This window comes from Saimiri boliviensis, chromosome 1 (assembly GCF_048565385.1).
Source record: "Saimiri boliviensis isolate mSaiBol1 chromosome 1, mSaiBol1.pri, whole genome shotgun sequence".
In the NCBI taxonomy this organism is placed as follows: domain Eukaryota; kingdom Metazoa; phylum Chordata; class Mammalia; order Primates; family Cebidae; genus Saimiri; species Saimiri boliviensis.
Genome location: NC_133449.1, coordinates 130,972,343 through 131,043,470, shown reverse-complemented (window position 1 = coordinate 131,043,470; position 71,128 = coordinate 130,972,343). Strand labels below are relative to the sequence as shown.

Genomic DNA, 71,128 nt, shown 5'->3' with positions numbered 1-71,128 from the left:
TGAACATTTTAAAAACTCATTCCTAAATAACCAACACATCAAAGGATAAAAAACAAGGAAAATTAGACAATACTCTGAGATAAATTAAAATGAAAAAAATACCAAAACTTATGGGATGCAGCTAAAGCGGTACTTAAAGAGAAATTGATAGTGGTAACACCTTTAACAAAAAGAATATCTCAAATCAATAACTTAATCTTTCACCTTAAAAAACTGGAAAAAGAGGAAAAAAAAAAAAAAAAAACTGGAAAAAGAAAAGCAAACCAAACCCAGAGCAAGCAGAAGGAAGGCCACAACAAAACCTAGACCAGAAATAAACTAAATAGAGAATAGGAAAAAACAATAAAGGAAATAAATTAAGCAAAAGCTGGCTCTTTGAAAAGATGAACAAAATTGACAGACCTTTAGTAGACTGTCCAAGAAGAAAGATAGCTCACTTTATTAAATCAGGAATGAAAGAGGGACATTGGCCAGGTGCAGTGGCTCATGCTTGTAATCCCAGTACTTTGGGATGCCAACATGGGTGAATTACCTGAGGTCAGAAGTTCAAGACCAGCCTGATCAACATGGTGAAACCCCATTTCTACTAAAAATACAAAATTAGCTGAGCATGGTGGTGCATGCCTGTGATCCCAGCTACTTGGGAGACTGAGGCAGGAAAATCGCTTGAACTCAGGAGGCAGAGGTTGCAGTGAGCTGAGATTGTGCCATTGCATTCCAGCCCAGGCAACAAGAATGAAACTCTGTTTCAAAATAAAGTCTGGGTGTAGTGGCTTACGTCTGTAATCCCAGCGCTTTGGGAGGCCGAGGCAGGTGGATCACAAAGTCAGGAGTTTGAGACCAGCCTAACCAACATGGTGAAACCCCGTCTCTGCTAAAACTACAAAAATTAGCTGGGCATAGTGGTGTATGCCTGTAACCCAGCTACTCAGGAGGCAGAGGCAGCAGAATCGCTTGAACCTGGGAGGCAAAAGGTGCACTGAGCTGAGATCGCACCACTGCATTCTAGCCTGGGTGACAGAACGAGACTCCATCTCAGAAAAAAAAAAAAAAAAAAAAAAAAAAAAAAAAAAAAAGAGGCACATCACTACTGACATTACAAAAATAAAAAGGATTATAAGTGAATGTTATAAGTAATTATATGCTAATGTATTAGATAACCTAGATGAAACAAATTCTTTTTTTTTTTTTTTTTTTTTTTTTTTTGAGACGGAGTTTCGCTCTTGTTACCCAGGCTGGAGTGCAATGGCGCGATCTCGGCTCACTGCAACCTCCGCCTCCAGGGTTCAGGCAATTCTCCTGCCTCAGCCTCCTGAGTAGCTGGGATTACAGGCACGTGCCACTATGCCCAGCTAATTTTTTGTATTTTTAGTAGAGACGGGGTTTCACCATGTTGACCAGGATGGTCTCGATCTCTCGACCTCGTGATCCACCCTCCTCGGCCTCCCAAAGTGCTGGGATTACAAGCTTGAGCCACCGCGCCCGGCCGAAACAAATTCTTAGAAAGACAAATATAACACAGTTATCTACACTAGAGAGCTATATTTATTTACCATTTCCAAAGATTAAATGAAAACTATAGAAGGAGATAGCTGCATTTTGAATACTGGCAGATGAGTGTGTCACATGTCTTCTTCTTTTTTTAATTTTTGTTTGTAGAGCTTTGCGGCTACAACTGATTATACAAGATAAATGCAGTACAGTTGAAGAATACTGGCTTTTCTTTTAAACAACCTCAGGACAGTGGCTCATTATATAAGTATAAAGGAATATGTTACGTGTTTCCGGAAGAGCAGTGCAGTCCACAAACTTGAGGAAATGGAAGAATTTCTCACTGTGGGGGGCTGTCATTATGTTATAAGCTCTGCCAAGACAAGCTACAATCACTTCGTGACCTGGTACTAGGAACGTACTAAAGAACTTATAAACTGCAGCCTACACCTGCACTTAATAACTTAGCCCCTGTTTATGGGCTTTCAAAACCATTTACAAATCTGTGTATTTATGGGATTTGTAGGATTTCATAGCTTGCTTTTTCCACAAGAATATGAAAGGGTTAATACAAATGTTTTGGTATACATGTAACCTCATAATTTTTCACTATCTGGTAAATTTTTTTTTCATATACTGAAGCTAAATTTTCAAATGGTAGTAAGGCTAATTTTTCTTTGATCCATTTTGCAGTATTTGTGAGAGAGTCACATTTTTTGTTTGTTTTTGTTTTTGTTTTTGTTTTTGAGACGGAGTTTCGCTCTTGTTACCCAGGCTGGAGTGCAATGGCACGATCTCGGCTCACCGCAACCTCCGCCTCCCGGGTTCAGGCAATTCTCCTGCCTCAGCCTCCTGAGTAGCTGGGATTACAGGCACGCGCCACCATGCCCAGCTAATTTTTTGTATTTTTAGTAGAGACAGGGTTTCACCATGTTGACCAGGATGGTCTCGATCTCTTGACCTCGTGATCCACCCGCCTCGGCCTCCCAGAGTGCTGGGATTACAGGCGTGAGCCACTGCGCCCAGCCGAGAGTCACATTTTAAACACAGAAAATACTAGGTACATTAAAGTCCTGGGAATTAAGATCTTTGGTACTTGAGAAAGATACTTGATTATTCACCAAATGTCAGAAGAGATCTTTAAAGACTGAGTGTAACATGAAAGCCCAGTCATATTTTGAATTCATTAACAAATAATATGTTCTTGCTAAATACAATAGCAACATCTCAGGAAATCCACTTGCATTTACCTGGCCCTGTGCTCAATAAGCCACATGTGGCTGTTAAGCACCTGAAATGTTGCTAGTCCAAATGGAGATGTGCTGTAGGTGTGACACACATGGAATTCCAAAGACTTAGTACAAAAACTCGTAGGGCCAGGTGCAGTGGCTCACACCTATAATCCCAGCACTTTCAGATGCTGAGGCAGGTGGATCACTTGAGGCCAGGAGTTCAAGACCAGCCCTGCTAACATGGTGAAACCCCATCTCTACTAAAAATACAAAAATTAGTGGGGTATAGTGGTGCATGCCTGTAGTCGCAGCCACTCAGGAGGCTGAGGCATGAGAATAGCTTGAACCCAGAAGTGGGGAGATGGGGGTTGCAGTGAGCTGAGATACTCTAACCTGGACAACAGAGACAGACTCTGTCTCAAAAAAAAAAAAAAAAAAAAAGAAAGAAAAGAAAGAAAGAAAGAAAAGGAAAAAAGAAAAGAAAAAGAAAACAAAACCTTGAAAGTGATCTCACATTTTTTATATTCCTTACATGTTGAACTATTTTTGCATAAATCTGGATAAATAAAATACATTATTAACATTAATTTCCTCTGTTATTTTTTAACTTTTTTAATGTGGCTACTCAAACATTCTAAATTATATATGTGGCTTATCTCGTAGGTATTTTGGACTGCAAAGACCCACTCTTATCTATCACAGACTACTTGACGCATACGCTGGAAGATGCTGGAATTGGCATCACAGACTTGCAGGGACCCCCAGGAATGGCTGCAAACGTCTTCTTCCTGTAAATTCATCATAGAGAACTTGCGGAATGCAATTCTTCATCATTTTTTAAATGCTGGCAGTGTTCGGAAAGTTAGAAAGTAAAAACAAACAAACAAAAAACAGGCTACTATGTAAAAGGGTGTCCAGGCCCGGGTCTGATTATAGTTTGATTTCACCCCTATAAAGGATGTTTGATAACGTTCCAGCTTATGGCCTAATGACCAGCATTATCTAATTACCTCCTTAGATGCTTTGGTGCCATATTTACAGGCTCTTCCATTAGTACTCATTTCAAACAGCGATTAAAAAGTTGAGAGGCCTGCAGGCACTCCTGACCCATATTAGAACGTGGTCCATCCTCACTCAGGCCACTGGAGACCTAGATGAGCCTGGGGAGACTCCTGCTTCTCAGGAGCCACCCTAGATTTTCTGGTTTGAATATAAGCCAATAGAAGTCCACTTTGGGGTCTCTCTGCCGATCCATCTGAGGGGTCACATGCCTGGTGCCTTTCACGCACTCAACAAAATAGCCTAGAAATGATCCATTCTTTGTACCTCCAAGTGTCCCTCACCCTATATTCCTCCCCCAATATACAGCTAATACCCCAAACAGAACAAAAATGTCGTGGACCTTTCCAGGTTTTCCTTAGGATTGTAATTACTATTATTATTATTATTATTATTTTTGAGATGGAATCTTACCCTGTCCCCCGGGCTAGAGTGCAGTGGCATGATCTTGGCTCACCACAACTTCTGCTGGCCAGGTTCAAGTGTTTCTCCTGCCTCAGCCTCCCAAGCAGCTGGGATTACAGGTGTGTGTCACCATACCCAGATAATTTTTGTATGTTTAGCAGAGATGGGGTTTCACCATGTTGGCCAGGCTGATCTCGCACTCTGGACCTCAAATGATCAACACGCCTCGGCCTACCAAAGTGCTGGGATTACAGGTGTGAGCCATTATGCCTGGCCAGAATTGTAATATTTATTTTATTAGCAATAAACTCATGTAAGTTCATTAAAGAAAATGTCTGAAATAGAGAAAATAATTTATATCTTATTTTAATTTTTTTAAAGGGAGGGTCTCGTTCTGTCACCCAGACTGGAGTAACAGCAGTGTGACCACAGCTCACTGCATCCTCCAACTCCTGGGCTCAAGCGATCATCCTGCCTCACCTCCTGAGTAACTGGGGCTATAGGCATACACCACAACACCTGGCTAGTTTTTTTACAATTTTTTTGTAGAGATGGGGTCCCCTTGTGTTGTCCAGCCTGGTCTCAAACGCCTGACCTCATGTGAGTCTCCTACTTCAGCCTCCTAAAGTGTTGGAATTCCAGGTATAAGCCACCATGTCTGGCCAATTTTTAAAATTTATAATAAAATAAAACTAAATTCAGAAAAATTTTCACTCAGAGTAATATCAACACCCAAAATGACCACTATTAGTATTTATATGATAGCAAGTCTTTTTTCATACATAGGTGAGTTCTGTGAATGTGTACTGAGTACGAGCTCAGCTGGGAGACCTCACCCAGGTGGCGCTGAAGGGAAATGAGAGGCAGACACCCAGAGAGAACAACAAAGTGGGTCTATGGGGGTGTGGGGGGAAGCCAGCAGCCTACTGAGCTGAGAGCCTCAGGGGGTGACAGCTTTCCAGGCTGAAGGCCCCGAGCAGATTCTGAGCCACATAGTTATGCTCTCTTAACAGGTGATAATTATTAAGAAACAGGTTTTCTCTATTTACTCATAACTCAAGAATATTCCAGGCCGGGCGCGGTGGCTTAAGCCTGTAATCCCAGCACTTTGGGAGGCCGAGGCGGGTGGATCATGAGGTCAAGAGATCGAGACCATCCTGGTCAACATGGTGAAACCCCGTCTCTACTAAAAATACAAAACATCAGCTGGGCATGGTGGCGTGTGCCTGTAATCCCAGCTACTCAGGAGGCTGAGGCAGGAGAATTGCCTGAACCCAGGAGGCGGAGGTTGCGGTGAGCCGAGATCGCGCCATTGTACTCCAGCCTGGGTAACAAGAGTGAAACTCCGTCTCAAAAAAAAAAAAAAAAAAAAAAAAAGAATATTCCAAGTAGGCAGCTGTTACCCGCTTCCCGCTAACTGCAAACTAAAAGGTATTCTCCACATGGGAGCCATGGGGGCAGGATAAACTTAATGTTTCTCAACAAAGGTGAATGTGTGTGTTTTAATATTTTAATAAGTTATCATTCATTCAACACTATGCTTATCTGAGTACACAAATCCAAAAGCCACAGTCCCTGTCATCATGAGGGCCCCCTGTCTAGGAAAATGGGTTTTAAGCCTTTTCAGAAACTTCTTTCTTCCCAGTTTCAACAAAATGCCAGTATGTATACAGACTACATATAAATCAGATGAGTGATGTTTTATTAGTAGAACCTAATTTCCAATTGGGGATATTTATTTTGAAACACTCATTTGTTTGTTCTCCCCTCTATGCCCATATCATCCCATAGCCAGTTCAAGCAGGTGCCAGGTTTGATGGTCCCCTGACCCAGGAAGATGTGCATAGTGGTCAGCAGGAGTGGTTCTAAGGCTCTTCCAGCACAGACAGTGTTATAGAAAGGAGGACCCTCTAACGGGACTGCGAACTCATTAGCAGTGGGAACAAACGGGCCTCCCAGACCTCTGGAATCAGAATCTCTGTGAGTGAGGTTGAGGAACCTTTTTTAACAAGTTCTTCAGGCCATGAGTATGCACATTAAAGTGTGAAAACCATCAGGTTAGAGGAAGGATTCCAGAGGTGGAGGGGTGAGTTCACCTTTAGGGCAAAGAAAGAAGAGAGGGAGTAAGCCCCCTGGACACATGAGGCTCCAGGTCTGCACCTGAGGGGGTGTTACAATCTCAGGTGAGGTGGCACTCAGGCTCCCAGCCCAGTAAAGCCTTTGCCTGCCACATACCGCCGAAAACAGGCCAGGAAGCAGTACATGGACAGTGGGACTGGCAATGTGTCCACTGGGGCTGCTGATCAGAAGCCCCTGCCAAAACCCCCAGCCTTGGCCTCTGGACCCCGTGGGAGCCTACCACCTTTTGAGGGACCCTATACTGACTGAGACACCCAGCATAGGATGGATCCCACAGTTCAATATTTTTTTTTCTTTGAGACAGAGTCTCAGAGCTCTGTCACCCAGGCTCAAGTGCAGTGGCACGATCTGGGCTCACTGCAACCTCCGCCTCCAGGGTTCAAGTGATTCCCATGCCTCAGCCTCCCAAATAGCTGGGATTACGGACACACACCACCATGCCTGGCTAATTTTTGTAGTTTTAGTAGAGACGGGGTTTCACCATGTTGTTCAGGCTGGTCTCAAACTCCTGACCTTGGGATCCACCGGCCTCGGCCTCCCAAAGTGCTGGAATTATAGGTGTGAGCCACCACACCTGGCCTCAATTTATTTTTATTAAAAACAAGGTGGGCAAGCTGTAGTCCCAGCTACTTAGGAAGCTGGGGCAAGAGGATTGCTTGGGCCCTGGAGTTTGAGGTTGCAGTGCGCTATGACTGCACCTGTAAATAGCCACTGCAGTCCAGCCTGGGCAACATAGTAGAAACAACAAAATATACCACCTCCCAAAAGAATAAGGAACTGGAGAATTCTTGTACGGCTGAGATTGTAAACTGAGAATCTTCCTCCCCACGTGTATTACAAGGTTAATAAATGAGACAACAAACTATTTTGTTGAATACAAAATTCTTCATTTGGAGGTTGTGAATGACTCGTGCCATTCTGTATCAGCCTCACCCCCTAAAGCATTTCTTTACTGGAGGCTGTTTTTGCATATTATGAAGGAAACCGTCGTTCACACTCATAGGTAATACTGTGTTCAGCATGAGGGTGTAAGGAGCCAAATACAGAATGTGGGAAATTATACAGGACAAAGCATCCAATTTCTTTTTTTTTTTTTTTTTTTTTTAGGCGGAGTTTCGCTCTTGTTACCCAGACTGGAGTGCAATGGCGCGATCTCGGCTCACCGCAACCTCCGCCTCCTGGGTTCAGGCAATTCTCCTGCCTCAGCCTCCTGAGTAGCTGGGATTATAGGCACGCGCCATCATGCCCAGCTAATTTTTTGTATTTTTAGTAGAGACGGGGTTTCACCGTGTCGACCAGGATGGTCTCGATCTCTCGACCTTGTGATCCACCCGCCTCGGCCTCCCAAAGTGCTGGGATTACAGGCTTGAGCCACCGCGCCCGGCCTCCAATTTCTTAAAAAACTGAAAAGAAAAAAACCTATAAATAAAGGAAACTTGAGGGACATTTCAACCAGGTGCAATGTGTAAATCTTGATCCAAACAAACTAAATGTAGAATAACATTCAGGATTCAATCAGAGGAAATTTGTGTGCTGACCGGATATTCAATGATATTAAAGAACTGTGGTCATTTTTTTTTTTTAATGTGACAATAATATTGTGTTTTTATGTTTTTACAGAGTCCCTGTGCTTTAAAGGTACATATTAAAATGTTTGCAAATAAAATGATATAATATCTGGGATTTCCTTTGTCAACCTTAAATCATGAGATTCAGAACATACAGTTTATAGAATTTATTCAAGTGCAAAGCTTGAGGATGGTCATCCAGAAACAGAGTCCAAATGAGCAGGGTCAGTGTTCCAAAGCAGAAAAGTTAAGGTTTTACTTGTTTGGGTAGAGACAGAGAAGTTTTAGCAGGATTACAATATTTTCCGTATCAGACCAGTGCATATGTTATAGTCATTTGGTTATAGATTGCTACATTCCAAGGAAGATTAATTTATTAATTTACTTTACCAGTCTGTGAAGAAGGGCAAAAATCTGCGGGGGGTCTTACCTCTAGTGCTGCTTGGCCTTCTCAATTACTTACAGGAAAAAGGGCAGAAGTTGCAGCTGCCATGTCACGTGACTCAGGTTGCATCAGCCACATTTCTCCCAAGGCTCAGAATACTTTCAAGTTCCAACAACTTTAAGTTTGAATTATTTAATTTCATACCTTCCAAATAATCCATTGGAGGAGACAGGAAGTGGCCAGGTATATACTTTAAATCAAATTAGCCATGAGTTGCTCTGAAGCCACCTTCATTGGGTTAACAGGAATTCTGGATAGAAATATGGTTATAGGTAAGCATTAATCAGGCTGCACTTTGACCTACAAGTCATGTGGCAGTAGACACTGACCATTTGTAGCTCTGTTGTTCCTATTGATAGGACTTCTAATGTTAGAATCAGAAGGATTTTTGTTTAAGAATTGTGTACGATGTTTTTGAGATCCCTAATTCCAGTGAAACAGCTGACGCTAACCGATCTGAAGACCCCCACAGAACAGAATCATCATGAGAATACAATTTCTTCAGCTCCCTATCCCATGATTTTACCCTGCACTCTAACCAATCAATGACCTCCACACCTTAGCTCACTCCAAAACTCTAAGAACCCTAGGCCCAAACTCCTCTGGGAGATGGATTTGAGGTTTCTCCCATCTCCTCGTTCAACAGCCCTACAATTTAACCTCTCTCTGCTGCAACCTGGTGTATCAGTGTATTGACTCACCATGTGCTTCAGGCAATAGACCTATTATGGTTACGGATCATTGCTGAATCTAAGTTACAAGTGCATAAAGGTTCATTATACCAGTCTCTCTGCTTTTAGAAATATCTGAAAGTTTCCACAATAAAATGATTAAAAGAAAAGATAATGACAACTCTTGCCCCTTTCTCTCCCTCCCTCCCACCAGAGTTAGAGAGAAGGTTTATTATTCTTCTGGGACAGTGCAGAAGGGGAATTGACAAAAGTGGGTGGCCCCTGGCAGCTAGTGCAGGGAAAGAAGGTCCTAAAGGTTTGAGGTAGTGGTGGCAAGTTTGGATCAGGGAAAAACTGAGGCCTGGAGCTGGTAATAAAAAATAAAGACCAGGAAACTGTGCTGGACCTAAGAACTCAACAGCTGCAAGGTCTGTTCCTATCAGCCTGCTGGACTTTGCTCAGCAAGCCTGTAACCCATCCTGAGGACGGAACTAACTCTGGAATAGTCGAAAGAAAAAAAAAAAAGGCCGGGCATGGTGGCTCACGCCTGTAATCCCAGCACTTTGGAAGGCTGAGGTGGGCGGATCACGAGGTCAAGAGATCTAGACCATCCTGGCCAACATGGTGAAACCCTGTCTCTACCAAAAAAAAAAAAAAAAAAAAATACAAAATTAGCTAGGTGTGGTGGCATGCTCCTGTAGTTCCAGCTACTCGAGAAGCTGAGGCAGGAGAATCGCTTGAACCCGAGAGGCAGAGGTTGCAGTGAGCTAAGATGATGCCATTGTACTCCAGCCTGGGCGACAGAGCAAGACTCTGTCTCAAAAAAAAAAAAAAAAAAAAAAAAAAAAACTATTCCGCTTATTTCAGAAATTATCAATTCCACACACAACACTGTGCTAGGTCAGGTAGGCTCATGAAAAGAGCAAGGACACAATCCTAGCCCTTGTGAAGTTCACAACATTAAAAGAAGGCCAAAACATTGGAAAGCAGTATTGCTGGTACAGCATGAATACAAACATAATATACACAAGCAACATGGAAAACTAGAGGAGCACCCAAGTTTGCCTGTAGTTATCCAAGGCAGGTTTCACTGAAAAAATAGCTTTTGAGTCAACATGTGAAGACTAACTTAGTGTTTGCTGGGACAAGAGCCAGGAGCAGCAGGTCACTGGAGGAAGAAGTAAATTAATTTGCAAGACCTAACATGAAACTGCAAACACACGTTTTTGGGGAACTACAGTATTTGTTTTGCTGGAGCATAAAGGGTGGTGATGGAGGGTTTCCTAAAACCTGTTTCAGCCTGCATACACCATGATAATTTAAGCCTGGGGCCTTTTGGGCCTTTTAAAATACAGTTTCCTGATGGGAAAGAAGAGGAGATCCAACTTCATGGAAATTTATGGGCTGGGGATCAGGCTGCATTCTGGAGCACAGAGGCAGTCCAAGAAAGACAGTTAACAAAGAGGAAATGGAGAGGGTTTAAGGCCCAATAAAAACTTGTGGTGCAGGCCAGGTGCACTGGTTGAGGCCTGTAATCCCAGCACTTTGGGAAGCCGTGGTCAGGGGTTCAAGACCAGCCTGGCCAACATGGTGAAACGCTGTCTCTACTAAAAATACAAAAATTAGCTGGGTGTAGTGGTGCTCGCCTGTAATCCCAGCTACTCAGGAGCCTGAGGCAGAGGAATCACTTGAATATGGGAGGCAGAAGTTGCAGTAAGCAGAGATCATGCCACTGCACTCCAGGCTGGGTGACAGAGTGAGACTCCATCTAAAAAAAAACAACAACGAAATAAACAGGTGGTGTGGTAGTAACAACCTACTTCCTACAATTATAGACCCTTAATGCAGAAAGATGAGTCAATCAGAAATCAGTGTTCTGAGCTGCCTGACACCAGTAGGCTTTGTACTCAAAGCAGTTTTACATGGATTCTGTATCACTGGCTATTCTTGTCCAAACAAATCCTTTTCCCTTTTTTGTTGACAAAAAACTTAAGTGCTCATTTAGGCAATCTAACGTCTAAATGAGCACTTACGATGTATGTCATCAGTAGTGGGCATCAGAGTACCTAAATAAGCACTTATGTTGTATGCCTCTGTTTATTTCAAAATTACAGATTTTATAATACTATAACAAAAAGGGCTGTTGTAAATATACTTGAGAACCTATAAGGAATCAATTAGCATCATAATATTGGTAGCAAAAGGCAATTGGAAAATGTGTGCGTAGTTTTGGATGTTTTAAAATATAAAATGCATTCGGATTTTTTTTTTTTTTTTTTTTTTTTTGAGACGGAGTGTTTCACTCTTGTTGCCCAGGCTGGAGTGCAATGGCGCGATCTCGGCTCACCGCAACCTCCGCCTCCTGGGTTCAGGCAGTTCTCCTGCCTCAGCCTCCTGAGTAGCTGGGATTACAGGCACGCGCCACCATGCCCAGCTAATTTTTTGTATTTTTAGTAGAGACGGGGTTTCACCATGTTGACCAGGATGGTCTCGATCTCTTGACCTCGTGATCCACCCGCCTCGGCCTCCCAAAGTGCTGGGATTACAGGCTTGAGCCACCGCGCCCGGCCCGGATTTTTTTTTTAATTGACAGGCGCTCACTCAGTCGCCCAGACTGGCTCACTGCAGCGTCGACTTCCGGGGCTCAAGTGATCGCCCCATCTCAGTCTTTGGAGTGGCAACTATAGGTGGGCGCCACCAGGATTGGCTAATTAACTGTGAAACTATTTAGACAAGGCTTCTGCCATGTCCCTTGCACAGTAAACTCTCCACAAACATCTGCTTCAGCGATTTTACAGAACCACGGTCCCACACCTGCTTTCGGGGAAGCTTCCCATTTCTCTGGAGTTACTTCACCGCACTTCGGGAACGATAGACGTCCTATTGCGCAAACTAGGCCCCTGGCCCCAAGGGGTCCGCTGTGGCGCAAACTGCGGTGCAGGCTGCACGGCACGCCTCGGAAAACGTGCGCCAGACGCCCGGACAGCTCGCGGTCAGAGCCTCCGCGGCGCGTACGCCTGCGCACAACGCAGCCGGTCGGGAGGAGGCGGGGCCAGGTCCGGCCACGCCCTTTGGCCGCTCCGCTAGGTGCGCGTGCGCAGCGGCCCCTCCTCTCCTCCCGCTCCACCCCGCCTCAGTCTTCCTGGACTTCAGTTTGCGTCCGTTTGGCTGCTTTTCTCTGCTGCACCGCATTAGCGCGTGAGCCCGACTTGTAGTCAGCCCTGCGGCGCTGCCATGGCGTGGCGGGGGCCCGAGGCCGGCGTGAGGGCCCGCGGCGCGCTGGCTTTGGCGTTGCTCGTCCTGGCCCTGTGTCCGCCCGAGGCCCGGGGCCGGGCTCTCGAGTGGTTCTCCGCCGTGGTGAGCACCGAGTACGTGGACCCGCAGACCAACATGACGGTGTGGAGCGTCTCGGAGAGCGGCCGCTTCGGCGACAGCTCGCCCAAGGAGGGCGCTCAGGGCCTGGTGGGCGTCCCGCGGGCGCCCAGCGGAGACCCTGAGGGTTGCGAGCCCGACACGCGCTTCTTCGTGCCCGCGCCCGGCGGCCGAGTGTCTGCGCCCTGGGTCGCCCTGGTGGCTCGCGGGGGCTGCACCTTCAAGGAGAAGGTACTGGTGGCGGCGCGGAGGAACGCCTCGGCCGTGGTCCTCTACAACGAGGAGCACTACGGGAACCTCACCGTGCCAATGTCCCACGCGGGTGAGCGGGCCAGAGCGCGGAGACAGGAGGGGGTCTTCTGCGCGGCAGCCGAGTGGCGGGGTCTTCAGGCTTGGCCCTTAGTCGCAGGCCGCGAAGCGGACCTGCCTCTACTCTCAGGCCTCTGGCTGTTGGAACTTTCAGGGAAGCCCTCGTTTGCTCTGTGCGGCTCCCCTAGTGCCGTTGGGAGGGAGGCAAATTTGTAGACAAAATGTGATCTTCGCCGTTGGTCGATGGGGTGAAGGGAGTACTAAAGACGTTAGAATCCGCAGAAGGAGGCTTGTGGTTCTAACAGGTGGGGAATCTCGTGATTCCTAATCATGGGCTCCTTTCCATTCACCGTTTCCCAAAGTTGGAGGGGTGGGTAGGAATCCAAGCTCTTCCCTCAGCGCGCCTCGGGATCGGGTGGTTCTTTCGCCAACATAAAGTGATGGCTCCCTGGCACTCTGGTTTCTTCACCTTCTTGAATCATGTCTTAATATTCTAAAATCTGAGTCAGAAAATCTGGATCTGATTGAGTCAGTAAACCTTGACCTATGCTTTCTAGTGACTGGGTAAATTTAGGGTTATAACACTGGCTCTACTGCCAAATTCACCGAGTCTTGAGTTATGATCAAATTTTTAAAATTACCGTATTCATTCAAGAAAAGAGCCAGTGGCCCACACCTGTAATCTTAGCACTTTGGGAGGCCGAGGCAGGAGGATCGCTTGAGGCCAGGAGTGTGCTGGCCAACATAGTGAGACCCACATCTCTACAAAAATTTTAAAACATCGCATGGGTGTGGTGGCGCCCGCCTGTAGTCCCAGGTACTAATGAGGCTGAGATGGGAGAATCACTTGGGCCCAGGAGGTCGAGACTGTAGTGAGCTGTGATTGTTCCACTGCACTCCAGCCTGGGCGACAGAGCAAGACCTCAGGGAAAAAAAAAAAGACTTTACTATTTGCCCGGTGACCCTTCCTACGCATACCATTCCCCAGGGCAGCAGGTTGTATCTTCAGGTAGTAATCATAGTTTAAGTCTTATTTTGCAAAATATCCCTGAAACTAAGTTCCAGGTAAAGTAACGACCGTTACACAGAGAGTTAACATATTCTGTTACGTAAGATAACATCACTTTATGCATCACACACAACTAGTTGACTCATTCTCAACTTTATGTGCTTAATTTTTTTTTTTTTTTTTTAAGTTTCCACTGCTACTAAGTCAGGCATCATTTTTCCTACTTTCTGTTTTTTGTTCTGTTTTGGCTTCCTGAATGCAAGTTCAGGACCTGACAGTAAATTGAGGACAGAAAAATAACCTCAAAATTTCCTATTTTGTGACATGATGAGAAAGATAGTTGAGAGACAGGACTCAAGACGATTGAGGGAGAGGCAGAGGAATGTGCAGAAACTGGGGGAGTACGGGAGGGTGGGACCAAGTTAGTAGGGTGTGTTTGAAATTGGGTGAGAGTGATCTGCTAGAGTGTTCCAGAAGGCAAGAAGGCTGGGTCCAGAACCCTGGAGGCTTGGCCACAGGTGGTCCAAGGACAGTTCCTCAGTTGCAGCAGAAAGGAGGGTGTGGGAATGAGAGCAGATGTCCATGTGGTGGCACTGGGTTAGGCACCACCTTTGGTGCGGTTATTCCAATGGTTACAGATCTATTTAATTGTCATGGTACCCAGGCTACATTTCCACAAGAGCATCATGAAAGATCTTGTCAGATTTGACATAGCACTCCAGATACATACTGTCAGTATAGTGTTCCCTACTTTAGTAGTTCTGTCAAAGAAAAGAGGTTAGTTTGCCATGATTCTCTGATGCTGGGTCCTTATACACCCATCTTAATGTAGACATTTTTTTTTTTTTCAAATGGCAGGTTCATCAGCCTACAGTTTTCCAAATCTACTTACTACCTTTTTTTATAATAGCATTAAGAGACACCTTTTCAGGCTAATAGCACTTGTTCAGCTTATATTATTGACATGTAATTTATCCAGGCCCAGAAAAACACCTCTGATGTTCATGTGAACTCCACTTCTTGGGGGCTTCTGTTCCCATTATTGGTGTCCATTCTAGTCTTTTTAGTGAGAGAATAATTCTGTTTGAGAGAAAAGACCAACAAAACAACTTAAAGATATGTGAAGTGTCCAGTTTGTAGACACAGCTCACACAGCTTAGTGTTCTGCATAGAGTGACTCACTCTTCCCAACCATCTTTAAGATAGGTATTTGACCATGTAGTACATACAGATGAGAAAACTGACACTCAAGGAGTTTAAATGGCTAGCCAGAGACAACACAGTCATCTAAGGCCGGATCATTCTTTGTTCTCTCTCTCTCTCCCTTTCTTCCACTCCGTCCCCACCTCCCCACCCCATGTGTGTCTCCGTGTGTTGGGGCGGTGGTTGTCTTGTAGTGGTTGTCACTGTAGGATATCTTAGCTGCATCCTTGGCCTCCACCCACTAGATTACATTTCTGACAATCAAAGATGTCTCCAGATATTGCCAGGTGTTTAAATAGTAAGGGAGGGGCTGACAGAATCATCCAACATTTTGAAGCACTGGCCTTAAAGGGAAATTAGTTTGGTTGTTAGCTGACAGATCGATTAAACAGAGCAAAAGCTGGAAACGCATCCACTTAGACTGCGGGGCTAGTCTAAGTAGAACTTGAGGGCCCGTACTGAGTGGTGACTCTAGAAATGAAAAGACTCTTACATAATGTGGCCCCATCGAGTATAATGGTACAATGTATTGTGGCTTTTTGAGAATGGAATTAAGTCACAAGGTGACTGTGTACAGACAGTCTTGAAGACAGCTCAGACTTAGGTTTCTGTGTTTAGTCAAGTGTGACTAGAGCCCAGAAAAACCACTGATTGAGTGGTTCTCACTGTTCTATATAACGTTGGTTTTCTATGAAACAGGTAGAGGTGGCCTGCCTTTAAAATTTAATACTGGTAGTCTGTTCTCAAGTCTCAGGAGAATTTTTCCAGTTTTTCTGACATCTATCACTTGGCTCTACTACAATCCAGTACAAGATGCTTTTTGGATTTAAATCAGTATTTTATTGTGGGTCTAAAAAAGTTATGATTTAAATTTTCTGTCAGAACAACTGTAAGGACTGTTACTAATGCCCAAAGTCAGTTCTGTTTACTTCAGCAGACATATACTCAGCAGCCACTTTGGGCCAAGTATTGTACCTGTTCAGGGATAGAAATGCCTGAGACACAGGCCTGCCCTTGAGAGGTGTATGGTCTAGTTGGAGTGATACACAGAACTTTCCAGACAATATAGTTTGGACCTTATATGATTCTAGTATGCACAGGTACTTAGGAAGCATGATTGAAAGGCTTTTTGTTGTTGTTTTTTGAGGCAAGTTCTTGTTCTGTAACCCAGGCTGGAGTGCAGTGGCATCATCTCAGTTCATTGAAACCTCTGCATCCTGTGTTCAAGCGATCCTCTCACCTCAACCTCCCAAGTAGCTGGGACTACAAGCGTACCTGCCCATGCCTGGTTAGTTTTTTTTTACTTTTTGTAGAGATGGGGTTTTGCCATGTTGGTCAGGCTGGTCTTGAACTCCTGAGCTGCCTGCCTTGGCCTCTCACACTGCTGGGAGCGTAAGCCACCCCACCTGGCTAAGGAAAGGGATTTAATGCAGATACTGCAAAGGTATCAAAGTTAGCTTGACCAAGGTAGATGGAAATTAATAAATGTCAAAGCATTACAACAAAAACTTTTATAGAATATTGGCCTTAAATTAACATACATATGTTTGTTAACCAATAGGCTGATCTTAGCTGGGTGCAGTGGCTCATGCCTGTAATCCCAGCACTTTGAGGGGCTGAGGTGGGCAGATCATGAGGTCAGAAGTTCAAGACCAACGTAGTGAAACCCTGTCTCTACTAAAAATACAAAAGTTAGCTGGGCATAGTGGCGCAAATCTGTAGTCTCGGCTACTCAGGAGGTTGAGGCAGGAGAATGGCTTGAACCTGGGAGGCGGAGGTTGCAGTGAGCCGAGATGGTACCACTGCACTCTAGCGTGGGCAACAGAGCAAGACTCTATCTCAAAAAAAAACCAAAAAAACCCCAAATAGTCTGATCCTTTAGCTGAAATCTTGGCGTAGTCTTTTAAGAATGGCACTTTCATTTTTAATAATTATTTACTGAGTGCCAAGTACTGGCAAGGCTTGGAACTGTATTTGGGAATCTGCCAGAGTTGGAGTGGGTGGCAAGGAGGTTACAAAGATGTGTAAGAAATCCCTCCCATTGATTAAAGGTATAAAAATAAAAAATAAAAAAATCCGTGACCTTTAGAGAGTTCACATATTGAGAGGTGTGCGTTTTGTATTTGCCGAGCAGGGTAAATAGTCTTTTATGAATGAATAATGAATTCTTGATTACCTGTAATGCTACACTGTCACAAGTGATCTAAAAATTTAAATTTGAATTAAAAATGTATTTTGAATTAAAAAAGTATTTGATGGCTCATGCCTATAATCCCAGCACTTTGGTTTTTTTTAATTTTTAATTTTTTTTTTTTTAAACGGGGTTTCACTATATTGGTCAGGCTGGTCTCGAACTTCTGACCTCAGGTGATCTGCCCGCCACAGCCTCCCAAAGTGCTGGGATTATAGGCGTGAGCCACCGCGCCTGGCTAATCCCAGCACTTTGGGAGGCTGAGGCGGGTGGATCACCTGAGATCAGGAGTTCAAGACCAGCCTGGCCAATGTGGCAAAAACCCCATCTCTACTAAAAAAATAAAAATAAAAAAATATTACCCAGGTGTCGAGGCACGTGCCTGTGGTCCCAGCTACTCAGGAGGCTGAGGCATGAGAATAGCTGAAACTGGGAGGCGGAGGTTGCAGTGATCTGAGATTGTACCATAGTACTCCAGCCTGGGTGACAGAGCGTGACTCTGTCTCAAAAAAATAAAATGTATTTTGGTGCTATAGGAAGACAGAAGTGGCACCTCATAGCCTCATAGAGGGCGAGATTAACTAGGACACTTCCCAGAAAGGTTGAGTTTTTTCGTTTGGTTAGTTTTTGGGTTTTGGTTTTGTTTTAGAGACAAGGTCTCAGTCTGTTGCCCAGGTTGGAGTGCAGTGGCACAATCATAGCTCACTGTAGCTTTGCCCTCCTAGGGTCAAGAAATCCGACTACCTTAGCCTTCTGCATAGCTGTGACTACAGGTGCTTGCTGCCACACCTAATTTTTTTTTTAATGTTTCGTAGAGATGGGGTCTACCTGTGTTGCCCAGCTGCTTCCAAACTCCTGGACCCAAGCTATCCTTCCACCTCAGCCTCCCAAAGTGCTGGGATTACAGGCATGAGCCACCACACCTGGCCAAGGTTGAGTTTTGAAGGACAAGTTAAAGTTGATGGGGAAGGTATGTTATATGTGGTAGAGGTGAGTGGGCTAGAGGACATTCTAGGTGGCAGAATTTTGAATATTGCAAAAGGCTGAAGGTCTGAGATAAAGCAAAGCATTTGGGAAAGCTGCAAGAGAGTTCTTAACATTGTCAAGTATTCTAGTATCATACTCAAAAATACAAAATATTTTTGAGCAAGCCAAATTGTCTAAAACATAATTTAAAATTCTATGCCAAAAAGAGAATTTCACTTATGTTGGGGTCCTCCTAACTCACCCTAACCAACCATAAAAACGTTTGTTTTGTGTTATGACTTCAGATTTCCATAATATTTACATTTATATTGATGAAGTCACCAAATTCACCTGCTAGGGGATCTCCTTATTGGGAATTCTCCTTATTGGCTCATTTTAACTATAATAGCACTAGAAGATGAGCCAGTTTTTCAGGTTGACTTATTTATGTAGAAACCTTTTTATAAGCCATCACTGCTTGATGCTAGGGTTACAAAAACTAATAAATAAGAACAAGTAGTACTTGTCTAGTGAGGGAGACCTGTAAATAAATTATAGTAGGTGTGCAAAAAGAGGTATCTAAGAGGCAGATGGTGCTGAAAAGTCTTAAGTTGAGTTTATGCTGAACCTTAAAGATTTGGCCAGAAATTCTTCTGAGAGGAGGGGAAAAAAGTAGGGTGTTGCAGTTAAGTTATTGGGAAAAAGAAAACCTGAAAGTTTATGGTATTCTCTTTCTAGAACTCTAAAATGTTATTTCTTGCTGCCTGAATTAGTTTTCTAGAACAGAAATCTAATCCATTACTTTAAATGTTTCAGTAGCTCCCATCTCCTTCAAGAGAATGTTGAAATCTACTTTAAATAGTTTTCTTGGGAGGAGAAGTAGTACACTAGACTCATGTCATCCAGAATTTTAAAGCTGTTGACCAAGTCAGAACTTTTTTCCTTTTTTTTAATTATTGTTATTATTTTGACAGGGTGATAAGAGGAACACAGAAATTTGAAAAGAAACAAGTAACACAACTTTACTTTTTGGCACAGAAGAATGTTAAATTATGTTATGGGTAATTTGGTTTGCTAAAAATACTATCTTTGAGGTGGGACGTTGTGGTACATACCTGTAATCTCAGCACTTTGGGAGTTTGAGGCAGGCAGATTGCTTGAGACCACCCTGGGCAACATGGTGAAACCCCCATCTCTACAAAAAATACAAAAATAAAAATTAGCTGGCTGTGGTGGTGCAGTCCCAGCTACTAGAGAGGCTGAGGTGGGAGGATCGCCTGAGCCTGGGAGGTCAAGGCTGCAGTGAGCTGTAATCGTGCAGCTGTACTCCAACCTGGGCAACAGAGTGAGACCCTGTCTCAAAAAAAATCCAAAAAACTATATTTGGCATTTATTGTTGTTCGACAGGTAGATTTATGATTATGTATTATGTGCAAAGATATTGTGCTAAATGTAAAACAAAAATAAAACAGGAATTGCATTCAAGAAATTTTCCTGTCTAATGCTTGAGGTGTATAAGTTCTTTTGGGGAAGAGGGATTGTACAGGTGACTTTTTTTAGTCAAGCAATATTGGTAACAACGTTAAGGCCTGAGGAAGGAAATGATAACCCTTAAGGGCTTTTTCTCTGTCGTTCCAAGTCTTTGAGTTTCTGTGAAGAAATGCAGCCATTTATTTTGGAAATAAGCTGTGATTTGGTCTCATGTGCCAATTAAGGCAGGGTTGTGCACAATAACTTGAGCAGCTTAGCTCTTTAGTATTGGCCAGAGAGGCAGTGATGCATCTAGAGGCGAGAGTAGGGCCCACAAGGTGCATGTGCCTGGCACCCCTTGGGGTTGTGCACATACTGACCCCTGACCTAATGTTTTTACCCAACTGCCCAGCTTCCAGTTTGTCCCCAGAAATGTTCTGGAAAAGCACATCCCAGGGTCTTCATTCCAGGTTTTGTTAATTTAAAATAATTCCCAGAAGCAGTCTTGCTGCTATGATTGTAATGTAGTAAACTGTTTAGCCTTCATGCTAGGCAGGTTATTTTTTTGTTTGCTTTAATAGAGAAGGTTTTGCCATGTTGCCTAGGCTGGTCTCAAGCTCCTAGGGTCAAGCGATCCACCCACTTTGGCCTCCCAAAGTGCTGCGTTTACAGGCATGAGCCACTGCACCCAGCTAATGCTAGGAATATTTTTAAAAATAATAATTTCTTTTAACTCAGTGAACTAAAATTAATTTCCTAGGTGAGAAATTTCAGATTGATACTGCAAGTGTTTTCTGCGCAGTGTCCTGATACTTGTGGCAGTATCCCTTCCCCCACCCCCAGCCTTGAGATTGTAGGTGTTGTAGAACCTTTTTAATCTCAGTTAATCTGTCTCCCACTCATCCGTTCACTTATTCAAGATACCTTTGCATGTATCTTAGTCACCAGCCAAACTGGGCTGGTCACCATCCCAAATATATTTTGTTCCGGTCTGCAGTCTAGAAACCTTCCTTTCCTTTGCTTTGTAAACGTTTTCTCTCCTTTGAGATGTGGCTCCTGTGTGCCTCCTGGGGAGATTTCCCTCCACTCCAAACAAAATTGTCCCCTTACTTCTGTACTGTAGCTCTTTGTTACTCTACTTGCTTATTGAAAAAGTGCTGGTCGGAAATAGAGGCATTCTCATCCCCATTTTGTAGCTGCAGAAGCATTCTCAGCAAGCATGGATTTGTCCAGCCCCCTGGCAGTGGATAACGGGGACATTTGCACCCAGGTCTGTCTGGCTGCAAAGCCTGTGATCCTATGAATGGGGGCGGGGAAGGGATGCTACCTTGGACCTAGGTCTTCAGACTTTAGAACTGGCTTTTTCAGGTGGTATGTGACATTGAGCAACTCCCTAAGATTTCTGAACACTCAGCTGTAGAATGATAGCATGGCCTTTTCCTGCTTCAGGTGAGATATAAATGTGAACGTATTCTTCCTCGTTATCACACAAAGAATGTGGTATCACTACCAGAAATTGATTCAGCTGTCATCATAGCATAGTTTAGTTTTTCTGTATAAAAGCTTTTAACTGAGATGGGAACATGAGTTTTCTTTGTACTATTCTTTCTACTTTGTATGTGCTTGAAATTTTCCATAAAAGCAGGTTTACAGAAGAGACTTCCAGCTTGCAAAGTGCTATATAATTATATCAGGTATAACCATCGTAATTGTTTCTATACACGTCCTTCTTGACTACTAGATGTTTATTTTCCTGGCTGCAGAAAATACCTTCCTCCTTGTTGTGTCCCCTGGTGATGACCTGGTTGGTTATGTGGGTGATGCAGAAACTACAGTTATTGCTGAGGAACCCTTTTAGACAGGACAGCTCATCAGATCATAGGATCAGCTTCTACACAGGGACTACCTTAGAATGGTGCCCTTCTGGTGTTTCAGTAACTGAATCTCAAAGCTTGAGAGCCACAGTGGATTTGCTACAGATTAAATTTCTCTTCACAAGAAAACAGTGTTAAATGTAGTTTTAGTGTAATGTCAGGGAACATTCTTTATATACCCTTTAAAGTTATTTTTTGTTTTGTTTTGAGACAGTCTTGCTCTTGCCCAGGCCGGAGTGCAGTGGCATGATCTCAGGTCACTGCAACCTCTGCCTCCTGGGTTCCAGTGATTCTTCTACCTTAGTTTCCTGAGTAGCCAGAATTACAGGCGTGAGCTACCATGCCCAGCTAATTTTAGTAGAGACGTGTGTGTAATTTTAGTAGAGACAGGATTTCACCATGTTTGCCAGGCTGGTCTTGCACTTCTAATCTCAAGTGATCCACCTGCCTCGGCCTCCCAAAGTGCTGGGATTATAGTCATGAGCCATCTCACGTAAAAGTTATTTTTTGAATAGCTAATATGTGCACATGGGCCGGGCACGGTGGCTCACGCCTGTAATCCCAGCACTTTGGGAGGCCGAGGCGGTTGGATCACGAGGTCAAGAGATCAAGACCATCCTGGTCAACATGGTGAAACCCCGTCTCTACTAAAAATACAAAAATATTAGCTGGGCATGGTGGCGCGTGCCTGTAGTCCCAGCTACTCAAGAGGCTGAGGCAGGAGAATTGCCTGAACCCAGGAGGCGGAGGTTGCGGTGAGCTGAGATCGCGCCATTGCACTCCAGCCTGGGTAACAAGAGCAAAACTCCGTCTCAAAAAAAAAAAAAAATATGTGCACATGGTACAGAATTCTTACTGTGCAAGTAAGACCCCGCTCCCCCTGCCCGACTCCATCCTGCATCACCTAGTGTCTCTCTCCACAAATAGTCATGGTCTCCAGTCTCTGGAGTAGCCTTCCAGAGGGTAGTATGTGTTGATAGGTGCGTATAGCTCTTTAGGTTTTCTTTTTTTTTTTGGACAGCATGCTATTCACACAGTTTTATATATGTGTTTTCTGTCTTGAGTACTATCAGTTCTTACAGAGCTGCTACTTCAACCTTCATACACATACTGTAATTTATGTAACTGTTTTCCTTTTGGTGGACATTTAGATTGTGATAGCAAAAACTTAGGAAAAACTATTGGCAATAAATATTTTTTATACATTTATTTAATTTTATTATTATTATTATTATTATTTTTTTTTTTTTTTTGAGACGGAGTTTCGCTCTTGCTACCCAGGCTGGAGTGCAATGGCGCGATCTCGGCTCACCGCAACCTCCGCCTCCTGGGTTCAGGCAATTCTCCTGCCTCAGCCTCCTGAGTAGCTGGGATTACAGGCACGCGCCACCATGCCCAGCTAATTTTTGTATTTTTAGTAGAGATGGGGTTTCACCATGTTGACCAGGATGGTCTCGATCTCTTGACCTCGTGATCCACCCGCCTCGGCCTCCCAAAGTGCTGGGATTACAGGCTTGAGCCACCGCGCCCGGCCAATTTTATTATTATTTTTGAGACAGAGTCTTGTTCTGTTGCTCAGGCTGGAATGCAGTGGCGCAATCTCAGCTCACTGCAGCCTCTGCCTCCTAGACTCAGGTGATCCTCCTGCCTCAGCCTCCCGAGTAACTGGGACTATAGGCATATGCCACCACACCCAGCTAATTTTGTGTTTCTTTTTTTTTTTTTTAATCAATGAGAGGTTCTTAATTTTGCCCGGGTTGGCCTTGAACGAATAGCCTCTCCTCCTCAGGCAGCAGGACAACTGGCCAGAGCCACCGTGGCCCCCATTGTGTTTCTTTTAAGTAGAGACGGGGTTTTGCCATGTTGGCCAGGCTGGTCTCGAACTCCTGATCTGCCCGCCTTAGCTTCCCAAAGTTTTTAGCCTTTACAGGCGTGAGCCACTGTGCCCAGCCAACAATAAAGCGTTATAGATACCTCATTGGGTACATCTGTACAATTAAGTTCCTGGACACAGAATTGCTGGGTCAGAGAGACATGGGCATTTAGAATTTTTCCAATGCCATTGACTTTCATAGAAGAGTGTAGTAATTTATTCACTCCCCCAGCGGTGTGCAAGAGTGCTGATTTGTGCCTGCTTTTGCCAATATAGTGTATCAGACTTTTTGATCTTTATCAATCTTACAGGAAGTGTTGTAATTTGTTACCAAGGAAGACTTCATGTGTTTAAAATCCCTTTTGCAGGGAGTGACTGCCTGAGGACATGGGGTTTCTTTTTAGGGTAATAAAAACATGGAATTAGATAGTGTTGATGTTGTTACAGCCTTATGAATCTGCTAAAAACCACTGATTTGTGCACTTTAAAAGGGTGAATTTTGTGGTAGATGGATTATATCTCAATAAAGCTACTATTTTATTTTATTTTATTTTATTTTATTTTATTTTATTTAAGGCAGAGTCTCGCTCTGTCACCCAGGCTGGAGTGCAGTGGCGCAATCTCGGCTCCCTGCAGCCTCTGCCTCCTGGGTTCAAGCAATTCTCTTGCCTCAGCCTCCTGAGTAGTTGGGATTACAGGCACCCACCAGAACATCTGGCTAATTTTTGTATTTTTAGTAGAGATGGAGTTTCACCATGTTGGTCAGGTTGGTCTCAAACTCCTGACCTCAGGGGATCCATCAGAAAGTCCTGGGATTACAGGTGTGAGCTACCACACCCAGCCTAAAGCTGCTATTTAAAATAGCCATTTGGCCAGGCATAGACTGGCTCATGCCAGAATCCCAATACTATGAGAGGTTGAGGTGGGAGGGTTGCTTGAGGCCAGGAGTTCAAGGCTAGCTTGGGCAACGTACTGAGACCCCATCTCTACAAAAAATGAAAAAAATTAGCCAGGTTTAGTGGTGTATGCCTGTGGTCCCAGCTACTCAGGAGGCTAAGGAAGGATCACTTGAGCCAAGGTGTTTGAGGCTTCAGTGAGCTAGGATCCCACCACTGTGCTCCATCCTGGGTGACAGAGCAAGACTCCATCTCTTTAAAAATAAAAACAAAAAGCCCTTTTTATTTCTTTTATGCAAATTAATTTCATTTTCTCTGTTTTTCTGTTATTTTTATAGGATATTAGTTTTTTGTCTTTGTTATGTTACATTTATTTTTTTCCAAGTTGACCATTTGCTTTTTTTCTTTGTTTGGTTGTTGAGATGGAGTCTCGCTCTGTCCCTGGAATGCAGTGGTGCCATCTTGGGTCACTGCAACCTCTGCCTCCCAGGTTTAAGTGATTCTCCTGCCTCAGCCTCCTCAGTAGCTGGGATTACAGGCGCCTGCCACCACACCTGGCTAATTTTTTACTTTTAGTAGAGACAGGGTTTCACCATGTTGGCCAGGCTGATCTCGAACTCCTGACCTCAGGTGATCCGCCTGCCTCCGCCTTCCAAAGTGCTGGATTACAGGCGTGAACCACAACGCCTGGCCAACCGTTTGCTCTTTTATCCTTGGTTTTGCTTTTACTCATAGAGAAAATTTTTATTTTTATATAGTTTAAAAAAAAAATTTAAGAACCTCTGAGGTGGCTTTTATATACTTGGAGAAGTTTTTCTTCAATGTGTATTTTTTAATTCCCATGTTTCTTCTGGCCACTGTATGTTTCCTCATATATATATATATATATATATATATATATATATATATATATATATAAATACTTGATTTAGTTGTAATTTATTTTGGCGTAAGTTGTGAGAAATGGATGCAGCTTCCTCCCCGCCACACCAATGATACCCAGTTGCCCACGTGATTTTTTAAATAATTCATTTTGCCTCATGCATTTGGAATACTGCTTTTATCATGCACTAAATTCTTTCGTGTATTTGGGCCTATTTCTGGACTTTTAGTCTGTCTTAGTATTCTGTGGGCATCTCCATATGCTACAGTCACAGTGTTTTCATTACTTTATAAAGACCAGTCCAGCTTTCACTGTTTAAAACGTTCTGATCATCTTATTTTCCTTCTAAGTAAACTTTAGAAGCAATATTTTTAGTTCTTTCTGAATCCTATCAATATTTTATGCTTATTGCATAAATTTATAGCCAAATTCATGTAAAATTTTTTATTTATGCCCTTCTTTTCTGTGTTTTAATTTTTGTCTTATGTCTGCTTATGCCTTCAGAGCAATGCTAAATAATAGTGATCATAGTAGAAATTCTCATATTGTCTCCCTGATTTTAGTGAACATGCTTTAGGCATTATATATTAGTACTCATAAGTAGAATGGTCTGTATAGTGTTTTGTTTGTTTGTTGTTGAGATGCAGTCTCACTCTGTCATCCAAGCTAGAGTGCAGTAGCATAATCGCACCCAGCTCACTGCAGCCTCAGCCACCTGGGCTCAAACAATTCTTCTGCCTCAGCCTCCTGACTCATTTTTTTCTTTAAATTATTTATAGAGACAAGGTCTCGCTTTTACAGGCTGGTCTCCAGTTCCTGGCCTCAATTGATCTTCTCATCTCAACCTCTCAAAGTGCTGGGATTACAGGTGTGAGCTACCACGCCTGGCTTGTATGGTTTTTTTGTTGGTTGTTTATTACCATATTTGGTTTTATTATCTTATAGGTAATTTTAAAACTTTTTTTAAAAATCTGCTATGGAACAACTTAAATATCATTGGTATTACTTGTTCCTTAAATATTTGGTGGTAGACTTCACCTGTAAAACTGAATGGTGCTCTAGCTTTGGCGGGGAGGGGGGAATAGTTCTTAGTGATTTATTCCACTACTTCTAATGTAATCAGTTTCTTTTGGAACCAGGTTTGGTAACTTACATTTTCCATGGAATTTTTCTAATGTATTTACATATGTAGATGAACCTAGTACCCTTATATTTATTATAACGTTCTTTGTATTGTATTTTGTGTTCTTCACATTTGATTTCTTTGTTCTTTCCTACAGGAACAGGAAATATAGTGGTCATTATGATTAGCTATCCAAAAGGAAGAGAACTTCTGGAGCTGGTACAAAAAGGAATTCCAGTAACAATGACCATAGGGGTTGGCACCCGGCATGTACAGGATTTCATCAGCAGTCAGTCTGTGGTGTTTGTGGCCATTGCCTTCATCACCATGATGATTATCTCATTAGCCTGGCTAATATTTTACTATATACAGCGTTTCCTATATACTGGCTCTCAGATTGGAAGTCAGGTAATGATGGATAACCCTGAATTTTGCTTTTTAAAAGATAATTCATAAATATGCCCGATGTATATTGTTAGAAGTTACATTTGACCATATTCTTTATTTTTACTTACATTATTTAAGTATTCACATGACTTTTTAAATATAACTTTTTAATTGGGCAATGTTAAATTTTTTGTTTTGTGGGAAATTAGATAGTTTTAAATATAGGTTACTTTTTGCACATTTGGTTCCTGCAGGAACCCTCTTAGTCCTTTGTCAGACATAAAGCAGTGATGAAAAGGCCTGAATTGGCCAGGCATGGTGGCTAACACCTGTAATCCCAGCACTTTGGGAGGCCAAGGCGGGTGGATCACAAGGTCAGGAGTTCGAGACCAGCCTGACCAACATGGTGAAACCCTATCTCTACTAAAAATACAAAAAAAAGTTAGCCCGGCATGATGGCAGGCACCTGTAATCCCAGCTCCTCTGGAGGCTGAGGCAGGAGAATCACTTGAACCTGGGAGGCAGAGGTTGCAGTGAGCCGAGACCTCACCATTGCACTCCAGCCTGGGAGACAGAGTGAGATTCTCTTCCCCCAAAAAAAGAAAAGAAAGAAAGAAAAGGACTGAGTTAAGGGGTGCACCTGTCCTTAGGTAGCCCTCATTCTCTGACGAGGTGAGGAGCAGAGAGGAAGTGGGGGGGCGTCTCTGTCTCTATCATGGAGCCACAGTAAAGCCATTAATCTCTCTCAGTAACAGCGAAGAGAAGGGCCAGCGGCTTCCCAAGGCAGGTCTTTTGAATGTCCCACGTATTTCTGTCATTGTGGAAAGTTGACTGTTTTGTCTTGAGGATGAGGAAGAGGCCTTTTCCTTTTAGACACTTGAATAGATGAGCATATGGTACCTCTATCCTCAGCTCCTTACTTTCTTGCCAATATTTAAACATAAGAAGTGGTTTCTGCTTCAGACATGGAATTAAAATCAGTGCTCTTGATCAAGCACCTCTTTTTTTTTTTTTTTTTTTTTTTTTTGAGACAGAGTTTCGCTCTTGTTACCCAGGCTGGAGTGCAATGGTGCGATCTCGGCTCACCGCAACCTCCGCCTCCCGGGTTCAGGCAATTCTCCTGCCTCAGCCTCCTGAGTAACTGGGATTACAGGCACGTGCCACCATGCCCAGCTAATTTTTTGTATTTTTAGTAGAGACGGGGTTTCACCATGTTGACCAGGATGGTCTCGATCTCTCGACCTCGTGATCCACCCACCTCAGCCTCCCAAAGTGCTGGGATTACAGGCTTGAGCCACCGCGCCCGGCGATCAAGCACCTCTTAATGTTACATATGGCTATTCTGCTTATTAAGACTTAAGTGGGCCGGGTGCGGTGGCTCAAGCTTGTAATCCCAGCACTTTGGGAGGTCGAGGCGAGTGGATCACGAGGTCGAGAGATCGAGACCATCCTGGTCAACATGATGAAACCCCGTCTCTACTAAAAATACAAAAAATTAGCTGGGCATGGTGGCACGTGCCTGTAATCCCAGCTACTGAGGAGGCTGAGGCAGGAGAATTGCCTGAACCCAGGAGGCGGAGGTTGCGGTGAGCCGAGATCGTGCCATTGCACTCCAGCCTGGGCAACAAGAGTGAAACTCCGTCTCAGAAAAAAAAAAAAGATTAAGTGGCTTTTGTTTTGAAGCTTTTTTATTAAGTTGGAGCAGAAGTAATTGTGGTTTTTGCCTTAAAATGTTATTTTCAGTGTAGTCATTTGCCTTTGCCTTTTAAATGAAATTTTTTTTCTGTATACTTATGTGTATTGTTTGTGACTTTTAAGAAAAATAGTGATTTAAATTTTTCAATAACAACTATATTAATATTTTCCTATCCAAGAGCCATAGAAAAGAAACTAAGAAAGTTATTGGCCAGCTTCTACTTCATACTATAAAGCATGGAGAAAAGGTAATATTTTCATGGTTTTTCTTTTGTTTTATGGTTTAGAGAATATGCTGTACATGTTTATTTTAAAGAAGGATTGGAAGAAGTATTTTGCCATTGAGAAGAGCCTTCTAGTCCTGTACTATCTAATATGGTAGCCACTAGTCACTATGGCAATTTGCATTTAAGTGAATTAAATGTAATTTAAAATTGAGCTCCTCACTGATGACACTTCAAGCACTTTAGGAGCCACAGTTGTTGGTAGCTGCCCTACTGGACAGCTTGGACGTTCCCAGCAGCGAAGAAAGTGGTGCTGGTCAGAGCCGGAGAGCTAATAGCTTCGGTTCATTTCTGTTAAATCTGAGACTATGTGTCTACTCCCTGGAGTCCTTTAGTTACAGGGAGAAAATGTTACCATTTATGGAGGAGACAAAAGTTGTTTTAAAAACTACTTTTGGAAAAACAAACATTTTGACATGGCCTATCTGAGACTTAGAAGTTTCAAAATCACACCAGAATTTTAAAACATTTTTGAAATAGGACAAATCCTGAATCTAGAAGCTCAGATTCTTGGAGGATAGGTGCCTTAAAAGGAAAACCGTTGCTAATGCATAGTGTTTATTCTTTTCATAGTTCTGTGAAATGTTGATAATTGTGTTGACTTGCCGTTATGACTTGGTTCAGCTATTTTGATTTTCTTTCTTTCTTTCTTTTTTTTTTTTTTTGAGACGGAGTTTCACTCTTGTTACCCAGGCTGGAGTGCAATGGCGCAATCTCGGCTCATCGCAACCTCCGCCTCCTGGGTTCAGGCAATTCTCCTGCCTCAGCCTCCTGAGTAGCTGGGATTACAGGCACACGCCACCATGCCCAGCTGATTTTTTTGTATTTTTAGTAGAGACGGGGTTTCACCATGTTGACCAGGATGGTCTCGATCTCTTGACCTCATGATCCACCCGCCTCGGCCTCCCAAAGTGCTGGGATTACAGGCTTTGAGCCACTGCGCCCAGCCAGCTATTTTGATTTTCATGTTACCTCTGTAAATAAAAAAATCTATTTCATCCTCTATTCCCCTTCAGAAATAAAGAGTACTTGTACTTACGTATATATTCTTTGACCTTAAAGGATTAAAGCAAAAATAACACATTAACTTACAGACCTTTTATTTATTTATTTATTTAATTTGGAATTGATACTAATGGGGCTTTGAGAATTATATTGGTGGCTACCATTCCTTTGCTGATTGCTTTTGTAGTACAGTTCAATTTTAACATTTGTGCAAGGTATTGTTTTCCTTTCATACAAATTTATTGAACAGAAAAAGTAAAAAAGAAAGATTACATCTCATGGCTTAAGATTAGTGTCTGATTTGCAGATCACTCAGAAGGTCCTTGGGGATAAATAAAGTTTCCAGTTAATGCCTGTGGCAAACTCTGCGTGCATTCAGCATAGTCAGTTACTTGACAAGCATGTGGTTTATATTCCTCTTGGAACATGCCTTCTTAGCCTCCTTAGCAAGAAATTGCAGCTCTTAAGTATGAGAAGACATAGATGTAATGTTTAATTTACTGAATTGAGTCTTTGAGAACACAAGTAAATTGATATTATCCTCTTCTCATATAGAACAGTTTTGAAAATATGCTTACAAGGACTGTTTCTTGTTGTCAAAATAATGGTTAAAAAACAAGGAAACCTGCAAAACAGCCTTATGGTATATATTTTTTAAGAGGATTCCTAAAAGACTTGTGAGGTATATACAGATGGTCCCCAACTTCCAGTGGTTTGACTTAACAATTTTTCAACTTTCTGATGGTGTAAAAGTAATATACATTCAGTAGAAACCATACTTCAGGTGTTGTGTTTTTCGCTTTCAGTATGGTATGCAGTAAATTTTATGAGATAGTCAACACCCTATTATAAAACAGGCTTTGTGTTAGATGATTCTACCCAAGTGTAGGCTACTGTAAGTGTTCTGAGCATGTTTATGGTAGGCAGGCTAAGCCATGATATTCAGTAAGTTAGGTACATTAAATGCATTTTAAACCTAACGATATTTTCAGCTTACAATGGGTTCAGTAAGATGTGACCTATGGTAAGTTGAAGAGCAACTGTATACAGATTTTTTTGCAATTTTACTTTTTTTTTTTTTTTTTTTTTGTTTGAGACAGAGTTTCGCTCTTGTTACCCAGGCTGGAGTGCAATGGCGCGATCTCGGCTCACCACAACCTCCGCCTCCTGGGTTCAGGCAATTCTCCTGCCTCAACCTCCTGAGTAGCTGGGATTACAGGCATGCACCACCATGCCCAGCTGATTTTTTGTATTTTTAGTAGAGACGGGGTTTAACCATGTTGACCAGGATGGTCTCGATCTCTTGACCTCGTGATCCACCCGCCTCGACCTCCCAAAGTGCTGGGATTACAGGCTTGAGCCACCGCGCCCGGCTGCAATTTTACATTTTAAACTGTACAAAAAATGTGTTTTCTTCAGTCCATATTATATTCCATTCTAGAGAGACTAGTGTTGTCTAATTTTTATTTTCTTGTAGATTCATTCACAGTAATGTATAAACTTGCAAACCATGATTAGAGACTTTAAAAATTATCTCATCATTCTTGCCCTGCATATGATAAATGATAATATTTACTTTCATTGAAACATATAATTTTAAACATTGTTAAATGTTCATTTTAATATAGTCTTTGATAACAGTGTCTACATATAAAATCTAATGTGGTCTGGCGCAGTGGCTCACACCTGTAATTCCAGCACTTTGGGAGGATGAGGCAGGAGGATTGTTGCAGTCCAGGAGTTCGAGACCAGCCTGGGCAACATGGTGAAACCCTGTCTCTTTAAATAAATAAATAAATAAATAAATAAGACAATAATAATAGTAATAAATAAAATGTTTACTGCTTCCATATTGACAGGGGATACACATGGCTAACTGTCTAAATACAGTAATCACATAAGAATAGTGTATTAGTATTTAAACACTGTTCACTTCTGATTAGGCAGACAATGAAATTTTTTCCTTTTCAATCATATTATTTAGATAATCCTCTAATAGTGGTAAATACAAAGTACAGTTACTTGTGTTTTAGTTTCACCAGTTGTACCACAAGGGAATTCATCATTGTTTTAGTCACAATATAGTGATACCAAGGGATATACAATGTACCAAGGATATAATAACACTTTCCTTCTCTTTTTACAGGGAATTGATGTTGATGCTGAAAATTGTGCAGTGTGTATTGAAAATTTTAAAGTAAAGGATATTATTAGAATTTTGCCATGCAAGTATGTTACTTTTACCTACTGAAATGTTAAAAATTGCTTGACAAGTTTTAGGTGTATGACAAAATAGTTATTTGTGTTTTATGATACAAAGATTTCATCATCTGTGATCTCTTTTTAGAAAAGCAGCTTGGACTTTAAATGTATTATCTTCACAGCTCTTTAAGATTGCTTTGGCTAGGAGATTTTTTTTTTTTTTTTTTTTGAGACGGAGTTTCGCTCTTGTTACCCAGGCTGGAGTGCAATGGCGCGATCTCGGCTCACTGCAACCTCCGCCTCCTGGGTTCAGGCAATTCTCGTGCCTCAGCCTCCCGAGTAGCTTGGATTACAGGCATGCGCCACCATGCCCAGCTAAAATTTTTTGTATTTTTAGTAGAGACGGTGTTTCACCATGTTGACCAGGATGGTCTCGATCTCTCGACCTCGTGATCCACCCTCCTTGGCCTCCCAAAGTGCTGGGATTACAGGCTTGAGCCACCGCGCCCGGCCTTGGCTAGGAGATTCTTAGGTGACGTTAAGATTTGTATCTTTGTCATAGATTGGCTTTTAGTCTTCTAAGCAAGGCTTTATCAGAATCCTAGGATCCATTATACCTTAGCAGTGCAAAAAGTAAGCTGTGTTGGGAGCAAGAAAAATGAGGGACCAGGCAAAAGGGCCTGAAACGGCCTAAAGGAAGTGGATCAGGGAGGACAGTAATTTGCTGTTATTTGTACCCTGGGCTTTTGTTCCTTCTAAGGTTGTTTAAAATCAATATGCTTAACCAGACATGGTGGCTCACACCTGTAATCCTAGCACTTTGGGATGCTGATGCTGGTGTTCAAGACCAGCCTGGTCAATATGGTGAAACCCCATCTCTACTGAAAATAACAAAAATTAGCTGGGCGTGGTAGGACACACCTGTAATCCCAGCTGCTTGGGTGGCTGAGGCAGGAGAATTGCTTGAATCTGGGAGGCGGAGGTTGCAGTGAGTCGAGATCACGCCACTGCACTCCAGCCTGGTTGGCAGAGTGAAATTCCATCTAAAACAAAAAATTCTTTTTTTATTCAGATTACACTGAGGGTTTTTTAGTAGCAGGAAGTTACTTTAAAAAAAAAACAAAAGGCTGGGCGTGGTAGCTCATGCCTGTAATCCTAGCACTCTGGGAGGCCGAGGCTGGTGGATCACCTGAGATCGGGAGTTCAAGACCAGCCTGACCAATATGGCGAAACCCCATCTCTTTAAAAAAAAAAAAGGTCAGGTGTGGTGGCTCACACCTGTAATTCCAATATTTTGGGACGACAAGGCAGGCAGATCACTTAAGGCCAGGAGTTTGAAACTAGCCTGGCCAACATAATGAAACCCTGTCTCTGTTACAACAAAAATACAAAAATTAGCCAGGCGTGTTGGTGCCTGCCTGTAATCCCAGCTACTTAGGAGGCTGAGGCATGAGAATTGCTTGAACCTGAGAGGTGGACCTTGCAGTGAGCAGAGATTGTGCCACTGCACTCCAGCAAGACACTGTCTCCATAAAAAAAGTAATGGGATACTTTAATTGATAACTTTTTAAAAAGAATTGCTTTGTTGAAGGGTTCATTTTGTGTACAGAAATTGCATGTTTTAAGTCTGATGAATTTTTTTTTTTTTTTTTTTGAGACGGAGTTTCGCTCTTGTGACCCAGGCTGGAGTGCAATGGCGCCATCTCGGCTCACCGCAACCTCCGCCTCCTGGGTTCAGGCAATTCTCCTGCCTCAGCCTCCTGAGTAGCTGGGATTATAGGCACGTGCCACCATGCCCAGCTAATTTTTTGTATTTTTAGTAGAGACGGGGTTTCACCATGTTGACCAGGTTGGTCTCGATCTCTCGATCTTGTGATCCACCCACCTCGGCCTCCCAAAGTGCTGGGATTACAGGCTTGAGCCACCGCGCCCGGCCAAGGTCTGATGAATTTTAATTCACACCTATTAGAAGCAAGTTACAAGTCAATATATAATTATATTTTGCTTTGTTTGCAAAGTACTTTAGTGTATATTCAAGTGTTTTATAATATATTGATAATTCTGTGCAGGAAATGAAGGCATGAGTATCAGGGTAACAAAATGAAAGTTTCCTGAGTAAAAGTAGCTGGCTTAAACCTACAAACATTTATATGTCATTGGTACAGTGGGTACTGAATGAATTGGGTTGGATCAGTATAAGTTGATCATGTCCTGTAGAAAGTTACTAAAGTAGAGAAAAGAATTTTTACTTCAGGCTGCTTTAGTCTTTCTGACTTAAAACCGATGCCTGGGAAGCTGCACAAATGAGCAGCATTAGGTCATGCTGGTGACTGAGCTGGAGTTTGGACCTGACCCTCAAACACAGGTTCATATGCAGATTTCCTGGTTTCCTTATTGGGCTTTTGACTTTCTCCTGTGCTTTATGTAATAAATTTCCCAATAAAGCCAACATGTTCCTTTTAAGTTTTGTAAAAATTATTTCTTAAGTACTGGTTTTTTTTTTTTTTTTTTTTTTTTTTTTTTTTTGAGACAACATTTTGCTCTTGTTGCCCAGGCTGAAGCACGATGGTGTGATCTTGGCTCACTACAACCTCTGCCTGCTGGATTCAACCAATTTTCCTGCCTCAGCCTCCTGAGTAGCTGGGATTAGAGGTTTCCACCAACAAGCCCGGCTAATTTTGTATTTTTAGTAGAGACCATGTTGGCCATGCTGGTCTTGAACTCCTGACCTCAGGTGATCCACCCACCTCGGCCTCCCAGAGTGCTGGGATTATAGGCGTGAACCACCGTGCCTGGCTGCAAGTACTGTTACTTTTTTTTTTGAGATGGAGTTTCACTCTTGTTGCCCAGGCTGGAGTGCAATGGCGTGATACTGGCTCACCACAATCTCCGCTTCCCAGGTTCAAGTGATTCCCTGCCTCAGACTCCTGAGTATCTAGGATTACAGGCATCCCTGTAATACCACCACTCCTGGCTAATTTTGTATTTTTAGTAGACACAGGGTTTCTCCATGTTGGTCTGGCTGGTCTCAAACTCTTGACCTTAAGTGATCCACCCACCTCAGCCTCTCAAAGTGCTGGGATTACAGGCATGAGCCACCATGCCCAGCCAAGTACTGTTATTTTTAACTCTACTAGCAGATTTCTGTTTGTAGAACAAGGTCTTCAAACAACAGCAATAATACTAAACAATTACTAAGTATGCTCTGTGCCTGGTGCAGTTGTATGCACATGGTACGTGCCCCTCAGCCCCTGGTGTGAGGCAGAGAGCATAGGAACCTAGTTCAGAGTCCCAGCCCACTCATGTCTGAGCCCAGCCTGTCTGGCTCCGAAACCCATACTATATTCTTAACTCCTTTTCTTCATCACTTGCAGAAAATAGATTTATCATACAGGAGGAAAAGTTAGCCAACTGAGGCAAATCAGCAAAAGAGTAAAATATATATGCCTTTTTTCTTTTTTATTCTGAAAATGATAGGTGCTCATTATGGAAAAATGGAGTGTATACAAAAATGTGTAAGAGAGAAACTAAGTGTTGCTTAAGCCTCAGCCCAAGATGATTTGTTAATATTTTTGTGGTATTTCCATTTGAGTCATTTTATGGACTTATATAAGGTACTGCCAGTTTAGTATTATTTTACTTATTACTACTAGTTGATTTATGCCACATTTTTTCCTAAAAAGCTTTAATAATTTACGAAGGCACATAAAAATGTACAGCCTAGCGTGAGGGCATATATAAGCCATGGTTTTTGTAGAGTGAAGGGAAACTTTCCCTAGAAGTGCCAGAATCTATTTCACATGAAAGAGAAAATAATGACTTATGATAAGTAAGTAGACTAGAATGTTGATTTGATGTCAGCTAACTTGTAATGAGAAGATAAGTTGGTAGAATGTCTTACTTCCTTTATAAGTTATATAAACATTGTTTTAAAAACATTAACACATACTTAATTTTTTTAGGCATATTTTTCATAGAATATGCATTGACCCATGGCTTTTGGATCACCGAACATGTCCAATGTGTAAACTTGATGTCATCAAAGCCCTGGGATATTGGGTTTGTTACATTTTTGTTTATATTCAATCTCTGCCCCAGTTCTTCCTGAGTGATTCAATTTCATTATTGACTATAAGCAAGAGGAACGGGCAAAATGCTCCTTCTAATATCCTTATGGTTCTCTGAAGAAAATTTCCTCATTATTAAAAATGAATTTTTAAGGCAGTACAAAAAAATCAGTGAAATAAATTTATGACGATAGAATAATATACTCAGATGTTTCCCGGAGAATTTGTAATTACTTAGAACAATATGTTTTGGTATGCTGCATCACAGAATGTATATATGCTAGTTAGTTTTCTATAAACAAGAATCATAAAATACTTGAAAAGGAAGGAGCCTCATAGTTTGCTGGCTTTAAGTGCATCTTTTATGTGTGAAGAAACCAAAGCCAGCACTTCTTACTGTCAGTTCTCCCTATTCCTAGGTTTCAAAATCAAATAGTTTGGGGGCAGTTTGTCCTGTAGTGAATTTGTTTCATCACTGATGGTAATAGGGCCTTCCACAGAAGACATGGGGGCAAAATGAAAAGGAAATCATAGTAGTAGCTAGCCATGTGCTGAACAAATGCCTTCCATACCTTGTTATGTCTGATCCTCACAGCTGCTATATAAGTACTGTCACTATTCCCATCTAATTAGACACTTGAGCCTAGAGAAGCTAAATAACTCACCTGAAGTCATACAGTTAGTTAATGGGGAATCATCTTTCAAATAAAGTTTGCTTAATTCCGGGGTCTAAACACTTAACTATTACCCTACCCAAAGAGGGGAACATAGAGGGAAAATACGTATTTGTTTAGGTTGTTATTTTTTTTCTTTTTAGAATTCTCATAAAATCTATTAATGTCTCAACATATTCTCATTTAAATGATAAACAGTTTTAGACTGGGCACAGTGGCTCACGCCTGTAATTTCAGCACTTAGGGAGGCCAAGGCAGAAGAATCACTTGAGGTCAGGAGTTCAAGACCAGCCTGGCCAACCTGATGAAACCTTGTCTCTACTAAAAATACAAAAAAAAAAAAAAAAAAAAAAAAAAAATAGCCAAGTATGGTGGCACACTTTTGTAGTCTGAGTTACTTGGGAGACCGAGGCAGGAGAATTGCCTGGGCCCAGGAGGCAGATGTTGTGCTGAACCAAGAGTGTGCCACTGCACTCCAGCCTGGGCAATGAGAATGAAACCCTGTCATAAGTAAATAAATAAATAAATAAAACAATTTTTAAATAAAGATCTTTGGGGGAAAATAATATCAAATATAGTCTTGTTGTAAACATATTTTTAGTTTTTCATAGAATTTATTGTAGAATTAGAAACTACAGTTTGAGTTTTCTTTTTATGATGAACATTTTATGCAGCTTTAAGCCATATGGTCATATAAGCTTCTGTAGTGGCATTACTAAAGAATTGACCCATGAAACAGACTTATTTCCCAAACTGCAGTCTGCTTAAAAATGCCCCCTCATCTTCTAGCTTAAGAGACTGCTTCCTTAATAACTACTGTCATTCTCTATGAATTATGGTCTATTTTTTATTGAGACAGCCTCACTTTGTCACCCAGGCTGGAGTGCAGTGGTGCGATCTCTGCTCACTGCAACCTCTCCCTTCTGTGTTCAAGTGATTCTCCTGCCTCAGCCTCCTGAGTAGCTGAGATTACAGGTAGATGCCACTATACCCAGCTAATTTTTTGTATTTTTTGGAGACAGGGTTTTACCATGTTGGTCTCAAATTCCTGGCCTTGAGTGATCTACCCACCTCAGCCTCCCAAAGTGCTGAGATTACAGGCATGAGCTGTTGCACCTGGCCACTGAATTATGTTTTGGTTTTTTTTTTTTTTTTTGAGACGGAGTCACGCTCTTGTGACCCAGGCTGGAGTGCAATGGCGCGATCTCGGCTCACTGCAACCTCCGCCTCCTGGGTTCAGGCAATTCTCCTGCCTCAGCCTCCTGAGTGGCTGGGATTACAGGCACGCGCCACCATGCGCAGCTGATTTTTTGTATTTTTAGTAGAGACGGGGTTTCACCATATTGACCAGGATGGTCTCGATCTCTTGACCTCGTGATCCACCCGCCTCGGCCTCCCAAAGTGCTGGGATTACAGGTTTGAGCCACCGTGCCCGGCCCTGAATTATGTTTTTTAAGTGCGAGTTCCAGAACACCTTCACTGTGTGCTCACAGGAAGGTGGAGGTCAGTGTTCCATTCTAGAAGATAGACAACTTTTCTAGACATCAAAACAGTCTGTTTCTAGTAAGGACTATCTTTGATGTCTAGAAAAGTTGTCTGTCTTCTAGAATTTCTAAAAAATCATGTATTCATGATTTTTGATAATTGTATCTGTGTTTAGCATGGCATAACATGCTTTCTTTTTGTTTTTCTTTTTGAGACAGAGTCTTGCTCTGTCACCATGCACCAGGCTGGAGTACAGTGGCATGATCTCGGCTCACTGCAACCTCCGCCTTCTGGGTTTGAGCAATTCTCCTCCCTCAGCCTCCCAAATAGCTGGGACTACAGGCGTGCGCCACCACACCCAGCTAATTTTTGTATTTTTTAGTAGAGATGGGGTTTCACCATGTTGACCAGGATGGTCTCTATCTCTTGACCTCATGATCTGCCCGCCTCGGCCTCCCAGAGTGCTGGGATTACAGGCATGAAGCACCGCGCCTGGCCATAATATGCTTTCTGAATGAACCTGGCTCATCCCTTCTTTACTCCAGAAACTGTAGCTTAGATGAGAGGATGAGCCTTTATGACACAGCATTTCAAATAATAGAATACGATGAATTTCTTTCTTGGCAAGGTTTTAGAATTCTTTTCCTTTATTAGATACACTCTAAAGTGTATTCTCAGTTGTTTTCTTCATTAGTCAGTAGTTTTTTTTTTGTTTTTTTTTTTTTGAGACGGAGTTTCGCTCTTGTTACCCAGGCTGGAGTGCAATGGCGCTATCTCGGCTCACTGCAACCTCCACCTCCTGGGTTCAGGCAATTCTCCTGCCTCAGCCTCCTGAGTAGCTGGGATTATAGGCACGCGCCACCATGCCCAGCTAATTTTTTGTATTTTTAGTAGAGATGGGGTTTCACCATGTTGACCAGGTTGGTCTCGATCTCTCGACCTTGTGATCCACCCGCCTCGGCCTCCCAAAGTGCTGGGATTACAGGCTTGAGCCACCGCGCCCGGCTAGTCAGTAGTTTTAAACGTGCTTTTCATTTCTGGATGTTTGAAAGGAATTTCACTGACTGTAGCACAGGGACTTTAATCCTCATGAGTTTTGTTCTTGGAAATAAGCTACATATATATTTCATATATTAAAAATTAAGATTCTTCATCTTATGTTGCTTTCTTAGAATGTTAATTTCAGAAAGCTAGAGTATCTATCTTCAGAATGCCTAATTTGTTTTTTGAAGAACAGAACCTGCAGTAACTTTAAACCTTAGAAACTTACCTGTCTTGCCTTTGACTTTTGAATCTTTTAGACAGTACATCCTTTCTGTGGACCTGTTGACCCCTGCTGCAGTGGATGCTTTAGTTAGCCATGCGGCTCCCTCTTTTAGTAACTAGTTCTCTATTTCTCCATAACTGTAGTGAGAGTCACTGTCAGTCTGCCACACAGGCTTTAAAGGTTTACAGCTATAACCACTTCAGTGTGTCCTTATCACTTGTTTCCATTGATTTGGCAAGGATGGGTCAAAGAAATGCCACCTAAGGTGCTAGATCTGAACTTGGCTCTGGGGAGACAAAGATGAGTAAGACACAGCCCCTCCTTTCATGGGCTCTTGAGGATTTTACTTTCTGGACTGTTTGGGGATCGTGGCACGCACACAGACATGACATGACCAAAGAGGCCTGTTTGAAGTGTTGCCTGTGTGAGCACAGAGGAGAGGTCATGTGCCCTGCTGCCAGGTAGAAGTTGGAAGGTGGAGCAAGTGCATTTGACGGGGCAGCTGAGCTGGGTGTTGCATTATCCATCAGACAAACCAAGGTGTTGAGGATGATGCTGTGTCTGTGGAATGAACAGACAGGTTTGGAGGCTGGCAGGTGGTTAAGTTGGCAGATATTTAGGTGAAAAGGTTGGGACTAGGCTGAGCAGAGTTTGGGTATTGTGATGTTACAGCCACAGGATTTGTTGCTTGGTGTGTCGGGAGCAGGAATAGGAGGGTGTTACGTTATTGATGAGGCAGGAGAGGCAGGTTCTAGAACACAGGTGGAGCAGGGCTGTTGGGGGCACAGCCCAGTGGAGGGAGGTGGAATGTCTGTGAGTGGTGGTTTTACCTGAAGCAATGGATGCTGAGCCAGGCGGTCATAGTCAACCTGCAGTAACCCCTCACTTAATAAGTCACTTTACCAGGAGTTCCATCTACTTACAATGCAGCTTTGACTCTCTTTTTAATCAAATAAGGTTTCTAACTGTCCCCCAAATGTCGAGACATAACGTAGTGATGCTGTGTCTCTGGTCCCCCACTTTTACTGTCTTCCTTCTTTAAAGCAGCAAATGGAAGAGGGAGGGAAGGTAGAGCCAAACTACAGCTGATCAACACCCTGTCTGTACAGAAGAAGTCAGAGTGACTTTTTTTTTTTTTTTTAAGAAAATAATACAGTCTGAAGGCATCTGTTGTTCAAAAGCCTTGTTTATCTCTGAAACCCTAGTGCCTCACTGTAAACCAGCACAGGGCAGTAATCAGGTCTCATATCCTCTGTCCAAGAAGGCAAGAGTGGAAGAAAGCTTCACTTTCTGTCAATAGTTTAAAAGGTGGCATTGCTTGTATCAAGGAGAGGAAATGTTTTTTAGAATAAAAAACATGTAGGCCTTGGGAGGTTCATTGTCGAGAAAGAATTCATTTTCTCATACTAGATAAGGGAGACATTGATGTGCTTTTTGCCAGATTCATTATATAGAAGTACATAATATCATGTGTGAATTATGAGCTGGATGTTAGATAAGATTTGATCATGTTTTTTCTTCTGTTCTGATTCTCAAGGGAGAGCCTGGGGATGTGCAGGAGATGCCTGCTCCAGAATCTCCTCCTGGAAGGGATCTGGCTGCAAATTTGAGTCTAACTGACGATGATGGAAGTGATGAGAGTAGTCCACCATCAGCCTCCCCATCTGAATCTGAGCCACAGTGCGACACCAGCTTTAAAGGAGATGCAGGGGAAAGTACAGCGTTGCTAGGTGAGCAGTGTGCAGATTATAAACAGTGGAATGTGGCCAGGTGTGGTGGCTTGCTCATACCTGTAATCCCAGTGCTTTGGGAAGTTAAGGTGAGACAATTGCTTGAGTTTGAGCTATCAAAGAATAAATAACCAAGAATTTGAGACCAGTCTGGGTAACATAGTGAGACCCCATCCCTACAAAAAAATTTACAAATTAGCCAGGTATGGTGGCATGCTCCTGTAGCCCCAGCTACTGAGAAGGCTGAGGCAGGAGAGTAGCTTGAGACTAAGGGCTCCAGGCTGCAGTGAGCTATGATCCTGTCACTGTATACCAGCATGAACCTGGGTGACAGAGCAAACCCTGTCTCTTAAAAAAAAAGGAATTAGTAGCTGTGAAAGAAAATTTAAAAATACATAAAATGTAGAAAAGCATAAAGGAAACAAATGAAAACAATCATCCCACACCTAGAGATACCATTTTAACACTTTGATAAATTGTTTTTCTGGAAATTGAAGGGTGTTTAAGGGTGGCGGAGTATCACTTATGGGCTGTTAGGCAATCTACTTTTTACCTAATGTATGGCATTCTTTCTGTGTTGATAAATAGATAATTTTTTACAGCTACATAGTATTACATTTTGGATTTTCTGTAATTGCTTGAAACTATTAATGGTTGTTTATTATCAGTAGCACTTTGAAATCATTATGTATATATAACTTACCCCTTGTCTAATTGTTTTCTGTCACTCTAACAGGTAAAATATAGTGAACTGCATTTTGTGTGTGTGTGTGTGTGTGTGTGTGTGTTTTGTTTTGTTTTTTTTGAGACAGGGTCTTGCTCTGTTGCCCCGGCTGGAGTGTAGTAGTGAGAACACAGCTCATTGCAGCCTCAAACTCCCAGGCTCAAGCAGTCCTGCCACCTCTGCCTCCCAAGTAGCTGGGACCACAGGCCCGTGCCACCATGTCCAGCTAGCTTTTTTGTTGTTGTTGAGATGGAGTCTTGCTCTGTCGCCAGGCTGGAGGGCAGTGGCACAATCTAGGCTCACTGCAGCCTCGCTTCCCAGGCTCAAGTGCTTCTTCCGCCTCAGCTTCTCGAGTAGCTGGTACTATTGGTGCATGCCACCACACCCAGCTAATTTTTGTATTTTTGGAAGAAACGGGGTTTCACCATGTTGGCCAGGATGGTCTCGATCCCTTGACCTCATGATCTGTCACCTAAGCCTCCCAAAGTGCTGGGATTACAGGAGTGAGCCACTGCGCCTGGTCCCAGCTAGCTTTTTAAATTGTTTTGTAGAAATGAAGTCTCACCATGTTGTCTAGACTAATCGCATTTTTTTTAGTACTGATGAGATTACCCTCTTTTCACATTGTTGGTCATCTTTGTTCTTTGATTAATTGCTTATTTTATCCCTAGCTTACTTTTTTATGGAGATAGTAATTTTTCATACTGATCCTTAAAGAGTTTTTTATACACTGAAAATACTAAGGTCTGTCGTATATTTTGTGTAGTTCCCTCCCCATTTCTGTATCCCTTGACTTTTCACTGTATTTTCCAGACAGAAATTGTGTAGTTTAGTTTCCCGTTCTCATGATTCTGTCTTTGATTGCATGCTGACTTAGGAAGGTCTTTCTTATCTTAGGATTATAAAGATATTGACCTGTACTCTGCTCGTATTTGTGGGTTTTATATTTTACATTTAAGGCTTAATATACATAGTTTAAGGTGTGAGGGGAGATTTAACTAATCTGTTTTTTTCTTTTTATTCCACTTTATTAAACCTAAGTGTTTAATCAGTTGTCCTAATGTTGTTTAGCGAATAATTGCAAATAATATGTTTTGATATTTGCAAGGCAAATTCCTTTATCTTTATTCTTCTTTAAAAAAATTTCTGGGCTACTCTACATCATCACCATTATTATTATTATTATTGTTAGAAATGGAGTCTTCCTCTGTCGGCCAGTCTGGATTGTAGTGGTGCGATCTCAGCTCACTGCAGCCTCCGCCTCCGGGTTCAAGTGATTCACCTGCTTTAGCCTCCCAAATAGCTGGGATTACAGGCACACGTCACCACGCCTGGCTAATTTTTTGTATTTTTAGTAGAGACAGGGATTTCACTGTGTTGGCCAGGGTGGTCTTAAACTCCTGGCCTCAGGTGATCCACCCTCCTCGGCCTCCGAACCTGCTGGAATTACAGGTGTGAGCCAACATACCTGGCCTGTTCTACGTTTTTTAAAGATTAACTCTAAAATCATTTTACCAAGTAAAAGAAAATCTCATCAGAATTTTTATTGGAATTTGATTCACTTAAAGGTTATTGTAAGTGGGAAGAATTGATGCTTCAGATTTTGGATTTTGTCATCCTGGAAGAGGAAGCATATTTTTCCAAAGCAGTAGGATTCAAACTAAGTCCGTTTCTTTGTAGCACATTTAGGATCTGTAAGGCAAAAATAGGTAGAAATATTAGAGTGTAAGTATTAACCAGTAAAAGAATGCATTGTGGAAAAGAAAAGGAGAATAGATTTCAGAGAATTATAAAATTGTAGCAATCGATCTGTGTAGGCATTCTTCTTACCAGCTCTCCAGCTAAGACTGGGTCAGCTTTCAAAGCAGCATGTTTCGTTGGTAAATGGCTCTTAAGAATCTCTTTATGTAGAGCCAGAGTGCATACCAGTGTGATTTTTGCCATTGCCTTCCAACTCCAGAAAGAAAACTAACTTTGCCTTCTCTAGTACAGGAGCACCCTTGAGATACTAAGACTCTTATTCTGCTAAATGTCCTTCAAAAGTAGCCTCCAGATTTTTCTGCATTCTTGCTACCTTATTAACTTGCAGTGTATTACAGCTGACCATTTTCTGTCCTGAAATGCTCCCTTAGAACTAAGGTAGTATAATTTGATTTGAAATCATGGGTAGAAATGAAAGTAGAAGCAGCAGCTAGGTTTACAAAGCAGCAGAATGTCAGATACATTCTGAAGCAGCCAGATTCCTCCACGTCCCCACCATTGGGGGTGGTGACACATTAATTTCTACCTCTTAGGGATAATATATAGTGCCTGGTAAATACTGGCCATTGTTGTCATTGGCAGCAGTATCACCATCACCTTAGCTACTTGTTCCAACTTTTGTGAACATCTGGTGCCACCATCTCTGTCTTTAAAAACTGATCTGCTGGCCAGGCGCAGTGGCTCAAGCCTGTAATCCCAGCACTTTGGGAAGCCGAGGCGGGTGGATCACAAGGTCAAGAGATTGAGACCATCCTGGTCAACATGGTGAAACCCTGTCTCTATTAAAAATACTAAAAATTAGCTGGGCATGGTGGCGCGTGCCTGTAATCCCAGCTACTCAGGAGGCTGAGGCAGGAGAATTGCCTGAACCCAGGAGGTGGAGGTTGCGGTGAGCCGAGATCGCGCCATTGCACTCCAGCCTGGGCAACAAGAGCGAAACTCTGTCTCAAAAAAAAAAAAACTGATCTGCTAAGGCCGGGTGCTGTGGCTCAAGCCTGTAATCCCAGCACTTTGGGAGGCCGAGGCGGGTGGATCACGAGGTCAAGAGATCGAGACCATCCTGGTCAACATGGTGAAACCCTGTCTCTACTAAAAATACAAAAAATGAGCTGGGCATGGTGGCGCGTGCCTGTAATCCTAGCTACTCAGGAGGCTGAGGCAGGAGAATTGCCTGAACCCAGGAAGCGGAGGTTGCGGTGAGCTGAGATCGCGCCATTGCACTCCAGCCTGGGTAACGAGAGCGAAACTCCGTCTCAAAAAAAAAAACTGATCTGCTGATGAGATTAATATTGGCTAGGCTAACACTAGAAAAACCCTTATATGTGGACGATGTTTACCGATTTTTCTTGTTGGCTGTCAGTGGAATGGATTATCAGTTTTGCATATATGTTTTATTTAAAATTTTCTGTTTACCATCTTGAATTATCTCCAAGTGAGAAACTGTGTTTGTGTAATTGAAGCTCACAATATGCTACCCTCTTCTCCTGATGGAGTAGCTTGTGTTGCTCTCTTGCAGAAGCTGGCAGGAGTGACTCTCGGCATGGAGGACCCGTCTCCTAGCACACGTGCCCACTGAAGTAGCACCGACACAAGTTTGGCTTCAACTAAAGGACATTTTATTTTTTTTACTTTAGCACATAATTTGTATATTTGAAAATAGTGTACTTATTTTACCTATTAGGTTCTGATTTAATATACAAAGGGCTATTTTATTCTTAAAGAGACTTTGATTAGTCTTCCTATATTTATCTACTAAAATATAGTGTTTATGAACATTGTGTTGTTTCAGACTATTAAAAAGCCAACTGGGGCAGGTACTCTAATGTAAAGGACAGGAGATGTTTCTAAATAATAGACTGGCTGCTATGGTACTGTATAAAAAGGTTAATTCTATTTTTTGGTTAAGCACATCAATTTTAGATTAGTTGAAGTGGAATTGTATAATTCAGTTCAATAATTGATCACATGGGCTTTCCCTGGAGGAAAGTTTTTTTTTTTAAGAACTTGAAACTTGTAACTGAGATGTCTGCAGCTTTCTTGCCCGTCTGTATTATATGTGAAGATTTCAAAACCTGAGAGCACTTTTTCTTTGTTGTTTAGAATTATGAGAAAAGCACTAGATGACTTTAGGATTTGCATTTTTCCCTTTATTGTCTCACTTCTTGTGACGCCTTGATGGGGAAGGAAATCTGTTTATTTTTTCCTACAAATAAAAAGCTAAGATACTACTATATTGCACGTGAGCATTACGTTCTTCATTGCTTTGTTAAGCAAAATGAGTAGGCAGACTGAAAATCTGTTATATTGGTTTGAGTTACAGTTTAATCTTTAAAATTAAAAGAGCAATAGATGTAGAATTGTAATTTTGTGTTGACAAGAAATCACCAGTTTTCTTGATTCGCGTTTAAGCACATTTCATACCATAACCTTCTTTAACCATTTCTTCTTTTTTACTTGTTTGCTGTTCTTCTGGATCAAGGGAGAAGGCTAATGCAAAACTTTTGGAAAAGTGCTAAGTATTAGAAAGTGATTAAACACACACACCCTGCTGTTTCCTCACTTCTTGGAGGTAGAGGTGAGGGAGTATGAGGCAGTTACTGTTCAGAACGTGGAATTGTCCTTTGTTGCTCTGTATATCTTTACATTGTAAGTTAAAATGTTTCTTGAAAAAAGTTTTACGTAAATTTATTCTTATAGCCATATGTAGGATATAAGGATTTATATAGATTATTTTCTCAAGCTACTTAATGCTTTGATTCTAGCTACCCATTGTGATAGTAAGCAGTTTTACTGAAATAAACTCTATAGACAGATGCAGTATGAGGAGCTAGTAAAGTAGAAAATTTATTTTGCTTTGCACAAAAAAAGTTTGTTTTAGCAGACAGCCTCAAGTAGGTTTCTATAACAGCCATTACCTTTGAAATCTACCTTCTGTAGTTTAATATAAATAGGAAAATATCCTGATTCTGTAGCAAGTAAATTGTTTGCTCTTTGTCTTTTAAGAAAAACTAGAGGAAAATGTTTCAACTGGTCGTTCTTCCCAGTGGCTAATGAAGCTGACTTTTAAAAAGAAGGCTGTGAGCTTTGCACATGCTGCTGCTGCTGCCTGGAGCCCCCTGCTTCCAGCCATGGTCAACCCCACCATGTTCTTCGACATTGCCGTGGATGGTGAGCACTTGGGCTGTGTCTCCTTCAAGGTAAGGGGCTTGGAAACCAAGAAGTACTGCACATCTAATCCACGAAACTGTGTTAACAGATTGGAGCTGTTTGTAGACAAAGTTCCAAAGACAGCAGAAAACTTCCATGCTCTGAGTATTGGGGAAAAAGGATTTGGTTATAAGGGTTTCTGCTTTCCCAGGATTATTCCAGGGTTTCTGTGTCAGAGTGGTGACTTCACATGCCATAACAGCATGGGTGGCAAGTCCATCTGCAGGGAGAAATTTGATGACAGGAACTTCATCCTAAGCATACAGGTCCTGGCTTCTTGTCCATGGCAAATTCTGAATGCAGCATGAACACTTCCCAGTTTTATATCTGTACTGCCAAGACTCCAAGACTGAGTGGTTGGATGGCAAGCCTGTGGTCTTTGGCAAGGTGAAAGATGGCATGAATATTGTGGAGGCCATGGAGCACTTTAGGTCCAGGAAAGGCAAGATCAGCAATCAACGAGATCATCACGTTGCTGATTGTGAACAACTGTAATTAATTTGACTTGTGTTTATCTTAAAAAAAGAAATACTGTGACAGACCAAGGTAAATTTTTTTTGATAATTACGTAAGTGTGATTTCGTAATCAGCAGCTGTCAAACATAGTGTTCCTTAATTTAAAAGCTTGAACACTAAATTATAAATAAAAACGGTTGGAGGCCGGGCACGGTGGCTCAAGCCTGTAATCCCAGCACTTTGGGAGGCCGAGGCGGGTGGATCACGAGGTCAAGAGATCGAGACCATCCTGGTCGACATGGTGAAACCCCGTCTCTACTAAAGGTGCAAAAAATTAGCTGGGCATGGTGGCACGTGCCTGTAATCCCAGCTACTCAGGAGGCTGAGGCAGGAGAATTGCCTGAACCCAGGAGGCGGAGGTTGCGGTGAGCCGAGATCGCGCCATTGCACTCCAGCCTGGGTAACAAGAGCGAAACTCCGTCTCAAAAAAAAATAAATAAAATAAAATAAAATAAAAACGGTTGGAATAATTACAGTCATGTCTCTAGAAACAAGTCTTTAGTAGCAAAAAAGAAATTAGCAAGAGAAAAAGACTCTTCAGAACTTTGAAAGGAAATAGTTTTCATTGATAGAAGTTTTCTTAGATGGAAATTAACAAGATAAAGAAGTGACAGGCTGGATGTGGTTGGTGCATGCTTTGAACACGAACAGTGAGAGGCCAAGATGGAAGGATCCCTTGAGCCCAGGAATTCAAGCCTAGCCTAAACAACACAGCAGAAGTCCATCACTACTAAAAATTTAAAAATTTAGCTGGACACGGTAGCACCCGCCTATTGTCACAGCTACTTGGGAAGCTGAGGTGGGAGGATCGCTTGAGCCCAAGAGGTCAAGGCTGCAGTGAGTTGTGATCACCTCTGCACTCCAGCCTGGGCAAGAGAGACCCTGTCAAAAAAAAAAAAAAAAAGGAAGGGCCAACTCTTACGAGAGTTTCTACTAAAACTTTTAAGTTGATTAAGATGCAGAGAATTGGGGGAATGTAGAGTATAGTAAATCAGATTTCATTTAGTTACATTATTTACCACACGAATCACTTTCCTTCCTCCTAACAGTTGTCTTAAGAGACATGTGTTCACATGTACTGTAGACTAGTATTTCACTGTGGAAACCACGGGTGGCGTGGCAAAGGAGGCAGTGTTCGTGACTGTGCCACTCTCCGCAGCCCCCTGCCTGCTGTCCTGCTTCTTCCACTCCTCGGTGTCTGGACTGGCATTCTGGGTTTCCCAGCAGAAAACCAAAGGGCCAGAGAGGTCTAAAAACACACACCACTCGGCAGGTAATAATTTCCCCACGTGCTGTCTTTTTAGGGATCTTGAACACACAGCCTTTCCCAAAAGACTGCTCCCTCCAGCGACTGAGGAATGATGACAAGAAAAGGCCGAATTGCAGTGTCTCCATCAGCAGTTTGCTCTCTCTATGGGCACACAATGACAGAATATCCTGAAGCGAACCAATAGTCTGACCTCAGTAACAGGACTGGAAGCTTTGTGCCATGGGAGTGGTCAAGAAAGGCATCCCAAAGAGAACTGAGCGATTTAAAAATCATAATAGAAGGCCGGGCGCGGTGGCTCAAGCCTGTAATCCCAGCACTTTGGGAGGCCAAGGCGGGTGGATCACGAGGTCAAGAGATCGAGACCATCCTGGTCAACAAGGTGAAACCCCGTCTCTACTAAAAATACAAAAAAAATTAGCTGGGCATGGTGGCGCATGCCTGTAATCCCAGCTACTCAGGAGGCTGAGGCAGGAGAATTGCCTGAACCCAGGAGGCGGAGGTTGCGGTGAGCCAAGATCATGCCATTGCACTCCAGCCTGGGTATCAAGAGCGAAACTCCGTCTCAAAAAAAAAAATAAAATAAAAAAATAAAAATCATAGTAGACCTTCAGGAATAGGTGATTGTCCCCATATCGCAGGGATGAAATACCCAATGGAACCAAATTCCCCAGTAAGACAGCTTAATTTGGCAATAGTCTCTTCCTTTGAGCATGTTAAAAGTTTATCTGCTCAACGAAGGCTGAAATTATGTCAGTATATATGTATTACTAACTAGAACTTGAGGTAATTATATGTTTTAGTCAAAAGCAGTTTCTGTGGGCCTGGTATAAATTCTACTTTGTGATTTACTAAAGTACAGGATGTTGACTCAAACCAAAACTAGTTCTGTAGTTAATGTATGTTATGCTTCTGTGACTTAATAGCCAATTAGAAAAGCCACCTACGACATTCCCAGCCAATTTAGTTTTAAAAGTTTTTTTTAAAAACACTTGTCTGCCAGGTGCAGTGCTCACGCCTATAATCCCAGCACTTCGGGAGGCCGAGGCAGGTGGATCACAAGGTCAAGAGATGGAGACCATCCTGGCCAGCACAGTGTGAGACCGTCTCTACTTAAAAACACACAAAAAAATTAGCTGGATGTGGTGATGCATGCCTGTAGTCCCAGCTACTGGGGAGGCTGAGACAAGAGAATTGCTTGAAACTGGAAAACGGAAGTTGCAGTGAGCCAGAATCACACCACTGCACTCCAGCCGGGCGATAGAGTGAGACTGTCTCAAAAAAAAAAAACAAAAAACACTTCTCACCATATTTTCAAAAATACTAACATTTGGATTACTAGTTATAAAAGTGAAATTTCTACGGTGTCATAATCAGCCATGCAGCTGGAGACTTGCCCTCTTTCTACAGCGAAGTTGTGAAGAAAAGTGTTTGCACTACATTCATTTAAATATTAGGAAAAAAAGCCAACCCATTCTTTTTTTTTTTTTTTTTTGCTGAGTTGTAGGGTTGTATTACGGGCTAGTGAGAAGCCTGGGAACACTAGGATTTTGTGTGGACTGATTGCAGATATCAGATCCAGGATTATACAGGTACTCTGGGAAGTGTCTTGGGGATTTTCCTGATAAGAACAGTAGCAGTTGCATAAAAACAACATACAAGATGTAAAGTGAAATCAGCAAAGTATCTTAGTAGACAGAGGGTGCTGGAATTTTAACAAATGTGTGAAAAGTTCATCCTGTGCATTAATTTTCCAGATACCCTTAAAATGTTTAAGGAATATCATTCAAAATACTGTTTAAGAGAGACATGTGACCATCATCAAGAAAATGTGAATCATTTAATGTGCTACTTAAAATTAGGTGAAAATGTATATGTACATTAGAAAAATAAAAACTGATTATTTCTTTAAAGCTTTCTAAATGAAGAAACACTGTTAATTATTTGTAATAGTTATATTTTAGAATCCCAAACTATTTTTGAAATAACTCCTTTCTACCCTGTTACTTATTGCTGTCTTCTTTTTAACAGGTGATTTGAAGATTTTGAAGCTAGAAATTGGAACTAGAAAATCCCAAGAATTCAAGGTGTCTTAATGTGACAGTTGAACTCATTTGATTACACTTAAAAGTTTATTGCAGTTATTGAATCTCAATTTTATTTATTTATTTATTTATTTTTTAGTACAGTGGTGCCATTGTAACTCACTGCAGCCTCAATATCCCAGGCTCAAGAAATCCCCCCACCTGAGCCTCCAGAGTAGCTGGGATTACAGGTGCATGCCATGCCCTGTTAATTTTTTGTTTTCAGTATAAACAAGGTGTCACTATGTCCTGCAGGCTGGTCTTGAACTCAAGTGATCCTCCTATCTTGGCCTCCCAAAGTGCTGGGGATTACAGGTGTAATTCACTAAACCCAGCCACCAATTTTTTTTTACTTTAGGTAAACTTTTATTTTGAAGAAGTTTTTGTTGGTGTTACAAGTGTAAATCTCGACTGTTTTGTAAAATGTTCTATAAATATAACCACGATTCTTTGTAAGCTATTTAAATTTAGTCTTTCAAGTAAACACCAGTATTGTGATTTTGATCGTCACTCATGAAGTCCATATTTGAGCATTTGCCTACTCACTAAAATTTGTAACTCCAAACAAAATAATCACATGCAGTCATTTTCAGACATGCACAGAGCAGTCAATGAGCCAAGTTGCCTGACAGGCACATTCTTTACCGAGGATGAAAGAGGGGATTCTCTGCCCTGTTTCCTCTCCTACTACAAAGCGTCCTTTCCTAATCTCTTAAGTACTGAATTCTTTGCATTTTTTCACCTTTCGTTGGTGATTTCACTATTTAAAATGGTCCCCAGGTGTAGCAAAGTATTGCCTGTTGTTTTAAGGGCAACAAGGCTGTGATGTGCCTCATGGACTAAGTGTCTGGTTGTTACATCAGCTTCATTCAGGCACGAGTGATGGTGCTGTTGGCTGTTAGTTCAATGTTTTATGATGCCAGAGAATCAGGTGGTCCTGGAACCTAAGGCTGGGTTGTTGAAACTGCCACTCTAAAAGTACTTCAATAAAGCTATTCTTTTTCCCAATGCTAATGTATAAAATGCAGATACTTGCTTTTAAGCATAGAAAGAAATCATTTGTAGCCATCATTTAGTCTGAAGGCATTCTTCTGATAGATGGTCTTTTCTCTAAGCAAACATTCTTAAACATTTCCAAGAAAAACTAAGAATTTGTTACAAATCTTTAGTACTGCTCTTCAGTGTTTCAAAGTAAAACATTAGAGTTTAAAGTAAAAGATTAGAGCTTTTACTTTAACTGTTTCAAAGTGTTAGTAATTCCCGTTGAACAGATTGTCTCCCTGTAAATATGCTTTGGAAGTGCCTCAGGAAAAGGAATTTCTCATGATTTCTTAAGTAAAAAAATATATCAGATAACAGAGTTGATAAAAAGAACTTTAATGGAAGGCACTGTTGTCCAAAATTATGTAAGGGGTAAAAGCCCACACGGTACCACCCTGCTCTACTTTCTCAAACCCACATCTGAGACAGGAGGGTGCAGAGCCCACAGGAAATTACCTCCCAGAACACTGACTGATGTTTTTCCTTAAAACAAAACAAAAAAAATGGCCATCTCAGACTAAGAACATCCTAAGAGATAAAACAAAAAACATACCAGCTATTACAGCCTGTTAACAGAAGCAGCTTTCTAAGAGCTCCCAAGTTTGTAAGAGGCCCAAGAAATGCATTTATTCTGTTGTGTATTAAGCCTCCATGACAAGGAGAAAGTTGTAAGTAAATCCTTCATTCATACTGTGCCTCATGAGGAGTTAAGAGCTGTGTCCATAAGCAGGTGCAAGAACCAAACTCCTGTTTGCCTCTTGATGGTTCAGGAACATTCAGCTGCTTTTACCTCAAGGACAGTATCACAAATGCTTAAGAATTTACTCTAAAGTGTTTTCAACATTGGAACTTTACGAAAACTGGATTCCTGGTTCATCAGAAGCCTGTATTAATGAAAAATGCATTTTGTTCTTTAGTACTTTTTAAAAAAACTACTTTTTTTGCAGCAACTTTTTTTGGGATAGACATTCGTCCTATGGATTGTTACCAGCAAGAACCTAAAAGCCACGTTTTCTCCAGTTCTTATCAAAAATTCATCTCCCAGAAAAAGTCATCCAAGAAAGCAAAACTTTAAAAGTAGATATTGTTTCTATGCATTAGACCAAGCAGTCCACTCAGAGTTTTAACGGTGTAAAAACTAAATCACAATACAGCTGAACGGTGAACAAAAGGGATGGTTCTGATGTGATGAGGTATTATTTTGACATTTTGGTCTCCGAAGGTGTTTCCCCGGTATCCAGTGTCTTCAACAACCGGAAAAGACCAGCAGCTTCTCGTATCCTACTGAATTCAATACAGAATGCCTGCACTTCTATAAACAAATCCTGTACATTAATAATTTTGTTACGGATCAAGGATTGGAGAAACACACACACAAGACGCACCAACCGATTCTGAAAAAGGAAAAAAAAAATGTTAGTGTTCTCATTTACCTGGCAGATATTTATGAAATTTACAAAAATTTCTATTACCTGCATATATTTATCCTTAATTTGTTCACAAGTAGAGATGCAATTTGATATATAAAGGTGAATAAACTCAGGAGGTAGATCAACAGCTGTAGTTAGTCTGTTTCATAAAAGAAAATTTGGGCCATTAATTTAATTTGCTAAGATTGAAAAATACTATTGACCATAAAATACAAAATCTGCTTTGGTCAAGTGGTAGAATTCTCTGACATATCCAATTCCCCAGTTTTAAATACACTTGGGCAAGTAAACCTAAGAGCCACACCTACTTATTCATAAATAACACTTGCTTAAATGTCTCTACTTATCATTACATACCGCAATTATTTTTTTGAACCCTGCCCCTGAGTATTCTTAGTTAAATCATAAGTCAGGTCTGTTATCTGCCAAGTTCCAAGATGTTACAGGTAAGTGCTATGAGACGACAGTGTGTCTGAGAGGAAGGTGTATGTTTGCTATGTAAACAGTACAATATATAACCAAATGCTAACGAGATGATCTGGGAAACGCCTTAAAAGGGCAAGTCACTTAAACCTGAGAAAAGCAGCATTCCCGGTAACTGAGTAATCTGCATAAAGGTGTGGAATCTGGCATCAGCATGGCATATTCAGGAGCAGTGGGAAAGACCTGGTTGGGAGAGAACCAAAGGCAAGGTGGTGGCCCAGAATTGGAGTTTCAAGTCATAGTAAAGGCTAAAGCCAGTATTTTCCAAAGGATTACATGGAATGTTTTAAGGAAAGAGAAATGAGTGAGGTGGGAACAGGAATTCCATGCTCAGGGTATGAATTTCCAAAAGAAGATTAATATATGCTGCCTTTTCTAAACTTATCAGACCTCAAAACTGTTTTCAATTAAGGCATGAGGAGGGAGAGCTCCAAGGACACCATGAGCTGCTGCAGTCACTTGAGATCTGTGTGTCGCCAACAATTGTGTTTCATGCTTCAGGATGATGCACTATGACAGGTGTTGGGGAAAAACACGCAGGACTTTGTCCTTGAATTCCAAGATACTGAGCAGACAGAATCACACTGTAAAAATACGTAGTTATTCTACATCTTGGACGCAGGATCAAATGTCTGTAGAGACAAGAACTGCTACAGGAATATGGTGAAGGGGAAGTGAACACAGCGTAGTCAATCCAAAGGACTTGCACAGAACTGGGTTACTGAAAGAAGAGTCTTCACTCGGTAGGGGAAAGACTGGAACAAGGAGGGAGAGAAACGCAGCAGCATGTTTTCAACAAGCCAGTTTTGCCAGTGACCAAGGTTAAAGTTAAAAATCAATTTGTAAACCTCACACTTCCTCTCCTAACCCTAAAAGAACACTCTCTCCTCCTACGCACATACTAGCACTCCCCAGGCTTCCAGCTAGGCTTCCCCGCACCCAATAGTTGATGAAAAAAAGACACATCCTGTAGAGTTCAATTTCACATGGATTTTTCAAAAATCTCCAACTTACAAACGAGTGTTCAAAAACTGTGCTCTTAACTGAAGTTTAGTCGCCTGGCACTCAGAATGGATTTCCTCATATAGGAGGACCATATAATTTATAATCCAAAACAGGACACCACATGAAAAGGAGCTCAGAATGCAAAGCCTCCACTAGGACTCTCAGGCACACCTGGACATAAACACCTTAACCCCTCCAGCCCACCTAATCCACAATTTACCTAAAAGGTATCTGTAAGGAAAATATAAAATGCAAACACTGTACAGAACACATCAAGAAGGGAAGACATCCTGCTTTCCTGACAGTCAAAGATGGCAGGCTCAGGAGACCAGGGGTCAGAAAGGCTGGGGAAAGAGCACTAGCAAGCTAGGACAGCATTCCTAGGATTCTCAACTCTTTAGGCCCCTATTTTTCTTTTCTTTTTTTTTTTCCTGGGACGGAGTTTCGCTCTTGTTACCCAGGCTGGAGTGCAATGGCGCGATCTCGGCTCACCGCAACCTCCGCCTCCTGGGTTCAGGCAATTCTCCTGCCTCAGCCTCCTGAGTAGCTGGGATTACAGGCACGTGCCACCATGCCCAGCTAATTTTTTGTATTTTAGTAGAGACGGGGTTTCACCATGTTGACCTGGATGGTCTCGATCTCTTGACCTCGTGATCCACCCGCCTCGGCCTCCCAAAGTGCTGGGATTACAGGCTTGAGCCACCGCACCCAGCTAATTTTTTTTTTTTTTTTTTTTTTTTGAGACGGGGTTTCGCTCTTGTTACCCAGGCTGGAGTGCAATGGCGCGATCTCGGCTCACCGCAACCTCCGCCTCCTGGGTTCAGGCAATTCTCCTGCCTCAGCCTCCTGAGTAGCTGGGATTACAGGCACGTGCCACCATGCCCAGCTAATTTTTTGTATTTTTTAGTAGAAACGGGATTTCACCATGTTGACCGGCATGGTCTCGATCTCTTGACCTCGTGATCCACCCACCTCAGCCTCCCAAAGTGCTGGGATTACAGGCTTGAGCCACCGCGCCCGGCTAGGCCCCTATTTTTCTACACTTAACAGCTGTTAGTCACTAAGAAAAAATATATTTGTATAGGGATAATAAAGAAGATAGGACTATGTATAGGGAAATAAATTTCAGCAATTGGCTGGCACAGTAGCTCACATCTGTAATCTCTGCACTTTGGGAGGCTGAGGCCAGCGGATCACCTGAGGTTAGGAGCTTGAGACCAGCCTGACCAATATGGTGAAACCTTGTCTCTACTAAAAATACAAAATTAGCCAAGTATGGCAGCACACACCTGTAATCCCAGCTACTAGTGAGGCCGAGGCAGGAGAACTGCTTGAACCCAGGGGGCAGAGGTTGCAGTGAGCCAAGATTGTCACTGCACTCTAACCTGGGTGATAGCACGAGACTCAAAAAAAATAACTTTCAGCAACTTAAGTTTCATGTACACTTCTACTAACACTAAATATGTTTGAAATCCTACCCTCAGTTCTTACTAACACATGCCAAATTCACATGTAGTGAATGCTAAGGCTCAGATTATTTCTTTAATGGGTAAATCTTATGCCAATAATATCAAGACAAAAATCTCTTAGTTTTCTTTCCTGGCCATCTAATCTGTATCTATCCCCACATATTTGATCAAATCTAGAAACTTACCGATTTACAACTTCCATTGAATGTAAAGACATGTCCATATTGACGAGGACGGAGAAGTACTCAGTGATCTGGCTTGACTGCATTAATTTCAGCAACATTTCTATAGCGACTAAAGGGTTGTTTTCCACAAGGTCAGGAAGTTTGGCTGGAGTGAGGCCAATGTGGTAGACAAGTTTGGGGTCTTTTTCCAACTCACCAAGGAGCTAAATACACCGGATTTTTAAAGAGAGGGAGAGAGAAAGAAGGTCTTGAGTCCATTTTTTTTTCATGTATATGAAATAAGCATTTTATTTTAAAAAGCTACAAAACTATCTGCATTGAACCACCTTCATAAATTTCTTCCCTCAAACCCAGGGCTTGATGTTTCTAAATTTACGTTTTAATTTTGAAGATACTAAAATGCAGACACATCCAAGACAGTTTATAAATATGCTAGTGATTCCTCTTCCTGGACATCAAACCAGACTCCATACTGTGGTCAGATACAAGACTGTCTGGTTGTAACAATGACAAGTCCTTTGCAGACTTTTTTTTCTGTCATCTGTTGAAATCAAAAATAATCTTAATGACCATCTAGTTCTCCCAAGCAACAGTCCTGCCTCACCCCACCCAGGTGGAGACCAGAAATACCTGAGAAGGGGGTGGGGTGGGAAAGCAGACAGCTGACCTGCTGCGAGGCATCAGTCTGCAGAACTTTACAGTTATCACACCCACACTTTGTAATTTAAACAGGTATCCTCATAACATTTTTTCCACCAAATAGGCACTTCCTCTTTTAAATGTCCTATGCTTTTTTCCCTGTCTACTTACTGTTCCACAGTGGGATGGTCTCATGAGCAAAGTGAACTATAAATATTGTTATTCATTATTTCACTTTGAAAATGATATTTTTGGTGGCAGACTTCATTGGAGAGGTCAAATCTCTCCTGAAAAGTTCTAACTCAAAAGCGTGCAAACTGGATAAAATTCACCAACCAGCAGAAGGCCTCGCCTTTCCTGAGGGAATCATCCAGTCTTGCACTTGGGCAGTGGGGGCTATATTAATCTCAAATCCCACCAAGATCACCTGTGTGATAGGGGCTGGTGCCCCTTCCCTGAGCCTTGGTTTCCTCCCTACAGCCTATCAGTAACTCCCCTTTTCCACAGAAGCTTAACCGTCAGCTCAGACGTAACCATTGTGTAAAAGTGTCCCACTGTATACACAGCAGTGACACCGCTCCTTCCCCACCTCTCCCAGAGACAAACTGATCACAAAGAAAAGTCAGAACACTTTTAGTCAGCAGACTTCTTGACTAATTTTACCACAGTAAAATTGCCAAAGGGCAGAACAAAGCTTCAGAGACCTAAAAACCTCTGCAACTTCCTACTGCTGCCTCATGGTGACAGGATTAGTTTATTGCTTGTTTATCACTTTCCAAAAAGCAAAAATAAACTCTTGTTGGATTAAAGATAAGAAAATGCTCACAATGGCTGGGCGTGGTGGCTCACGCCTGTAATCCCAGCACTTTGGGAGGCCAAGGCCTGCAGATCACTTGAGGCCAGACAAGCCTGGCCAAAATGGCAAAACCCCACCTCTACTAAAAATGCAAAAATTAGCTGGGCATGGTGGCACATGCCTGTAGTCCCAGCTGCTGGGGAGACTGAGTCAAGAGAATCACTTGAACCCAGGAGGCAGAGGTTGTAATGAGCTGAGATCGCACCATCAGACTCCACCCTGGGCAACCTAGTGAGACTGTCTTAAAAACAAATTTTTTTTTTATTAAAAATAAATTTTAAAAAGGATAAGAAAATGCTTACAATCAATACACACCTGTGTTTGTTGGGGAGAGGATAAGGGGCTTTTGAAGGCTTTGGCCATTATTCGCTTGATCTCCACACCAGTGCTATTCTTAACACACATCGATTTATCCCACTGGATCGCGTGGTCAGGTTCTGTGGGGTTTAGCCAAGCCAGTTCATCCTCACAAATGTGGAGTGGAGGCGGTGGACGAATAAACTCTGGTCGAAAATGGCCTGTAATGAGAGCAGTGATAGTGGCTCCTATCAGGAAGCTAACATCTCTACACTTGTCACACATTTCACTTTAATAAAGTATGCAAAGTAATCTCTTAATAAAGATGATGTGACAAAACTCTCATACTTCAAAATCAGAAGCAGGAATGACACAGAAAGTCAGAATTTCAGTCAGAATGCAAACAAGACAATGAAAGAACACTGTATCAGCATGATGCCATTTTTGGAGCGGTGAGGAAAGCCTAGCCGTAACCTGCCCACACTGCACTTGAACATGAGCACTCAAAAGCAAAAGGGTATGACTACTAAACGGGCTCAGCCTTTTGATGAAAAAATGAAATACCGTGTGCTCACACATCCTATTCTTAGTTACCACTATTTGTTCAGCTGCCACTATGATTTGTACTGGTTTTATCTTGGCATCTTAATAACTGAAGTAACAAATTACATGGCGATAAAACAGCAGGAGGAAAAGTATGGTTGCCTTTTAAAATTTCAACATGAATCTGGAGACCATCATGAATCCCTAAATTCACAAATACCATATTCACGTTCATAAAACAATACAAGTACAAAAGGAAAATGAAGTGGCTCAACTCAACTATTTTATAAAACAAGATTCATTCCTTAGTTATAAACCCACTGAAGTAAATGCTGGCTAGGACTTCTGCTGAACCAATTTTACATCTCACAAGGTTTCCGCATAGGGCAGGAGTGGCTTATTCCTATCATGGATCCCAGCCCCTGCCAAATTTGAGAGTCTACTGTTGAGATCATAGAAAACATCTATTTTCTGGTTAAAAATCATCACTTTATCTTAAACATCTCCACTGTTTCTTCACTTACATATCACCAAGACTAGCACCTGAATCTCCCTTCAACCACTTACAAAAATAAAGTTTTTTTGTTTTGTTTTTTCTTATTTTTCTTATTTTTTTTTTTTAAAGACAGGGTTTCACCATGTTGGTCAGGCTGGTCTTGAACTCCCGACCTCAGGTGATCCGCCCGCCTTGGCTTCCAAAGTGCTTGGATTAAAGGCGTGAGCCACCGCACCGGGCCCAAAAATAAAGTTTTTAACACTTCATGAGAAACACTACTTATGTGATTAAGAGTGAGTTCCAGCGAGGTGGGGACACCTGGTGTTTGACTAAACCCACTTATGAGTGATCTGCTTTTCACATCTCTTCCTGGGGACCTATGCAATTTAGAGTTGTGCCCGAGCAAATATTAAATAGAAGCTATTACATGGCATGAACGTTTCAGTCACACCTGTGACTAGCAGAAACTTCAAATATTAAACCTATGTATGCCAAAGAGCTACTGTAAACCAAATGATACAAAAGTCACTATGTGAATTTCAAATTCATGGTGATACTATACTATAATCTGGTAAACATGTTCTTATCCCAAAGCGGAAAACTTCCCTTCATAATTCAAAGCACACAGAAGCCTATAAAATAGATACCAGGCAGAGTGCTACATGCCTGTAATTCCAACTATGTAGGAGTCTGAGGTGGAAGGATCCCCTAAGCCTCAGGGGTTTGAGTCCAGCCTGGGCATCATAGCAAGACTCCATCCCTTAAACAAAGAAATCCCCCAGAAATGCAGCAATATTATTTCAAATTCTACAAGCATTTTCTTTGAAATAATGTAAATTCGGAGCTACAAGAAAACTTTAAAATGGATAAAGCAATGATAGCAATAAGATTACTTAAGAGGTATAAAACAAAAAGATAATGAGCTGATACAAAAACAGACTCATTTCAGTAAAATCCACTATACCCAGCTAATTTTTGTATTTTTAGTAGAGATGGAGTTTCACCATATTGGCCAGGCTGGTCTCAAACTCCTGACCTCAAGTGATCCACCTGCTTTGGCCTCCCAAAATGCTGGGATTACAGGCATGAGCCACTGCGCCCCGCCTGTATCTTAAGGTATGCGTAGGATGGACATACAACAAACAACTTGGTGTGCACTTTTCTTAAAGAAGATACTAATTGCCACTGAACATCTCTACTATGTTCTAAACACTCACTACACTAGAAAGGTTCACACTAAATTACAATTTAAGTCATAACAAAAATAAGATAATGTCTTCAAAAAACTGAAAAGTCCTAGAGGATGCTGACAGACTAAAACCAATAGTATAAATGAACCTACTTTCGATAGGTGGCTTTGGTCCGCTGACTAAAGCTTCTGTGATCTGAGAGGCAACTGAGCTGTCAAATCCAGAATTAGAAGAATCTGGGTCTGGGTCACTGAGAATGCTGGGGAAGCTCGCTTTGCTTTGTGTTGGCAATTCTGACTGGCGCTCTGGAAAAGGTTAAATGGGTGACATTTTAAAATTATTGACACCATGAGGAGAGTGAAAAGACAAGCTACCAACTGAGACAAGCTATCTGTAACACAGAAAAACAAAGAGCCAGATTCACAGAGACAGAGAAAGTGTGGCTGTGTCTGTACGCACAGCAGGTCCTCACTTAACGTCATTGAAAGGTTCTTGGAAACTGCCAGTAAGTCAAACGACATATAACAAAACCATTTTTTTCATCAATGTTATAATAAAACACTATTAATGAAAGTGTTATTTGAGGACCTGCTATACATCACTTCACTTAAATCTGCAGTTTCCAAAAACCTATCAGTGATGTTAAGTGAGGACTTACTGTACATATATATATATATATATATATATATATATATATATATTTTTTTTTTTTTTTTTTTTTTTTTTGAGATGGAGTTTCGCTCTTGTTACCCAGGCTGGAGTGCAATGGCACGATCTCGGCTCACCACAACCTCCGCCTCCTGGGTTCAAGCAATTCTCCTGCCTCAGCCTCCTGAGTAGCTGGGATTACAGGCACGTGCCACCATGCCCAGCTAATTTTTTGTATTTTTTTTAGTAGAGACGGGGTTTCACCATGTTGACCAGGATGGTCTCGATCTCTCGACCTCGTGATCCACCCGCCTCGGCCTCCCAAAGTGCTGGGATTACAGGCTTGAGCCACCGCGCCCGGCTTGTACATATATTTTTAAATCAATTAAAAAAAATACAGAACCCAACATGAAAATATGGACTAATAACTTTAATAAGGATTTTATTTAAAAATCTTAAATGGCCAAAAAAATCTGAAAAGATGTTTAATCCCATTAGGAACTAGGGAAAATTCAGTTAAAACACAAGATACTATAACAGACCCACCAGACTGGCAAAAATGTATAAAGTTGACATTATCAAATGCAGAAGAGGATGTAAGGTAACTTATACACTGCTATAGGAACGAAAAATGGCACAGCAAGTTTGACAAACAATTTGATGTTTCCTTATCTAGTTTTATACGTGCATTTCTTTCCATTTAGGAGACATACTTTCACACGTGCCCCAGAATCATGTGCAAGAATGTTCACAGCAGTATTATGTCCATCAATGGCAGAATGGGTACAGAACTTGGTACTCCACAGTGTGAGGGTACCACAGCAGCAATGAAGGGCAGCCACTGCAGTTACATGCTGTCAGCATGGACTCATCTTTCAAATAACCCCCAACAGAAGGAAAGCACAAAAGAATAAATGCAGCACAATTCCACATAAAGCTCAAGGGCATGCAAAGTGAAACTACAGGCAGGCACAGGAGGGAAGCAATTAGGATCATTATCACAAAAATCAGGTTAGTGATGAGGCAGCTATTGGGAGAAACACATAGGGAGCCTCTAGGCCATTAAAATATTCTTTTTCTTAACTTGGATGGCAGGTTGCTCCAGGTTCGCTTAATTAAAGTGAATGCATGTTTTATTTCAGATTGTGTAATTTTAAAAACACAGGGGACTAAATTCCTGATTAAAGAACTATACAAATCAATAAAAGACCATCAATCCATGGAAAAATGGCCAACAACATATGAAAAGATGCCTTAGACACACAGCATCTTTTCTCATTCACTTATTAACAGAAATGCTCACTAAAATTATCCTATAATGCCATTTTTTAATATCTCAGATTGCTGAAGTACAAAAAGTTAGATAATAGACAATCAACCAAAATGTAGAAAAAAAGAGTTAAATTGGCCAGTAGCATGGTAAACTAGTAAGTGGTACGTGTTTGTCAGGAATAAATCATAAAGGAAAACCAAACCTCTGAAATGAGGAAAGCAAAACCTCTGAAACACTGTCACTGCTAAGGTAAAACTCCACCCCTTGTCATCTATGTTTAACTTGTCTGCTTGTTTTTTTAAAGTTAAGAAAACACCAACTGCATCATCCAAAAATACACCTTTGGTCCACAGATGCCACTGTAAGACATTTGAATTTTAGGCCTCCAGAGAGATCTCGGTGGCTAGCTCTAGTGCACAAAGGCGTGCTTGCTTTTTCTTCACACTTGTGAACAGGAATGGATTCGGACATCCGCAATCTGGGTAGAGGACGGCAAGCAGCAAGCTTAGCCATTCAGCCACGCTTCTCAGCCCTTACTCTAGGCATGTGATCCTTCCTGCATGTTAATATACTTCACAACTTTCTCGCAGCTGATCAAGGCATACCAAGTTGAAAGGAAGGTCAGCTGTGATTCTCACTTCATTATTATAAATAAATACTATTTAAATACTATAAATAAATATTATACATACTAAGCTAGAACCATCAGAATACATCACTTCTGTATCCAGTTTTTAAAGTATCTTTGGTGTTTGTCAGGAATAAATAAAAGTAATCATTTTATTTCTATTAAATTATATCTGGCACTCCTGGACAATAAGTACTTTTGTTCTTATTAGTACAACCTTAAAAGTCTTAAAAAGATTTCTTTTAGTTTCAGAACATAACCATTGTTACATTGCTCTTGTTCTGCTTTTGCGACAGGGTCTTACTCTATGGCCCAGGCTAGAGTGCAGTGGTGCAATCACGGCTCATTGTGGCCTTGACCTCCCAAGATCAAGTGATCTGCTTACGTCAGCCTCCTGGGTAGCTGGGACCACACCTGCTCACACCAAACTAATTTTTTTAAGCTACTTTTGTAGAGACAGGGTCTCCCCATGTTGCCCAGGCTGGCTTTAAATTCGGGGCTCAAGTGATTCTCATGCCTCAGACTCCCAGACTGCTGGGATTATAGGAATGCGCCATGGTGCCTGGCCCCATGGTTATATTGTTAATACACAATACTTTAAAGGTTCACAATGTTCCAAAGGAAAAGCTGTGGGGTTTGTTTTGTTTTTTAGGAAAAGCTGTTCATTGTACCATGTCAACTTATAGCTAAGCCAAATGTCACAGGTATATGACATCTAAGAAGGATGGGGCACTGTCTAAATTAATACTTGAGCTTACTTAAATACAAAGTCAAGGGTTCACAAACCCAGCTACATATTAGTTTCCCTACTGAGTTGCTCTCAAGTGAGAAGATGAATGCTTACAGCAGACAAGCCCAAAGTGCCTCCCCTACTCCTTCAGAACTCAGAGTCTCTATGACCACCAGCTCTCCTTCTATTACTTTCTGTCAGGACACACTCTTTACTTCAAGAGCACTCATTAATTTGCTCACATCTTTAACACAGAATGTGCCAGAACAATCTTGAACAAGAAGAAAGTTGAAAGTTTCACACCTCCCAATTTCAAAACTTGGTACAAAACTACAGTAATTAAAAGAGTGTGGTACTAGCAGAAAGACAGACACAGACGAATGGAATAGAAAGCCCAGAAATAAACCCTTGCATATATGGGCAAATGATTTTCAACAAGGATGCCAAGAGAACATTGTTTTGGCTATTCAGGGTCCCCTGAGACAGGTCTCAAGCTACCGTGCAGGCTGAAGTGCAGTGGCGCAATCTCGGCTCGAAATGGAGTTTCACCGTAGCCCAGGCTGAAGTACAGTGGTATATTCTCGGGTCACTGCGACCTTTGCCTCCCAGGTTCAAGGGATTCTCCTACCTCAGCATTCTGAGTAGCTGGGATTACAGGTAGGCACCACCCATGCCCAGCTAATTTTTTAATTTTTAGTAGAGACAGGGTTTCACCATGCTGGCCAGGCTAGTCTCGAACTCCTGATCTCAAACGATCTCCCTGCCTCAGCCTCCCAAAGTTCTGGGCGTACAGGTGTGAGGCACAGTGCTCAGCCAAGACTTCCATTTAAGATCCAGTATTAAAACTACTTTTTGAAATGGATGATACTAACCTTTTAGCAGTTATAAAAACCATCATTTTAAGTAGAGTCTTCAACAAGAGAGGCCTAAATATTATCACACAGGAATGCCCAAACCACTGATTCCTCCTTACCGGCCAAGGCTAACTGAAGCCCACTAATGTCCACAGACTGGCCCATGTTTCCAACATCCATCAGTGCAATCTGGCGAGGTGTCTTTTTGAAGAGTTCCCGTGGGGGTGCCAGCATCAGCTGGGAAAGAAAAAACTTTTCTGGTGGAGTTATAGGAGGTAAAAATCCTGCAAACAAAAATGTATAACAATTTCTCCAATGGTTACTTTTAAAAATCAACTTGAATCTGGTCAAATCAGTACTTGCTACTTGCCACTTTAAGCCACATATTTTTAAGAGCTAAATAATAATTAGGTTTCAGTTAACCAAATATATACATTTATGAACTATGTAATTAAATATGTCATTTGAAATTCTATGATCTGTGTCCCTACCAATGAAACTTAAAGGGTTTTTTGTTTTGGTTTTGTGTGTTTTTGCTGTTGTTTGTTTTTTGAGACAGTCTCCTTCTGTCACCCAGGCTAGAGTGCAGTGGCACAATCTTGGCTCACTCGGGTTCAAGCTATTCTCCTGCTTCAGCCTCCCAGGTAGCTGGAACTACAGGTGCACACCACCATGCCCGGCTCATTTTTTGTGTTTTTAGTAGAGACGGGGTTTCACCATGTTAGCCAGGATGGTCTCGATCTCCTGACCTCATGATCCACCCGCCCCAGCCTCCTAAAGTGCTGGGATTACAGGCATGAGCTGTTGCACCTGGCCAAAACTTAAGGTTTTTGTACCTGTTAATTTTAAGAGTTAAAGAAAGAGAGGCAGGGCGTGGTGGCTCATGCTTGTAATCCAAGCACTTTGGAGGCCAAGGCAGGCGGATCACCTGAGATCAGGAGTTCAAGACGAGCCTGACCAACATGGTGAAACACCATCTTTAAAAATATATATATTTTAAAAATTTTAAAAAAAAAAGTTGCCGGGCGCGGTGGCTCAAGCCTGTAATCCCAGCACTTTGGGAGGCCGAGGCGGGTGGATCACGAGGTCAAGAGATCGAGACCATCCTGGTCAACATGGTGAAACCCCGTCTCTACTAAAAATACAAAAAATTAGCTGGGCGTGGTGGCGCGTGCCTGTAATCCCAGCTACTCAGGAGGCTGAGGCAGGAGAATTGCCTGAACCCAGGAGGCAGAGGTTGCAGTGAGCCGAGTTCACGCCATTGCACTCCAGCCTGGGTAAGAAGAGTGAAACTCCGTTTCAAAAAAAAAAAAAAAAAAAAAAAAGTTAAAGAGAAAAGAAACATAAAATGCAGCTTCGCAGACAAAGATAGGTTTTCTTTAGTTAAAACCTGAGAGGGGCTTTTGGCTGATGTTTTAATTAAAGAAAACCTGTCTCTGTTTTGTGTTTCTTTCCTTTAATTCTTACATTAATAACTTCATTTTCTAAAGTGCCTCAATTCCTGTAAAGCAGGCATCCCCAAACTGCGGCCCCAAGGCCATTTATCCGGCCCCCCCGCCGCACTTCAGGAAGGGGCACCTCTTTCACTGGTGGTCAGTGAGAGGAGCACAGTATGTGACGGCCCTCCAACGGTCTGAGGGACAGTGAACTGACCCCCTGTGTAAAAAGTTTTGGGATGCCTGCTGTAAAGGTTAAAGCTTATATACCCAAGCAAAAATTTCCAACACTACAGTGCTTGGAAATGCTTTCGTTTCTTGTTTCCACTGTGTAGAAGTTGAATAAATAGAAGAGCAACCAGCAGCAATGCAAATACACTTCACATACCTGATTCAACACGCAGTGCAGCTACAAATTCCCGCAAAGCTGGATGTTCCTTCCCTTTAGTGCCATATTCAATTGCTCATCAAGCCTCATCCCTCCCACTGCGGCAGTGTCACCAGGCTGCATTCCCTCAGCTCCAGTCCTCACACCTCTCTTGCCTGGTCTACTTTTGCCCCCTCTACTGACTTCCCCAGCTCCCAGTTGTGACCCCTGCCCACCCACCACCCATAGTCCACATTACCTCTCACGATTTAGTTATATCTGTAGAGTACAAATCTGATCACATTACTTAACCTGTTCACACAGAATTAAACCCAAATTTCTATAGTATTACACGATCCTTCATAATCTGGTCCCAATGCACCTTCCTAATCTCACTTCTTGACCTTCTCTCCCATCCACATACCCTACACCCCAGTTGCACAAAATCCCTCAACTTCTACATTCAGTTTTTTTGTGTTTGTTTGTTTTGTTGTTTTTGAGGCGGAGTCTCACTCTGTTCCCCAGGCTGAAGTGCAGTGGTGAGATCTCAGCTCACTGCAGCCTCCGACTTCCAAGTTCAAGCAATTCTCCTGCCTCAGACTTCTGAGTAGCTGGGATTACCAGAGTACACTATCACACCGGGCTAAATTTTGTATTTTTGATAGAGACAGAGTTTCGTCATCACTTGAGACCAAGCTGGTCTCAAGTGATTTGCCCGCCTCGGCCTCCCGAAGCGCAAGTGCGGGGATGACAGGCGTGAGCCACCGCACCGGACTTACACCCAATTCTTTAGTAATACGTGGCAGAGCCACTCTTGCCCTCCCACCCACATCCCTAATCAATATCCAGCAAAAATATCACTCCTTTTGAGAATTTATCTGGCTCCACTGGTGGTCATTCCTTCCTCTGTACTACCCAGCATTACACAATCGCAGCCCTGCCTCTGTTCAGAATCATCAGATAAGCATTCTGAAGACATACCCACTAAATGTCTTACCCTAAACATACAACAGCAGCAGCTCTGGGAGTGGGGTGTTGACACTGATATTTTCTCTTCTGTGTTATCTACACACCATCCCTATCTACTTTAATAATGGCAATGATAACAGTAACACTCACAGGTAATTGTATTCTTTGTAATAACTCTACCAGCTGAGAATTGTTACTATTTGCATTCTACAGATGAGAAATCTGAGGCACAAAAGAGTTAAATATAGTCCATCCATGGATTCCTTCTCTGGCAACTGCCATCCCACCCATGGCAAATCTGTATCTACAATGCAATCTATGGACTAGGTATGGGTTTAGATTCACTGTATATGAGAATGGCATTATGTATGTCAGGGTTCGTTTGCCTCACCTGTTCTTCAGAATTCAAAGGACCCTCTGACCTAAATCCCACAGTGTCCCAATCCTCTAATACAGGCACCCCAGGGTGGTGGTTGTCTCTGTGTGCACGTTTGGAAGCAGGGTCTTGCTGTCACCCAGTGGTATGATCATAACTCACTGCAGTCTTAAACTACTAGGCTCAAGTGCTCCTCCTGCTTCAACCTCCTGAGCAGCTGAGACTACAGGTGTGAGCCACCCCATGCCCAGCACATTTTTTTTTTTTAGTTTTTTGTAAAGACATGATCTTGCTATGTTGCCCAAGATGGTTTCAAACTCCTGGCCTCAAGCAATTCCCACCCTCGTCCCTCACCACCTCGGCCTCCAAAAGTGCTGGGATTATAGGCGCGAGCCACCTCGCCAGGCCTGGGTGGTGAGTTTTGACCACAAACTGTGTCACATTCACTTTCTGGGCAGTCACAAGCTTCTTTTTTTTTTGAGACGGAGTTTCGCTCGTTACCCAGGCTGGAGTGCAATGGCGCAGGCTCACCGAAACCTCCACCTCCTGGGTTCAAGCAATTCTCCTGCCTCAGCCTCCCGAGTAGCTGGGACTATAGGCGTGCGCCACCATGCCTAGCTAATTGTTTTTTGTATTTTTAGTAGAGACGGGGTTTCACCATGTTGACCAGAATGGTCTCAATCTCTTGATCTCGTGATCCACCCGCCTCGGCCTCCTAAAGTGCTGGGATTACAGGCGTGAGCCACCGCGCCCGGCCCACAAGCTACTTAAAAGCAGGTTAAGTACCTGTACCCTAAGGGCATCTCAGGCCAATACAAAGGGTTGCCCTTCTTAGATATGGGCACTACTGGACACCAGTCAGAAGATTGTGATGTGGTGCCAGGCAGGAACACTAACTAGAAATGCAGAAGCCTTCTGTACCATAAAAACAAACTCCTGGTATTACCTCAAAATCTGCTGCCTTAACCTTGACTCGCTGAATAGCAGGCCCTACCTAATACTGGTTACAGAATGTAAGATAAAGCTGTTTCCTAATCTCTATCTGCTTCCTCCACTACACTGGTCCCTAAATCCTTCAGGTCCCCTTGTCACCAAGCCATTTTTCTTGTTTTCTGACTGCAAGTCTTCTTCCAAAGCAAATCCACATAAAGGATCCCCTGGCTTGAGCTTAACAACAACAAAATGCAGCCTTGTAGCTAACCTACTAGTTTGGTCTCACCAACGCCACACAATGGTTACATTTTATGTAATGTACACCATGTATGCACTTTACATAATGTCCAGTAAATCATGTGTTTTTTAACCGCAAGACCATCAATTTGAGGCTGTCTATCCTCTGCCTCCATCACTAACAGGCTAAGGACGGCGGCTGCTAAGTCTTTTATGGGGTTTCATGTACATTTCCGCCCAAGAAATTCTTCAGCTTCTTAATACTGACTTCTACGTTTTCCTTTGAGACTGAAAACCGGGGACAGATCCAGTCTATCATTGGTTTTAACTTCACACACCACAGATGGGCTTTCAAGAACGAACCGTATTTGGGACACTAAACATGTCACATCATACACTGAGCTGTATGATGTGATGGCAGTACAAAGAAATCATTTTCGGTGTCACGAACTTGCAATTAAGCTACCACCTCCCCATTCTTTAGAGTTAAGGCCGGTGTGGCCGGAGGGAACGAAGAGCGTGGGGACGCAAAGGGAGACGGAAAAAGGGGATGCTCATTTCACAGGGAAAGTTAATTTCCCTTGCAGGTGAGTTCCCAGCAACGCAGGTGGAAAGCTGCGGAATCTAATGCTATCCACGCCGCACAGCTGGCTTCAGGAGGTACCTGAGAGCGGAGGGCGGTCCGGCTCCTGGCCGCCGCGGGCTGGCGGCGCGGGGTTGAGAAGGTGCGCGAAGCTGGCGGCGAAGGGGTTGGCGGCCAGCGGCTCGGTGCGGTACATCTCCCAGAGCAGGTAGAGCGCCGTGAGGCGCTGCGCCGCGCTGGGCAGCAGGTCGGGCTGCTGGAGCAGCATGACGAGCACCGAGCCCAGGCGGAAGTGGTCGGCCTTGCTGAAGTAGTGGTGGAAGGCGGTGGACAGGCCCTCGAAGGTGCTGCCGCCGCCCGCCTCCTCCGAGATGATGCTCAGCAGGCTCGAGAGCTCCTTCGGGGTCAAGCTCATCCTGCCCGCGGCGCCTCCAGGGCTTCCCCTCCCGGACCCGGGGCCGCTTGCTCCGCCTCTGCCGCCGCTGGAGCCCCCGAAGCCGCTCCTGGACGCCGACCCTGCCGCTTCCTGGGACCCTCTCTGCTCCGCGGCGATGAGAAGCCGGCCAGACGCCGTGCTTGCCCCTCCGCCGGGCATCAACCTTGCTCTCCTTCCCCGCTTCCCGGCCCGAGGGGCCCTGGCGCCGGCTGGCTCCGTCCCCGCGGCCGTAAAGCGCGCTGCTACACGACAGCGTCGCAAACAAAACACGTCGGGGAAACCAGACCGCCGCTGAGAGGGCCAGCGCCCTGCTAAAGCGAGGCTGATGGAGCGTGGCCAGGGACAGCGTGCGGAGACGCGGAGTAGGCGGGGCGAATTGGCCGGAAGCGGGGGCGGGGAGCGGGGGCGGGGAGCGGGGGCGGGGAGCGGGGGCGGGGGCGGGGCCTTGGTGTGGAGTGGAGGGGCGGGGCGAGGTCGGGCGGCCAGCGTTCAGGGCTGGCCTGGCTGAGGTTCCGCGGAGGGACTGCCGGAGGCCCGCGCGCTTCTGCGCAGCTGCGAGGGGAAGCCGCCCCTTGGCGGTCCCCAGGGCGGGACCTGATGCCACACGGTCCCAGTAAATGCTGTCTACGTTATTATTTGGAAAAATGCACCTAAGATGCTAATATTTTATTAATATAATATCCGTAACTATTCGTCGTAAAAATATTGTCAATCAGGTCCAGCACGGTGGCGCGTGCCTGTAATCCCAGCACTCTTCAGAGTCCGAGGCGGGAGGGTTGGTTGAGCCCCGGAGAGGCCGAGGCTGCGGAGAGCTGTGATCACCACTACACTCCAGCTCGGGCGACAGGCGAGACTCTGTCTCAAACAATTTTTTTAAAATATAGTAAATGTCACACATTTCTCATAACCATGGTTAATTTCTAGTCTTACACTCTTTTTTTTTTTTTTTGCAGAAATGGAATCATACTGCATTATGAGCTTTTTTGTACTTGGTTTTTTCTCTTAACACGATTTCGAGAACATGTCTACAATCAATATTCATTTACAAAATCGTTTTCTGTGCCACGTCTTACTTAGACTGTCCTAGGGCGCTTATCCTGGGCACTAGCTGTGCATTAGAAACCCACGGGGAGAGGTTACAAATTCCTGGTCCCACCCCCAGAGATGATAATTCAGGTATTAATAAACCTCACCTCTTCAGGTGAGTCTGATGTGCAGTCTGGGCTGAGAACCATCAGGTGGCATTTCCCAGACATGCCCGGTTCCTAAACTAACAGAAATGTACATGTATTTCGCCGGTGATTACCACCATCGATTCCAGTCCGCGCTGAACCATGTCAGCGCTCAAGAATTATCTAGTTAAGTGCTACCTCACTTCTTTTTTAAAAGGTATTTGTATTTTATTTATTTTGGGGGAGAAATATATATTTTTAAATTTTTTTTCATCTTTTTAAAAATTATAATTCAATGGTTTGGGGGGTACAGGTGGT

The 71,128-nt window shown here is 42.5% G+C and overlaps 2 protein-coding genes and 1 non-coding gene across 6 annotated transcripts; 2 read left to right on the top strand and 1 right to left on the bottom strand.

Moving 5' to 3' along the window:
* The first annotated feature begins 12,110 nt into the window (after positions 1-12,110).
* On the top strand, positions 12,111-46,035 carry RNF149 (ring finger protein 149). Of its 2 annotated transcripts, XM_074404314.1 has the most exons (8): positions 12,111-12,378; positions 17,910-18,064; positions 26,337-26,587; positions 28,441-28,509; positions 31,697-31,779; positions 35,715-35,811; positions 40,783-40,975; positions 44,977-46,035. In XM_074404314.1, exons 1-8 carry the CDS (start codon positions 12,245-12,247, stop codon positions 45,018-45,020), a joined length of 1,026 nt encoding a protein of 341 aa, XP_074260415.1. In that variant the 5' UTR covers positions 12,111-12,244; the 3' UTR covers positions 45,021-46,035. The 2 variants fall into 2 exon arrangements, with proteins under 2 accessions (XP_074260415.1, XP_010346929.1); XM_010348627.2 differs by lacking the exon at positions 17,910-18,064 and having other exon boundaries at positions 12,111-12,704.
* Positions 46,036-48,533: 2,498 nt separating this feature from the next.
* On the top strand, positions 48,534-48,649 carry LOC120362253 (small nucleolar RNA SNORD89). The gene has a single exon (XR_005578210.1). It is a non-coding gene; the product is annotated as a small nucleolar RNA SNORD89 (small nucleolar RNA).
* A 3,246-nt stretch (positions 48,650-51,895) lies between these two features.
* Positions 51,896-69,888, bottom strand: CNOT11 (CCR4-NOT transcription complex subunit 11). Of its 3 annotated transcripts, XM_003938053.4 has the most exons (7): positions 69,284-69,888; positions 64,421-64,585; positions 60,321-60,473; positions 57,958-58,160; positions 56,148-56,350; positions 53,048-53,144; positions 51,896-52,969 (listed from the first exon to the last, which is right to left on the bottom strand). In XM_003938053.4, the coding sequence occupies exons 1-7, from the start codon at positions 69,795-69,797 to the stop codon at positions 52,772-52,774; spliced, it is 1,533 nt and encodes a 510-aa protein (XP_003938102.1). In that variant the 5' UTR covers positions 69,798-69,888; the 3' UTR covers positions 51,896-52,771. The 3 variants fall into 3 exon arrangements, with proteins under 3 accessions (XP_003938102.1, XP_010346927.1, XP_074260408.1); XM_010348625.3 differs by having other exon boundaries at positions 51,896-53,144; XM_074404307.1 differs by lacking the exon at positions 60,321-60,473 and having other exon boundaries at positions 51,896-53,144.
* Between the last annotated feature and the right edge of the window lie 1,240 nt (positions 69,889-71,128).

What these genes read in the sequence shown, in the direction of transcription:
- RNF149 (XM_010348627.2), top strand. Translation starts at nt 12,245, where the DNA reads ATGGCGTGGCGGGGGCCCGAGGCCGGCGTGAGGGCCCGCGGCGCGCTG. An exon ending in CGTGCCAATGTCCCACGCGG is followed by an intron (nt 12,705 to 26,336) that starts GTGAGCGGGCCA and finishes TCTTTCCTACAG; the next exon opens with GAACAGGAAATATAGTGGTC. An exon ending in TCAAAGCCCTGGGATATTGG is followed by an intron (nt 35,812 to 40,782) that starts GTTTGTTACATT and finishes CTGATTCTCAAG; the next exon opens with GGAGAGCCTGGGGATGTGCA.
- CNOT11 (XM_010348625.3), bottom strand. Translation starts at nt 69,797, where the DNA reads ATGCCCGGCGGAGGGGCAAGCACGGCGTCTGGCCGGCTTCTCATCGCC. An exon ending in GCTTCAGTTAGCCTTGGCCG is followed by an intron (nt 60,474 to 64,420) that starts GTAAGGAGGAAT and finishes AACCTTTTCCAG; the next exon opens with AGCGCCAGTCAGAATTGCCA. An exon ending in TCAATGGAAGTTGTAAATCG is followed by an intron (nt 53,145 to 56,147) that starts GTAAGTTTCTAG and finishes TTTATGAAACAG; the next exon opens with ACTAACTACAGCTGTTGATC.